At 37.5% G+C, this 61,030-nt stretch overlaps 2 protein-coding genes and 1 long non-coding RNA gene across 7 annotated transcripts; 1 reads left to right on the forward strand and 2 right to left on the reverse strand.

Moving 5' to 3' along the window:
* The first annotated feature begins 325 nt into the window (after window positions 1–325).
* LOC144642436 (uncharacterized) lies at window positions 326–7,931 on the forward strand. The gene is made up of 3 exons (XR_013568734.1): window positions 326–570; window positions 1,794–1,927; window positions 7,303–7,931. It is a non-coding gene; the product is annotated as an uncharacterized LOC144642436 (long non-coding RNA).
* Window positions 7,932–16,050: 8,119 nt separating this feature from the next.
* Window positions 16,051–46,750, reverse strand: LOC144642438 (dynein axonemal assembly factor 9-like). 3 transcript variants are annotated; one of them, XM_078501385.1, is made up of 43 exons: window positions 46,615–46,750; window positions 40,776–40,852; window positions 40,612–40,624; window positions 39,920–39,994; window positions 38,859–38,890; window positions 38,288–38,412; window positions 37,498–37,591; window positions 36,918–37,011; window positions 36,744–36,771; window positions 36,105–36,182; window positions 35,630–35,688; window positions 35,488–35,530; window positions 31,473–31,528; window positions 30,933–31,077; window positions 30,712–30,842; window positions 30,212–30,296; window positions 29,982–30,103; window positions 29,487–29,532; window positions 29,258–29,369; window positions 29,091–29,161; window positions 28,944–28,994; window positions 28,472–28,559; window positions 24,695–24,798; window positions 24,193–24,400; window positions 23,837–23,861; window positions 23,651–23,743; window positions 23,417–23,537; window positions 22,954–23,042; window positions 22,055–22,107; window positions 21,645–21,747; window positions 21,296–21,421; window positions 21,031–21,068; window positions 20,538–20,581; window positions 20,305–20,393; window positions 20,104–20,190; window positions 19,918–19,966; window positions 19,359–19,416; window positions 19,176–19,217; window positions 18,516–18,554; window positions 18,227–18,444; window positions 17,395–17,460; window positions 16,881–16,974; window positions 16,051–16,404 (listed from the first exon to the last, which is right to left on the reverse strand). In XM_078501385.1, exons 1-43 carry the CDS (start codon window positions 46,701–46,703, stop codon window positions 16,283–16,285), a joined length of 3,582 nt encoding a protein of 1,193 aa, XP_078357511.1. In that variant the 5' UTR covers window positions 46,704–46,750; the 3' UTR covers window positions 16,051–16,282. The 3 variants fall into 3 exon arrangements, with proteins under 3 accessions (XP_078357511.1, XP_078357512.1, XP_078357513.1); XM_078501386.1 differs by lacking the exon at window positions 40,612–40,624 and having other exon boundaries at window positions 39,920–40,011; window positions 40,780–40,852; XM_078501387.1 differs by lacking the exons at window positions 16,051–16,404; window positions 16,881–16,974; window positions 17,395–17,460; window positions 18,227–18,444; window positions 18,516–18,554 and adding an exon at window positions 18,597–18,944 and having other exon boundaries at window positions 19,154–19,217.
* A 199-nt stretch (window positions 46,751–46,949) lies between these two features.
* LOC144642439 (protein FAM53A-like) lies at window positions 46,950–53,416 on the reverse strand. 3 transcript variants are annotated; one of them, XM_078501390.1, is made up of 7 exons: window positions 53,126–53,416; window positions 49,244–49,351; window positions 48,953–49,128; window positions 48,779–48,830; window positions 47,961–48,598; window positions 47,669–47,725; window positions 46,950–47,589 (listed from the first exon to the last, which is right to left on the reverse strand). In XM_078501390.1, the coding sequence occupies exons 3-7, from the start codon at window positions 49,019–49,021 to the stop codon at window positions 47,281–47,283; spliced, it is 1,125 nt and encodes a 374-aa protein (XP_078357516.1). In that variant the 5' UTR covers window positions 49,022–49,128; window positions 49,244–49,351; window positions 53,126–53,416; the 3' UTR covers window positions 46,950–47,280. The 3 variants fall into 3 exon arrangements, with proteins under 3 accessions (XP_078357516.1, XP_078357517.1, XP_078357514.1); XM_078501391.1 differs by lacking the exon at window positions 53,126–53,416 and adding an exon at window positions 50,449–50,585; XM_078501388.1 differs by lacking the exon at window positions 53,126–53,416 and adding an exon at window positions 49,576–49,735.
* Between the last annotated feature and the right edge of the window lie 7,614 nt (window positions 53,417–61,030).

A 61,030-nucleotide genomic window follows, 5' to 3' on the forward strand; every position in this document is an offset into this window, starting at 1 on the left:
TTCTTGTTGGGTCGCGAAGACTCCAATATCCCGTGAAATAAAGATAAGATCGCACGCTCTTGGTTTCGTACGCAATCGATCGATCGATGTTTACTTTGTTCGCTCACGCAAATACTCGCTTCCCAGAGACAACTGAGTTCCAGAATGAGGCTACTCAAGTCCTCCTCTGTCCTTTTGTCTATCTGTTAGGATTCGTTTTACACAGTTTCTCCTGACAAGCATCTATATCTCTATAAGTCCTTTTAACAGTTACCGACGCCATATTGGAATAGCAACCGCGCAGACATGAGGGCGAGGCTAGAGTTGACTGGTGTTTGAGCGTGAAGAGAGATTCCAGTGAGACTATTCGGGAATTTGCCGGTCTTTTTTCGCTTTTTTCGGAAAAAGAGCGAAAGTTTCAATTGTAATAATACTCCTTCGTTATCTTCTAAGATGTAAGGAAAATATTGGACCGCTTTTGGTTGCAAAAAAGGCGAGGGAGCTTCTCACGGAACATCACTTGTTTTGGTTTCCCATTGAAGGACATCCAGCGAAGAAATCCAAGGTGTAATCTGACAAAACGTCAGCATGGTAAGTACAATTTAAAAGGTTTTTAATATGCAATGTTTACAAAACTTTTGTTTACATAATCACTGTCTACTTAACTGCAGAATACCCTGCCACTTGAACTAAATTCCACGTAGCCGGCTACGCGGTACGCAGAAACTAATTAATAAAAGTTAAAGTATAAAAATAAAATAAATTCAAAATGGCGTTGCATGTTATGTGCTGGCTAGGCGGTACGCGGTGCGCAGCGAGAAAGACATGAATTGACACATGAATATACCTCGTTCTTTAATCCATGTGCCGGAACAAGCACACTTCACGTGAATATACCTCGTTCTTTAAACCATGAGCCGAAAAAAGAACGCTAAGCTAGCAACAAAGACAACTTAAACTCTTGCATTCATTAAACACTGCGTACCGCGTACCGCGTAGCCAGCGAAAAAGAAAACTTCCAGTCTTGTATTTATTTCTCACTGCGTACCGCGTACCGCGTAGCCAGCGAAAAAGATAACTTCCAGTCTTGTATTTATTTCTCACTGCGTACCGCGTACCGCGTAGCCACCGCTTTTCAGTAAAGGGCTCGATGTGGCGGGGTATTCTGCAGTTACTCCCTAAAGTTTATGCTAGTCCGAACGTGACAAAATATCAAGTGGGATAATATTTTATTTTAAGATATTTATGGGTTAGAGACTGTTGTGAGTGTTTTGTTGACAAATACACGCACGCGCTGGCCGCACAATGAACGAGAAATTTTCAATACTGCACATGGCGTAGCCGAGTGCAGTATTGGAAATTTTGAGTTCATTGTGAGGCCAGCAAGTGCGTGTATTTGTCAACAAAACACGAACGAACAGACTCTAACCCTTTTAATATACAATCTGAGTACACTGCATCGAACTGCAAGCGATCATCGACTTAACGAACTTTAAAACATCAAACTTTAATGTTTAAAAATGAGAAGTGTAGTAGTACATACTTACACGGGATTACATCAATAATATAAAAATCACAAATTAGCCGTACAGAAATAAAGCTTAAAATGGTTCATAAAATTGTTCATCAGCTGTGGTCGTTCAAAAATACAGTCAGCGAGAAGCTTGTTCAATGCAAGTCGATGGCTTTTACAATCAAGCAACTACAAGCAAGTAAATCGCACACAATAATGTATTTATTGAGCTGCAGTTTACGTGCAGTTGAACGTGAAAGCGCTTTAAGTTGTTATCCTCTTCGATTTTCTTTGGTATTAGATCGTTGATAATTTGAGGAGAGGAATATACTTTTCTTCCATTTCTACAAGCCTTGAAGCTGAAGACACCTTCAATAATGCACGATTTTTGTGCATTATTGTCAATACTGCACTGTCTGAGTTTGCTGACGACAGGTAAAGCAAAATCACGTGATCTATTTTAACCACTTGCGCGCGTGGATTTTGGACAGTGAACGAAGATTTTATATTAAATTTCTATACGTCATCCTTTTTATATTTTGTCATTTATTTATGTCAAAAAACATTCTCCTTTATCATTGTGTTTTTGCTATATCAAATGATGTTTTCATTAAACAAATAATCACTGTTTCATACATAACGTGATCCTCCAGTAATCTTGATGTCAAGTTGTCGCAACGTTTCTTACAAGACGTAAGTAATTTTTTCATGTCAAGTTGTCGCACATTTTTATATATCAAGAAAGGAGATATCGTCTCTTGATCAGCAAATATCGCGGTCAGGCATGGGTATGACCAGTTGAGCACAAACAAAATGGCGGCCAGTAATCGGTTCAAATATACATGTAGGTCGTTTATATTAAGCCCCCAAGACATTAAGCCCCGGGTCGATTACCCCCCAACTGAAGTTTTTTAGCCCCCAACCCGAAGTCGATTACCCCCCGAATAAAATTTGTCTACAAACTTAGTAAACTATCAAATACTAGCAAATCGATTCTATCTTTCGTTTTAAAGTTTCGCTTCTAGTTTTCTGTTCAAAGTTTCGTTCTAGGTTTCCTGTTCAAAGATTCGCTTCTAGTTTTCGCTTATAGTTATCTTATCTATTTACACTCACATCAACTCGACCAAAGGTAGGCTACTTGGTTGTAAACATTCAATAAGGTTCAGTTTCGGTATTTGATTGAATACACAAAACCTCGCAATATTTGTGAAAGCAGTTAAATTGAGTTTCGCTTCTAGATTTGTTATCTATTCACACTCTCAACTCAACTCGACAGAAAGTAGGCTACTTGTTTGTAATCATTCGATGAGGTTCGTTCTTGGTATTTATTGTTTGAATTGAATACACAAAGCCTTGTTAACATTCGATGAAGTTCGATTTCGATAGATACTCGCAAAGTGAACGAGGGGTGATTTCCATAGTTTTGAAGACAAACTGGGGGCTAATCGCAGGGCCGTAACTAGCAAGAGGCAAGACGAGGCACTCACGCATCATCTAAATTTTTACCCAAACTTAAAAACAAAATATATTTTGTTGGAAAAATAATCCCCAGTTGAACAAGATTGATTTTTCTCTGAAAGAGATTCATAGCTTCTAGATTTCTAAATTTTTGGAGGGCATGCTCTTAGAATCCACTACGCAAAATCTTGCCACGTCCATGGAAAGGTCTGGTTACGGCCCTGAATCGACTTCGCGTTGGGGGCCAATGGACTTCAGTTGGGGAAATCGTCAAGGGGTTAAACAACCTACATACGAACCGATTATTGGCCGCCATTCTGTTTGTGCTCAACTGGTCATACCCAGACTCCTGCCTGACTGCGATATTTGCTGATCAAAAGAGTATCTCTCCTTTCTTGATATATAAACATGTGCGACAACCTGACATGAAAAAATTACTTATGTCATGTAAGAAACGTTCTTGATGTCTAAATATGTGTGACAACTTGACATCAAGATTAATCACGTTATGAATGAAACAGTGATTATTTGTTTTAATGAAAACATCATTTGATATAGCAAAAAACACAATGACATAAGAGAATGTTTTTTTGACAAAAATAAATGAAAACTTGACATAAATATAAAAAGGATGATGTATAAAAATATATCTTAAAATAAAATATTATCCCACTTGATATTTTGTCACGTTCGGACTAGCATAAAAGTTGTTGATAATATTTACATACATCAAATATTAAATGCTATGCTGTTGACAAGTTTTCAGTGAAATAAATATCCCAAATTAGAAAATTATCCCAATTTTGCAAAATGTTTTTGTTTTTAATTTTCAGGGAGGCAGTTTTTTTGTATTTTTATAAGAATATAAACAACAGAGTTGCTTTTAGGTAAAGTTATATAGTTAATTATAAAGGTTTTAATATTGTCTCATGTTGAAGAGCTATCCCAGTAAACATGGATTGTGTTACCACAAGGAGACCACAACAGTAAAAAAAATTAAATAAATAAATAAAAGAATATTATTCACGTGGTTTCGTTCGTTTTCTGTATTGTTTTTCTTTATGCGTAGTCGATAGACACAACAGCACTGTTGTCGTATGCTAAATTTTGAATACGCTCACCTGTCTGTTTCCTGAAAAGAAGCGTTTTCCAGAGAGAATTTGAGCTCCCTTTTAGATGTTTTCCTCGGGGGGTTTTTTTCGTAATAGCGGCGGCCAGTTACCTTGGCATATTTGTCAACGTTTTACGTGCCATCAAGTGCGAATCAACTACGCTCCCTCCTTCGCAGAGAATTTTTGCGCGAACACTTACTTTTCCCGCTCGGTTCAAAATTGTACACGATCGAACAAACAATCTATTTAATCATTTGTTTTGTCCATTAGTAAAATAAATATATAAAAAATAAAAGCTTTGACCGTGTAGTTCTTTAGTTATTAGCCTCGAATGGTTCGCGCAAAAACGAAACAGACAGGTGACCATATTCAAAATTTAGCCAGCATTCTTTTGTGTCTATTTTGGTCGCAAAAAGGCGAGAAAGAAAAGAGTTCAAAGCGATTTCGTAAAGCGTGTTCAAATCGTTTGGTGAAAGAGTTGCCACCCTTGTCAATTATTATTAAGAAGAGAGAACATTTGCATATCTGAAATCCGCTCGCGCACAGGACAGCTCAGCATACGACAATAGTGCTGTCTTGTGTATCGACTACGCATAAAGAAAAACAACACAGAAATAGAATGAAACCACGTGAATTATATTCTTTTATTTATTTATTTATTTTTTACTGTTGTGGTCTCCCTGTGGTGTTACAATCTAAAAGGGGTCCCCTAGTTAAAAGAAGGCACAGACAATCATCTACTCAAGAAATGGAAATACCACAAGCAGAGGGCAATTCTTTAAGAGTTAAAAAAGTTTTCACTGTTAAAGCTGCATAAGCTTTTAAGTTTTGAAATAAATCATTGTTAAGCTAATGGATGAAGATATTTCTAAGAAGCCCTTTTACAGTTCCTGTTGCTATAATTAAATAAAGTACCCACCCAAATGGATAGAAAGGCTTGCAAGTCTAAAATGTTATTTTAAAACATTACCTCAGATGAAATGATAAAACTTAAGATAAATCATTGCTATCATTTACATGTCCAGGGACAACTGTATTCATCCTTTATCCTTGGCTTATCTTGGCCTAAAAGGAAATTTGTTGTCTATTTTGGAGAGAAACTATTAAATGGATCAGTTTTTTGAAACACCAAATTCTGGACAAGATAAGCCAAAATAAAAATGAATATGCAACAAGAGAAACTCCTTTACCTCAATGATGGTTGAGTTCCATATGGACACTATTTTTGTTCATAATCTAGCAGAGTTCCACCCAGCTTCATGGTTAAAGTTTTAAGTACATCTACATTTAAAATTCACTTTGGCATATTCATATTTATTCAGTGAGAAAGGTGAAAATAAAGACTTTTTAGAACTTGTCAAAGCTCTGACAATGTTTGGAATTGTTTACATACAGAAGTCACAGGGACCAAACACACATGTAACATAAATGCACACTCATCCTCCAAGAAGCATTACTTCATTGTCATATTGAAAGAATAATTCATCTTAAACATAACATTGATATCTTCAATGCTACATGTAGGACCTAGATGTAGATAGTTCCCCATTTCAGATTAAAAAAAAAAAAAAACATTTAGAAATATTGTTTAAGTATTGACATTTTTTGGTTTCAATGTTAAAGACCCATAAGTGGTTAGCCCTTTACTGTCCAAGAATGATCAGCCTCAAAATTCACTTAGTCAATGCATACACATGAATGTCAACCAAATTCTCTCAACAAGACAAATGCTTAATCTGACTATAAATGGTTTACCTATTAACAGCACAACTACAAGAAAGCGGCTGGGAGAGTCAATCTGCTGTGGAAAATTCGTTCTTCCATTACTTGTGCAGCTGCAGAAAGCATTTACAGGGCTATGATTATGCCTGTTTTTATCTACTGTAGTTTAATTACACTAAGCTATTCAACTTCACGCAGGTAACTGATTCGCAGAATCGAACATCGTGGCCTAAGCTGCATATCTTCAGGACTGGAATACAAGACTGACATCCGTATTCCATCAGTTGACAGTTATCTGAAAAGAAAAGTCAGTCTCTGTGTTTTTGATTGTCTACTTGGAAATGTGTGTACTTCTTTTAAGAACTATTTTAAAAGAGTTTATCACAGTGTCAATACTAAGAACAGATTTTCCTCTATCGAACTGCTAGAGTTTGGCCGGCGGAGTTTTTCGTTTTTTGGAGCCTCCGTTCTAAACAGTTCACCGTCGGACATGAGAAATCTGAACTCTAGGCTTCTATTTAAACAAAAAGTTAAAGAACATTTTTATTTGTAATTTTTATTCATAAGCTTTTATATGTTTTTGACTACTGTAGTTTTGACATTTTTAAACATTTTTACCTTTTTTAATTTTTAAAATCTTACAGGACCCCTAATATAACAGTACTCTCAAGTACTAAATGTTTAATCCTGTTAAAAATATTCGTTTATTATTATTATTATTATGTTTATTATTATTATTATTATTATTATTATTATTATTATTATTATTATTATTATTATTATTATTAGAATATATGTGTTGCTAATTTATGGAGATGAAAGATTTAAATTCAAGGAGCTTTGTTGAATTCTAAATTCTTATGGTAAATTATTTATGCTGGGCTGTCACTGAGGGACCACTATACTACCCTGGCTGTTATGAGATTTAACCATAATTTTGCTTGCCATTCAACAAGTTCAACAACAATTTTATTCAGTATTACAATTTCTATACATGGTGTTACCGATTGAAATACAATAAACAAATATGTGATAAAAGTGATTTAAGTGATAAAAGGTGCAATAACACAATTACTGCTGAGAAATGGTAAAAAAGGTTTTCCCTTTGCTTTTTTATTCTTTTTTCTTGAGTAGATGTTTCTAAGTGCCTTTTTTTAATTGTGATATTCCTTGTAGATTGTATCATAATCCATGTTTACTGGGATAGCTTTTCACCTGAGATAATATTAAAACCTTATCCAACTAAGCACATAACTATAACTTTCCCTAAAAGAAACTCTTTGTTAATAATCAATTTCTTACTTTGTCATTCTTTTAAAAAATATAAAAAATCTACCTGACTCAGGTACCTGATTGTGAATAATTCCTGATTTGGGATATTTATTTCACTGAAAACTTGTCAGCAGAATAGCATTATTTGATGTAAAATATTATCAACAACTTCAGACAGTGATTAGAAACAAGTAAACAAAAGTTATGTAAACATAGCATATTAAAAACCTTTCTTAATTCCAACAGGCTTTCAGATTACACGTTGGATTTATTCGCTGGATCTCATTGGGAAACTGAAACAAGTGATTATCCATGAGAAGCTCCCTCGCTTTTTCGCTTTCCGGCCTCTAGTCCTTATTGAATTTTAAACTAGAAAAACGATACGTAAGTTTCATTTAGCGTCCCTCGCGTATCCTCGCGTGTTCCTGCGTAAGTAAAAGATTAAAATCTTCCACGATGAAAGATGTGTTAGTTGACGATATTCTGCCGTGACTCCACGAGCACTTTTCGCCCTTTAGTTCTTCTTGAATAAAACGACTTTTAAACCTGAGAAATGCCACGTTAGTTTCTTTTGACGTCGCGCGCGTATCCTTGCGTGTTACTGCGACAGTAGAAGTATAAAATCTTCCACGAAGTGTTAGCTGTCGATATTCTCGCGTGTGTCCACGCACGCTTTCCGTCCTGTAGTCCTTATTGAATAAAACGACTTTTATGCCTGAAAAATGCGACGCAAGTTTCTTTTGACGTCGCGCGTATCTTCGCGTGTTCACGCTTAAGTACAAGTTCAAAACCTTCCACGATGAAAGATGTGTTAGCTGGCGATATTCTTGCGGGTGTCAACGCGCGCTTTCCGTTCTGTAGTCCTTCTTGAATAAAACGAGTTTTTAGCTTAAAAAATGAACGAAAGATTCTTTTGTCGTCGCGCGAATATCCTCGCGTAATCCCGCGTAAGTACAAGTTTAAATCTTCCGCGAAGAGAGAAGTGTTAGTTAACGATATTTCCAAGTCCTTTTTGAATGAAAGGACTTTTAAACTTGAAAACTCAACAAAAGTTTCTTCTGACTTCGCGCGCGTATCCTCGCGTGTTCACGCTTAAGTACAAGTTTAAACTCTTCCACGATGAAAGATGTGTTAGCTGGCAATATTCTTGCGTGTGTCCACGCGCGCCTTCCGTCCTCTAGTCCTTATTGAATGAAACGAGTTTTTAGCTTGAAAAATGCCGCGTAAGTTTCTTTTGACGTCGCGCGCGTATCCTCGTGTGTTCCCGCGTGAGTACAACTTTAAAATCTTCCACGTTATTCCAACGATATTCCCACGTGTTTGCACGCGCGCTTTCCGTCCTGTAGTCCCTCTTGAATAAAACGAGTTTAAGGTTGAAAAATTCATCGTAAGATTCTTTTGACGTCGCGCGCGTATCCTTACGTGTTCCCGCGTGAGTACAAGTTTAAAATCTTCCACGATGACAGATGTGTTAGCTGACGATATTCCCGCGTGTCTCCACGTGCGCTTTCCGCCCTGTAGTCCTTCTTGAATAAAACGAGTTTTAAGCTTAAAAAATGATTCGTTAGTTTCATTTAACGTCGCGCACCTATCCTCGCGTGTTCCCGTGTAAAGTCAAGTTAAAAATCTTCCACGATGAACATTGTGTTACCTGACGATGTTCTCGCGTGTCTCCACGCCCGCTTTCCGTCCTGTAGCCCTTCTTGAATAAAACGACTTTTAAACTTGAAAAACGCCAGGTAAGTTTCTTTTGACGTCGCGCGCGTATCCTCGCGTGTTCCCGCGTGAGTACAAGTTTTAAAGTTTCCACGATGAAAGATGTGTTAGCTGGAGATATTCTCGCGGATCACCTCGCGCGCTTTACGTCCTGTAGTCCTTCTTGAATAAAACGAGTTTTAAGCTTCAAAAATGCCACGTAAGTTTCATTTTACGTCGCACGCGTATCCTCGCGTGTTCCTGCGTGAGTACAAGTTTAAAATCTCTCACGATGAAAGATTTGTTAGTTGACGATATTCTTGCGTGGCTCCACGCGCGCTTTCCGTCCTGTGGTTCTTTTTGAATAAAATGACTTTTAAACTTGAAAAATGCCACTTAATTTCGTTTGACGTCGCGCGCGTATCCTCGTGTTTCTCGCGTGAGTACAAGTTTTAAATCTTCCACGATGAAAGATGTGTTAGTTGACGATATTCTCGCGTGTTTCTACGCGAGTATATCGCTGTAGTTCTTCTTGAATAAAACGACTTTTAATCTTGAAAAATGCCTAGGCTTGAGGTTAGGGTTAGTAACTTCAAAGGTCTGACCACACAGGAAAATCCACATTAATTTCAAACATTTTATCCTCATGGGAATACACGTTTCAAGCGTTATGATCGGCCTCACTTTGGTTTGAAACGTGTATTCCCATGAGGATAAAATTTTCAAAATGAATGTGGATTTTCTTGTGTGGCCAGGCCTTTAAAGTTACTAACCCTAACCCCTAGAGTAACCCTGGCCGTTTTTTAAAACGTTTTTTTTTTTCACGATGATTGAGCACGTTCATTGGAAATAAACTCCGTTTATTTTGTCCAAATTCATCGAGATCTTCTTGGGTAGCTTTTTTATAAAGTGCTAACCCCAACGATGACTTTAACCCTAGCCGTCTTTAACAAATAATTTATACAGTAACCGTTTTTCGCCAATTGCTTCACAATGAGAGAGCACATTCATTGGAAATAAACGCCGTTTATTTCGTCCAAATCCATCGAGATTTTCTTGGGTTAAGCGCATTTATTAAGTGCTAACCCAAACGACCACTTTAACCCTAGCCGTTTTTTAAAGTGTATATGACACAGTTTTTTTTTATTTGCCTGATCGAACGTACGTGGAATGCTGATGGGAACATCGTAAAAAGAAATTCGAAATCTCTTTTTTCCACCGCGTTTTCGCGCTCTAAAATCGTGAAATTTCGCTTCCGGTTGAGTCCAAAACCGCGCACATTGGGGAGCTGGGTCTATTCTGCCTTTGACGTCATGGCCGATCTAGACCCAGCACCCCACTGTGCGCCGTGACGTCAAACAAGAATGCGCTCAGTGAAACACTCAATAACCAAACAAACCGAACATGGAATTTTAAAGCTGCGACGGCATAGATTTAAAATCGCTAAAATCACAACGACACGCGCGCTACTTCTAAAATCGTTTCGAGGCTAATACGTCAAGATCAAAAACCGCCTTTTCATTTTACTTAATACCTGTATATTTGCTGATATGATACATGATAGCTTTATTTTCACACGGTATTTCCATTGGCTTTTCTAAAAAAAACTATTATTACACTAGTATCCCTTTAGACTTCAAATCATTTATAAACTTCCAAGCCTTTAGCTTTCTTTTCGGTTTTCCGGCAACCAAGTCGCAATCTTTCTTTGAAATTCCCCGTTCAATTTGTTTGGTTCTTTAGTGTATCACTTGTTTGACGTCACGGCGCCCAGTGGGGAGCTGGGTCTAGACCGGCCATGACGTCAAAAGCAGAATAGACCCAGCTCCCTACTGTGCGCGGTTTTGGAACCAACCGGAAGTGAAAATATTGTGTTTTAGGTCGAAAACGCGGTGAAAAAAACGAGATTTCGATTTTTTTTTCGAAAGCGCATCAGCATACATGTACCACGTAGATTTGATGAGGCAAATAAAAAAAATCTGTCATATACACTTAAAATTAACCGTTTTTCGCCAATTGCTTTACGATGAGAGAGCTTATTCATTGGATATCAATGCCGTTTATTTTGTCTAAATCCATCGAGATCTTCTTGGGTTAAGCGCATTTAGAAAGTCCTAACTCCAACGACCACTATAACCCTAGCCGTTTTCTAAAAGTTAAACAGAAACCGTTTTTCCCAATTTTTTTCAAGATGAGAGAACAAGTTTATTTGAAATAAACGCCGTTTATTTTGTCTAAATCCATCGAGATCTTCTTGGGTTAAGCGCATTTATAAAGTGCTAATCCCAAGGACAACTGTAATCCTAGCAGTTCTTTTAAATATATTTTAAAAGTAACCGTTTTTCGCCAATTGCTTTACGATGAGGGACCTCGTTCTTTGGAAATCAATGTCGTTTATTTTGTCCAAATCCACCGAGATCTTCTTGGGTTAAGCGCATTTAGAAAGTGCTTACCCCAACGACCACTGTAACCCTAGCTTTTTTGTCATAATTTCAACGTCAACCGTTTGTCACCAAAGTGAGGCCCAACATAACGTTTGAAACGTGTATTTCCATGAGGATAAAAATTTTCAAATTAATGGGGATTTTCCTGTGTGGTCGGGCCTTTGAAGTTACTAACCCTAACCCCTAGCGTAACCCTAGCTTTTTTTGCCAAAATTTCAACGTCAACCGTTTGTCACCAAATTGAGGCCCAACATAAGGTTTGAAACGGGTATTCCCATGGTGATAAATTTTTGGAAATAAATGGGGATTTTCCTGTGTGGTCGGGCCTTTGAAGTTACTAACCCTAACCCCTAGCGTAACCCTAGCTTTTTTTGCCAAAATTTCAACGTCAACCGTTTGTCACCAAATTGAGGCCCAACATAAGGTTTGAAACGGGTATTCCCATGGTGATAAAATTTTGGAAATAAATGGGGATTTTCCTGTGTGGTCGGGCCTTTTAAGTTACAAACCCTAACCCCTAGCGTAGCCCTAGCTTTTTTTGCCAAAATTTCAACGTCAACCGTTTGTCACCAAAGTGAGGCCCAACGTAACGTTTGAAACGGGTATTGCCATGAGGATAAAAATTTTCAAATTAATGGAGATTTTCCTGTGTGGTCGGGCCTTTGAAGTTACTTACCCTAACCCCTAGCGTAACCCTAGCTTTTTGCCAAAATTTCAACGTCAACCGTTTGTCACCAAAGTGAGGCCCAACATAACGTTTGAAACGGGTATTCCCATGACGATAAAATTTTGGAAATAAATGAGGATTTCCCTGTGTGGTCGGGCCTTTGAAGTTACTAACCCTTGCCCTAAGCATAACCCAAGCTTTTTTGGCTAAATTTCAAATTGGACTCTTTGTCACGAAACTTGGCTCAATAATAGAGTTTGGCTAGTGAAATTGTATTCCATTTAAATTTTTGAAATTCATTGACACCTTCCTAGGTGTTAGCGCTTTTAAATGTTGCTAACCCTTGCCCTAAGCATAACCCAAGCTTTTTTGGCAAAATTTCAAATTGGACTCTTTGTCACGAAACTTGGCTTAATAATAGAGTTTGGCTAGTGAAATCGTATTCCATTTAAATTTTTGAAACTTTTTGACACCTTCCTAGGTGTTAGCGCTTTTAAATGTTGATAACCCTAAGTGCCACGCCCTTTTTTGAAAAATTTTAAATTTAGCCGCTTGCCACCAAACATGGCACGATGATAAAGTTTTATTAGTACAATCGAAGGCCGTTTAAATTTTCCAAAATCATCAACATTTTCCTTGGTTAAGCGCACTTCGAAGTTGCTACCCTTAATCTCTACCATAACCCTAGCTTTTAGCCAAATTTCAAAAATCAACCGTTTGTCTTCAAATTAGGCGCGATCTGAGAGTTTTGCAAGCGCAGTCGGATGACGGTTGAATTTTCGAAATTAATCGAGATTTTGTTAGGTTTAGCGACCCTCGAAGTTGCTAACCCCAACCCTCGGAAAAGGTGGGAAACTCATTATACTGTCACACGCGTGGTATTGCGTGTCTTTTAAAAACCCTGCAATCATCATGTAAAACAACTTATTAAACAGCCTTGTGTCCAGTTCTCGCGAGATCCCAGGCGTGTTCATTGATAGGTAACATGGCGCAAATATGACCCATTTTTGTCCACCAAATCATTGTTTACGGTTAATTAAAAAAGAAAACCTGTTTGAATATCGCGCGCAAAATCGTGCGAGACTCCATCGAAACAGGACATTTTTATTTTACATAGGCTTGATATCAACCTATCATACGTGTCACTATCTCATGTCTCCAAGGATGTCCATGAAAGAAATCAAGGGTTCAAAGATCACAATCTTTCTCTTCTGTGTCGTCAATTGCTTGAATAAAGAAGGAAAATTCATTATACTGTCACACGAGTGGTGTTGCGAGTCTCTTTTAAACCCAGCAATCATCGTGTAAAACAACCCATTAACCAACCTCGCTTGTCATTCTCGCGAGATCCCACGCGTGTTCATTGATAGGTAACAAGGCCCAAATGTCCCTCTTTTTTCTCTACCTAAACATTTTTTGTCAATACCCGATTCCCTCTATAGCGCGCTCCTGCAGCGAATCACGGTAGTTGTATTCATCAAACCTTGCGCGAGACTCAGCAACTATTCACGTTTTTGAGTCTCGCGCCTGGTTTGATGAATACAACTACCGTGATTCCCTGCAGGTGCGCGCTTTAGAGGGAATCGGGTATTGAATAAAGAAAGTTAAATTGGATATCGCGCGCGAAATCGCGCGAGTCTCCCTCGAATCAAGAAAACTTAATTTCACGTAGGCTTGATATCAACCATATATGTCACTTTAATATGTTTCAAGAAAAGGTTCATGAAAGAAATCGAGGGTCCAAACATCACGACCTTTCTCTTCCTTGTGGTAAAACTGCTCGAATTAAAAAGGAAAATTTATTGTACTGTCACACGCGTGGAAGTGTAAGTCTCTTTAAAACCCAAAAATAATCGTATAAAACAATCCATTAACCAACCTCGCATGTCATTCTCGCGAGATCCCATGCATGTTCATTGAAAGGTAACAAGGCCCAAATGTCCCTTTTTTCCTCCACCTAAACATTTTTGTCTATTGAACAAAGAAAGTTAAATTGGATATCGCGCACGAAATCGCGCGAGTCTCCCTCGAATCAAGAAAACTTCATTTCACGTAGGCTTGATATCAACCATATATGTCACTTTAATATGTTTCAAAAAAAAAGCTTTATGAAAGAAATCGAGGGTCCAAACATCATGACCTTTCTCTTCCTTGTGGTAAATAGCTCGAAAATGATTTTGTTTAGAGTAGGTGTGTTGTGTTTTGGGTTTTGGGCGCCCCCCAGAAGGCAAACTCATTATATTGTAACACGCCTTATAGTGCGAGTCTCTTTGAAACCCAGCAATCATCGTGTAAAATAACTTTTTAACCCATCTCACGTGTCGTTTCATTACTCTATCTTGGCGCAAAGGTCGCCAAACCCAACCAGAAGTACTACAAGCTAGTCACACCCAGTCAAGCCAACTCGAGGCATTTTGGCACAGTTTTCGCTGTGGCACATTTGGCAGTTTGCCAAGATCACGGAAAGATCAAAACAAACCTATGATTTCAGAACTTAAGGAATGGACATGAGAATCCTCATGCAAAGTTTCATCACTCTATCTTGAAGCAAATACCGTCAAATCTGACCAGAAGAACGACTTAGGAGGGGGGGGGGTTCCAGCTAGTCACACCCACTCAAACCAATACAAGGCATTTTGGGGCAGTTTTCGCTGTGGCAGATTTGAATTTTTTCAAAGCGCACGAAAATATCAAAACAAACCTTTGTCTTAAGAACCTAGGAAAAGGACATGAGAGGTCGCCTGCCAAGTTTTAATAATCACTTTATCTTGACGCAAAAACCGTCAAACCCGACCAGAAGTACGACTGGCTAGTCTCACTCACTAAAACCAACTCGAGGTTTTTTTGACGCAGTTTTTGCTGTGGTACATTTGAATTCTTTCCAAAGCACACCAAACGATCAAAACAAACCTGTGGTTTCAGAACTTTGAGAAATGAACATGAGAATAACCGTGCCAGGTCACCTCACTTTATCTTGACGCAAAGGCCGTCAAACCCGGCCAGAAGTTCGACTAGCTAGTCAAACCTTGTCAAACCAACTTGAAACATTGTGGCACTTTTTTAGCTGTGGCACATTTGAATTTTTCCCAAGCGCACCGAAAGATCAAAACAAACCTGTGGTTTCAGAACTTTGAGAAATGGACATGAGAAGCCGCGTGCCAGGTCACCTCACTTTATCGTGACGCATGTTATTCCAACGTGGTGTGAAACATGCACTGAAAAAGTACCAAGGCAAATTATGACACAGACTACTGGCTGGTCAGCACAATTTAATAAGTTCTTAATAAATACTTTTGAATGTTCACACTTTAATAATTTATATAACCTTCTTAAAACGTTGTTTTAACTTGTCAAAAACTTGACGTGAAGAAACAAAATATCCAAGAAAAGTTTTATATAAACCTGGAAATTGTACAACATATAGAAAAATATTTTAAAACAAATAACAAAACTACATTTTGGTAACTCAAACCTGACATCTAAACATCGAAATTCACGAGTCGAACCTAAGGCTTATGAGCAAAAGCTATCGTTTTGGCCCATTTCAACTTAGGCGAAGTAAGATGTTCGACCATGGCCTACGGACAGTGTAGATTATATCTTATCTCTAGTTCTTGCCACTTCCCAACTTTTTTTTACTTGCACACAAATTGCACACCAAGTTAGTACAATAACTACTAAAACAAACAAAATTAAGAACAGCTCCCATACGAGTGCTAAATGCTATACACTTATTGGATTCATCCTAGCCCAATATAAAAGATATTTAAGTCGAGATTTCAATATTGGGTGAGACCGAAAATTTGAGGGGGCGTGGAAACCGCTATAAGGATTTTTTTAACTTTGCAAATGACCTGAGAAAACACTCTCCATTGAGTGGGCGCTCTATGATACCAAACAAATGTCCAATCATTGCTAAACAAGTTGTGGTATTTTCATGACATTACCAAAGCAACAGTAACCTGTTAAAGACCCCTTAATTTTAGCTTTAGTGGTTTTGAGTGCTTACAACTAAAAACGAGCTTAGTGTACCTGGTTAACAAATTGTTCAAATCTCAAAAGCAAACCAATCTTAACTCGGTAGTGGACAATGTATCGCAAATGGTGCTTACAAACATGGAAGCTTATAATAAAAACAGTCTTAAAACAATTTCACGAATTATCAGCGATGCAAAGGTACTGGCTGGCTGTTTGTTTAATTTTTGTTTGAAAAAAAATTGTCGTTAGATTTATCTTGTTGGGCGTTTAACGCCAAATTCAGGCAAATATTTTACAAAGCCCAGAAAGTATTATTATAAATACTACTAACTTAAATGAGGCTTAATGCGTAACTTTTTAAAAAAGTCGGTTAAACAATAAATTATCGACAATGACTGTATCCATACTAAGAGCTTGTTATAAGTACAACACATTTTGTGAATCATGCTCTGCTCTTTGGCTTAGTGAATATATCAACAGCAGGGTGACTGTCCATAAGGCTGTTATGACGCTTGATGTCTTCATTAATAGCTAACAGATAATCTTCCACAAATGTTTCAAGTACTGGCGAGTAGTCAAGGAATAAACTTGGGCTATTTCAGCGAATCTCTACTACACTGGACAACGGCAAGCCTTCTACATTAGGTTCTTTTGGAAGAAGTTTCAATGTACTATCAAATCCCCGGAACTACAATCCTGGAAAAATCCTGTTGCGACAAACAAGCTTGCGTGCGCACTTTATAGCCACTTTGTAGAAGTAAAGCCCCTTAACTACCCTGAACGATTAAATCCCCCCCCCCCCCCCCCCCCCCCTCCCCCTATTCAATGTTGTTTTTAACTGCGTGAAATATAATACAGTTCGCATTTGGACCCAAGCAATAGTGATTTGAGGGAAAGTGGAGAAAAATAATCAGAAAGAAACGGAATTAATGTCAATTGACGGCAACAGGTTTGTCCGAAATTGTCAACATCAAAAGTAATATATATTAGCAAGCATGGAGAAAGTACTTTGATAAAGTTGTTGTTGTTGAAAAGGATACATGGATGATTGTAGTCCTTGTCTCCTGTGAGACTGACGTAATGTGAGCCATTGTAAAACCAGCCAGGTGGAAGAGGATCGAATTTGTGCTTAGACTGAAGAGAAAAAAAATCACCAATGAGTAGGTATAATAAAGCTACGCATGGGCTTGATACAAGAGAATCCTTAATTGCCACAAAGCCTGATCGTTCATAAGACCGCGCCAAGGAACTGAAGTAAAGTGTAATGACCGTTATCTCTGATGTTCATCATGTAAGTGACCAAGTTGCTGTTTAGACGGCTTGTTTGTAAATTCCAGCCAAGTTGCACTTTATTGCTAATTAGATGCTTGCTCTTTACTAATGAAAGAGCGGCATTGACGTGGTTTTTCGCCAAAATAAAGGAGTTCAGTCAATCCATGTCCACAACAGTCACAAGAACATCGCTTACTTAGAATGAGTAAAAAGACGGAGAACTCTCCACAGCATGCAAAAATAAACAAATATGCTATAAAATTTGTGAATAGGGTTACTCACACTAATGTCGGTTATCTCTTTGTCTGACAGATCCTTTCGCATTTTCAACTTTTGTTTCACTGGCGCCTGCAAACAAATGAAAACACAATCCACTCAATAAAACGACGGCATGCTATGAACTTATAATTTAACCTGTTTTGCCAGTTTGAAGTAAGCTGCCGTTTGATCCATTAACTGTACACAGATACAATCAGACAATAACAGCAGCAGTGGTTTAATCTCCAAAGAACCATAAAATGGATGTAGTGACAAACCAGCCTCAGATTACTGCTAAGTTATAGGATTTCTACAATGTGTAACAAATAGCGGGTGCAATGTTGGCAAAACTTCAGATTCGAAATATCATTTCACTTTACGGACTGTCATACATTCCTTTTGAGGCTAAGTCTTAAGAATTTGCTGGTACATGAACAAAACATCCCTTAATTGATGTAATTCTATATTTTCTAATCATTTGCATGCTTGAAAATGTATTCACTATTGTTAGGAGAAATGAAGCAGTGCGCTTCATTAGCTCTTATATCGTGTTATATCAAAGTGACCTTCCTTTTGACTGAGTTTATTTCGTTTCTAGCTCTTAAATCATGTACTTTGCCTGCGGAGTCTATTTCTTTTCTAGCTCTTACATCGTGTTATATCAAAGTGGCCTTACTTTTGGCTGTTTATTTCTTTTCTAGCTGAAAACCTGAGTGCAGGAGCCCACATAACCAAGACATAACTTTTATTTACAGTAGACATATACTTACTTTAGCTACATGTTGATTGATGGGAAGCACAATTTCATAATACAAATTTATTTAAGTAAACCGAACACCTTTCTTCAATAACATACCGGTTTACAACAGGTTTTGATCCAATCCTTCAAGATCTGTTGTTGAAGATGAAATCCAGTAAATACGATGAAATATTCGTGGATTCCGTCCATCGTACCATTCTGTTGGCCCTTTGCCGATGGGGGTCGCGGAATAGCAGAGCTGTCCACAGCATTCATTCTCAGCACTCCATTCAGACGGGACCACTGTACATGGACTTTCTTATTAGGAGCCTCCTCTGTAGATGAAAAATATTTTCTTTTTTTTTTTATTCACCACAGGTTTGTAAACGAGTAATTGTCATCTCACCTGAGAAACAGACATGGCCTTGTACACTGTGAATCGCTCCTGCATAAAAAATAATACAACAATGACTGAATGAAGGGAAACAAGTGAAATGAAAAAAAAAACTGTGTGTAGTGATCAAGCTCCTGCATAAAAAATAATACAAGAATGACTGAATGAAGGGAAACACGTCAAATGAAAAAAAAAACTGTGTGTAGTGATGAAGCTCCTGCATAAAAAATAATACAAGAATGACTGAATGAAGGGAAACACGTGAAATGAAAAAAAACTGTGTGTAGTGATCAAGCTCCTGCATAACAAATAATACAAGAATGACTGAATGAAGGGAAACACGTGAAATGAAAAAAAAACTGTGTAGTGATCAAGCTCCTGCATAACAAATAATACAAGAATGACTGAATGAAGGGAAACACGTGAAATGAAAAAAAAAAACTGTGTGTAGTGATCAAGCTCCTGCATAACAAATAATACAAGAATGACTGAATGAAGGGAAACACGTGAAATGAAAAAAAAAACTGTGTGTAGTGATCAAGCTCCTGCATAAAAAATAATACAAGAATGACTGAATGAAGGGAAACACGTCAAATAAATACAAGAATGACTGAATGAAGGGAAACACGTGAAATGAAAAAAAAAAAAACTGTGTGTAGTGATCCAGCTTACCTGTTGCACGTATTCCTCTGGATGATATGGGTCCGTGAAGTGCTGCAAAGAAATGAACCAATGACGTACTGTGTATGAATTTGTAAACTTCATCCTTCTTTACTTATTATAACTGATTCGGGAGGTCGTTTGTTTCTTCCTTTGGTCGGTTGGTCGGTACTATTCATCATTGACATTTCTTACCTTTGAGATTAGCCACAAATCTCGACTTGTTTAATGGTCCATAAAATGGTATACTAATCTAAAGGTAAGGTTAAGATAAATATAAGACTATATAATAATTATATTGCTTTACCTAATTTGCAAACGTTATAACTGTAAACAATAAAATCAATGAAACCAATAAAGCCAGTATTAAAGAGAGAAATGATTTTTTTTTTCAAATTTTTACTTGCTTTTTTCGCTCTACAGCACGTAGAGCGAAAAAGGATAAAATGCTAACATATGCATACGCACTGATGTCAACTGGCTGCCTGGCTCCACTAGCCCCTATGGCTACTCCAGGCGGTCAGTACTCTTACTTTATTTAATTTCCTCTCTGTATTAATCTTCACTTCGTGTAAGTGCAAGAGTACATTTAAGGTTGTTGTTGTTGTTGTTGTTATTATTATAAAAGAGACGTCAATAACAACAGTCCTTTCCAGGATTACAAACTACTTACTACTGCTGGGTTCTATAAAATGAGACGTTGAGGAGTCAGTTTCTAAATACTGTAAAAACACATACAACAGTTAGACACTACCTCGTTGACCAGCGGGTCTGCATCTCCAGAAGAAAATAACCCCAAAGACCTTCAAAGAAGAAATGAGCTTATTTAGAGGAATAGTGTCACTCCACGCCTTCAATACGCAACACGTTCTACAGTTTTAGTCCATCTTTTACTAATGACAAGATTTTCAACTATTTGAGATGACCGTGACTGACGTACCAGCCTGGACACATTAACTGTCTCTTCTGAGCCATCTTGTCTTCATCAAATGCACTGTCCGACAGAATTAACTCCACATCAGGTGTCCTGCAAAGACACACAGACACAAATGGCTTTAAGAACAAACTAAAAGGTTTACCAGATCCTAATGCCTTAATTAAAACAAAACAAAAAAAAAAAAAGCTACATTATGTTTACTACCTTGTTACTTCTCCGCCTTTAGCAAGAATAAATGCCACATCAGGGTTACAAGCTCGTACAAGTTTCTGAACCAAGCTTAGCTGCTCGTTCTGCAAATATTAGCAACAAAGTGTAAACATAATTCAGGTGAGTCGGAAGCAAAATATTTAAGTTATATCATTATCATTATTATCATCAAATGATGAAGGTACAGGCCTTTTTCTCACAAATAGCATGGACTTGTCTTTTCTTACCTTTGGCTCCAGACAACTTGTGAACACAACATTATTGACCCAACCTGTTTGAAAAGGACAAAGTTTAGGAAACAAAAAAGGTAGGGAAAACTATCATTTAGGTATTTTCAAAGGACCCACCAAACGGTTGATTCATTTACGTATTTTCAAAGGCATAATTTCTCGAACAGACCCACCTAACGGTTGATTCATTTAAGTATATTATGGGATTATTGAAATGAAAACTTAAGAAAAGAGATGCAGTATCCCTTCTGTAGTTATGTGAAAGGGGTACCTCTTCTGAAAAAAAAAATGGTAAAAGAAATCGTTAGGGTCTCAACCACGGAGTGGAGCCTCCCTCAGGGATACTAGTCCATCACAGGCTATCCCAGCCTGGTACCCACTTGTATACCTTGGTAAAGAGAGGTACTGGTTAGACCTTCAATCTCAGCTCGAAGCAGTTCCAAAATGTTTAAAGCTCAAGCTGCGGCTTGTACATAAATAACTAACAAACCTTGAGCACACTGTTCCAGTAGTTTTGGCAGTGTCAGTCTGTTGAGAGAACAAGACAAGCTCAAAATGATACTTTGCCTCAAACGTCTTTTGGTGTAACTAGTGTTGAGAAATTGGTGTTACAACAAACAATATTTCCTAGTTAATAATTTTCTTTATTCTCATCAACTGTCTGCTGGACGCAAAATACGTTTAATAGTTAAAATCGGAAACTAAACCGGAAACTATGTATTTTTACGAGGAGTAAGCACAGCACATGTTCACACCTGTTTTCCATGAAGGTATTCAGTGGGTCCACACAGCAGGTTACTGCACCGATCTTGAGACACTTGGCTACTTCTGCATCAGGGTGAGTCTTAATGGCCTGCACCACATCTGTTACATCAGTGAACCTTATAGCAACATCAAATGAAACGTGGAATTATGATAAGAACATATTTACTCTAGGTTTGACACTAAATGACACTTTGTAACATGATGCCGCTTTGGAATTAAATTTAAAAAGAATAAACACAAATCTAAAGTAGGCAATTAATCAAGAATGCAACAAATGATTCTAAATATTAAGTAGTAACCATATTTGCAACATACACTGAAAAGTCAAGAGTGTCATACCCTGGTGTCACCACAATAACTCTGAGTCTCCTGCCACTTGCTGACAGCCTGGCATGAAGACGCCTCTGACTTGACAAGGTGTTGGTCAGGGATTCTTGTAAAACTGAAACAATACAAGAATACATCCTCTTAGTTAACGAGGAGAGCCCTCAAGTATTAGGGTTCAGATCAATAGAAGAACCGATTTTTATTGTCAATCGCCAGGCTTTCGTTATAACAAAATGTAAAGCAACAGACTTGTTTCGATATCATATCACATCTATCAAAGTTCAAGCTAAGATTATAGTTTTCTCAATTTTGTATTTACAAAAAAAAAAACACTATACTGATTAACGTTACTTGCTAAAAAAGAAACATTAATAGAGTAGGTAGCATTTACTGAAAGGGCAGGCTAAAAGAAGTTAAATCACCTTTGGGATCAAAAGGATCTGAATTGCTGACAGGTCTCTGTAAGATTATCCATCTATCAAGAAACAACAAGTTTATGATCAACTCAAACAAATACAAGTTAACAAGGTAGCTTGAGGGCTAATAACTAAAATCTACCAATCAGATAATTCCATTACAAATCCAATATTTTTTAAGTATTTGAGTGGGTACTGTTTCGTTCTAACAAGAAATTATAACTAATGCGTGACGTTTTAATACAACATGATGACGTCACAATGCTTTACGAAATTGATTAATAAGATCATTGAAGAAAAACTAACTAGTCGCAGACTTTGAAACACCAATGGGTACGTAAATATTGTTCTGTGTTTAGGTATACTGAACCCTGGCATTTGTTAATCATAAATCCTGACCTGTTAACAGATTTCGAATTTACTTTCCTGTGAATGAGATGATTAAATAAAGAGTAAGTAATTTGGAACCTTGGCGATTGATGCGACTAGCGAAACAGGTATTGTGCCAAATGATCTCGTGCACTGCAATTGCTTACGAAAGTAACAGCTAGAAAACATTTACTTGGCTCGCATCAAAAACCCTCTTGTACTTTTTATTGGTTTATAAAGTAAACCAATAAAAGTACAAATACAATTATTTAAAAGTTTTTTTGGTTTTGATTATTTTAAATTCTTTATTAATTTTTAAAATTATAGATTGCCTATTTTTTTTTTTTTTTTTTTTTTTGTTTTTAAATAAAAATTTTAAACAGTGCTGGAGGAATATTGGTTCTGGGTCTTTTCTGTATGGACCTTGCTACGCTCTGTCCATACTGTCAAGACCTCAAGTGAATATGCTCCCAATGCCGACCTCTCCCTTGGTTAATAACCTGCATATAAAGCACTCAAGGCATGTTACAACTTACTTGCTGTTCTCCTTTGCCAGTGCTACAAGAGCTAAACACAATGAGTCTTTGCCACTACCAGGTACACCAGTCAGTATTGTTAACAGCAACTAAAAATTGTAAAAAGAACACAGCAGCTCTTATAGGGTCACAACTAACAGGTGTTCCCTATAGGGAGGATCTATTGTTATTATTAGGCAAATACTGTTTATAACGTAACTGCAGAGTTAAAAAAGTGCGAAAGCAAACACATTCATTGCATTTATGTATTTTATGCCGGATATATTCAAACAAGAAAGTGAGTCCCAATCTCGTACCAGTCTCCAAGTGTAAAGTGAAGCCATTGTGACGAGTAATGGCGTCACAAACAAAAACCGCGATTTCACCTCAAATATATATTGTGCACCAGTTGCATTTATGTAACATACACGATAAGTTAACTAAGAGTTGAAGTTAGAGGGGGGTTGCAGTAGCGTTTGTTTACCTCGAAATCTTGTGACTGTTTTAACTCGCCTGCAGGGCTACTTCCTAGTAGCACTGGTAGATCGTCACATGTCACAGGTCTGTCACCCAATGAACTACTCGCTAAGAAGTGACACAAGAAGCTGAAAAAAACAGAGTATGATACTGAGATTGCTGACTTTTCAGGCTTAGTAGGAAGCATTTCAAATATTTTCTGTATCAAATCTAAAATGGTATCGCACAACATTATACTTACCTTTTCAAATTGGGCAAAAAGGCTTCAGCTGTGGAAAGGTCTAGGATTTCTGCGGCGCTCTGAAGCTTTAACTGCTGTTGTAAACACAAATGCCTGAAAGAAATAAAAAAAATGAATAACTCCAAGAGAATTCCACGTATAATCCTGGGTGTAGTTCACAGATGTCTGAAACAAGCTGTTACTCACTGTTCTTTTAAATCACCGGGTAAATCTGCAAATAAGAAATAAACGTTCAATATAACTTTCAAAATTGAAAAAATGTTTGTCAGTACAAGACTATAAACAAAACGACTAAAAGTCTTTGTGAGTCAAGAGTTGAAATAAATCACTAAAAATACATCTCTAGGTTACAGAAAAAATGGCATATTTAACCACAAGTGAAGAAAAAAAATGAGAAGAAAATCCTCTGCCCAAAAAGTTTGCGACCAAGTTACCATGAAGAGAACTGCTAATACCGAGGTCATGCACATTGACCGATTTCTAATAATTACCAGGAAACACTGACAAGCTACCTCAGTTTCTTAACAGCTCTGTATTTTTACCTGCAACAGTCTCAAACTGTGGAAAACTGGGTAGCTGGTTTTCTTTCCACAGATGTATCACATCAGAGTAAAATTGTCTGTAAATCCTTGAGCGTGGTGCGAGAGCTAAAACCAAGCTGCTATGTTCACTTGTAAGGTAGTAAGGAAGGTTGTCCTTGATGCTGGCATGATACGTGAGGATCAGGAAAACGATGGCATTGGTGGAACCCTGCAGGAAGGTAAAGATAAATGTTATCAATCATAATTGTACAAACCTACCCTTGTTGTTGCCGTCATCACTGCCATTGTCATATTTGTCCCTTTTACTACATTATACAAACGCCACCTTATGGCAAACAAATGATGATCTATTCAGTTATAAGACTACAGGTATCTGGCCTGATAATGGCAGGAAAATAAGTAACAGTGACAGTGGCAATAACAGTGACATTGACGGTTATAGTGAAACTACTTAGATTTAACGGAAAAGTCCGAACCCATTGTACATTACTGACATGTGTACCTTGTCATCAAACTGCACTTTAGACAATTTAGATGTTGGTAGTAGAATAGCACCAGCTCTGGGATGAAGAAACAAAAAGCCTTGCTCATATATGTATAGGGAACCTGAAAGACAATAACATCAAGAAAAATAGACCTTAAATAAATTAACTAAAACGATCATTATTCCCTTTATATTCTCAGAGTTACAGTGGCCTAATGGCTAGCACGCTGAAGTCCCGATCAAGCAGTTCCAGGTTGGAGGATTGGCTTTATGGCATTGTGTTCTTGGGCAAGACACTTTACTCTCACTTCTTTTCTCCACCCAGGTGTATAAATAGGTACTGATGAAATTAATGCTGGGGGTGACCCTGTGATGAACTAGAAAAACATCTGGGGGAGGGGGGGGGTAGAAATACTCCTAGTCACCTTAAACTGAGATTAACACCAGCAGTGTAAATCACATTGGCTTCGTGCAGACTTTGTTAAATATTCACCAAGTTTAACTTCTGTTATTAAGAGGAGATTTGTAGAAGAATCCGACAACGTCCGGTAATGCTATGAAAAATTGTTCGCTTATCCTTTGCATGAAGGTAGTCCTTATTAAAACTAAAAACGTTATGTTGTTTTTTTCTTCAAATAGTTTTATTTTTCTGAGAAAAACGAAATTTTCGATTTGACATCTAGACTCGTCTAGACTCGATTGAGAGGGTACAAATTGGGTTGAAAATTGACCATTTTCAATCGATTCGTATGTCAAAACCATCACGCGCAGAAAAAAATAAATACAACCGGTCTATTGCATGACTCTTCCTTGTCCAAATAAGCATAGTTTCAAGAGTTTTGGTTTAATCTAATTATTTTACGGTAAACAAAACCAGACTATTCTCACGCGAAATGAAAGTCGGTCGGTCAAAAGAATCGTCATTTTCACTATGTGCCTTATCTCAGAATTCCTTGAGATAAATATATTTCAACTGTAGAAGGATGATACTTTTAAAATATTTAAAGTTTTGTCTGGGTAAATGATTAAGCACTTGTCAAAAAATTATTCAAAATCGTACAAAAACGACACAAATCACGCAAGCTTTCGAATGCGTGACCAAAAGTATTACCACCGTATTTGTTCTTTAAATCAATTTAGTCGCAACACTAGCAATACCAAGGCATAAATCATAATAAATATGTTCACCTTTGCTTGATTATGATATCCTGTCCCATGCAATACGTTTTTTCCTGTCATTTCTTCAATGGCTGCCCGTTCAGTTCGCATGCCGCTTGTCGAATCCGTCTGCGACTGGTGAATTTGAAGCAACCACCGATACGAGTTTAACCAAATATGTATCGTCATGATTAACAAGCCCTTTTTGTGTTACTTGATTAAACCATATTTCAGGTTATAGCCGGCAAAGCGTTTTCGATAAGCCACTTTGCAGTGCCTGTTGGCCCCGTTATTATTCCAAGTGAAGTATAAATTTGCATACTTTCGAGACAAGCGTGACAGTTTTTTATACTTAGGGGCCGGGGTGGGGTGAGGAAGGGTCTTAAATTTTTAGATGAATCAAATGTTTGAAAACGTTTGGGGATAAATTGTCACAAACTAATACCGTATTTTACATGGGGATGTAAAAGAATTTCACAACGTCAAACCTGACCCCACGGGAACAAGGATACCAGTTTTCTGGAATATGACATTTGATATTTCTCTTCCTACATCTCTATCTCCTTTAGAAGTCTTCCCTTTACTGTGATAAGCAATCTTGTGAGGAACTTTGCTTGTACTGGAACTTTTTCGCCATCCAATTCCAAGCTCGGATCGATGAAAGGGACAGATAGTAAAATCGCGTCGATCATACGAGCAAGGACTGCCAACTATCGTTTTAAAAGAACAAGAAACTTCTATGAGACATCAAGTGCAGCGAGAACATGTGGAGTTTCCAACAGTTCACCAGACAACTGAAGGAAAAAGCACTTTACGGGGACTGTGTTGTGCCGGTTGCTCCACAAATGGTTCGTGAGAAAAAAGAAATCATTCAAACATCTATAATCGAGTTTAGTAAATTAAATTAGTCTCGTCTCCTAAAAGTAAACAACGTGAATTCTCGCACACACAAGGTCAATTATTTTACTTTGTTGTTTTGGAGAATAACGAAGTACATAACTGAATTATATGGTTTTTATGGAAGGAGCAACCAGCAATTAGTAGATTATAGACTACCACCAAACCGGAAACGAGAAGCAAACGACTTTTAGAAAGTCTAACTTTAATAGATTACAACACTTTTTCCTGACAGCGGCTTTTTGTCAATACTTTTACGGTTTTTCTCTCTTTGATTTTGAGCGTAAGCAGAACTTATAAGTAAAGTAAATCACGTAGCAAATACGAGTTTGTGACAATTCATCCCCAAACGTTTTCAAACCATTGATTCATCTAAAAATTTAAGACCCTTCCTCACCCCACCCCGGCCCCTAAGTATAAAAAACTGTCACGCTTGTCTCGAAAGTATGCAAATTTATACTTCACTTGGAATAATAACGGGGCCAACAGGCACTGCAAAGTGGCTTATCGAAAACGCTTTGCCGGCTATAACCTGAAATATGGTTTAATCAAGTAACACAAAAAGGGCTTGTTAATCATGACGATACATATTTGGTTAAACTCGTATCGGTGGTTGCTTCAAATTCACCAGTCGCAGACGGATTCGACAAGCGGCATGCGAACTGAACGGGCAGCCATTGAAGAAATGACAGGAAAAAACGTATTGCATGGGACAGGATATCATAATCAAGCAAAGGTGAACATATTTATTATGATTTATGCCTTGGTATTGCTAGTGTTGCGACTAAATTGATTTAAAGAACAAATACGGTGGTAATACTTTTGGTCACGCATTCGAAAGCTTGCGTGATTTGTGTCGTTTTTGTACGATTTTGAATAATTTTTTGACAAGTGCTTAATCATTTACCCAGACAAAACTTTAAATATTTTAAAAGTATCATCCTTCTACAGTTGAAATATATTTATCTCAAGGAATTCTGAGATAAGGCACATAGTGAAAATGACGATTCTTTTGACCGACCGACTTTCATTTCGCGTGAGAATAGTCTGGTTTTGTTTACCGTAAAATAATTAGATTAAACCAAAACTCTTGAAACTATGCTTATTTGGACAAGGAAGAGTCATGCAATAGACCGGTTGTATTTATTTTTTTCTGCGCGTGATGGTTTTGACATACGAATCGATTGAAAATGGTCAATTTTCAACCCAATTTGTACCCTCTCAATCGAGTCTAGACGAGTCTAGATGTCAAATCGAAAATTTCGTTTTTCTCAGAAAAATAAAACTATTTGAAGAAAAAAACAACATAACGTTTTTAGTTTTAATAAGGACTACCTTCATGCAGAAGATGAGCGAAATCCCTGTATTTTAAGAATTGCCGCAAAAAACAATTTTTGTTCGATTCTTCTACAAACTTGCTCTTAAAACATAACATGGTCATTTTAGAAATGGATTCAAAGAAATATCCAATATAAACAACATTATTCACTACAGATTTCTATCCTGTTACAGCAAAAGCCTGATGAGAAAATATAAAACACATGTACATCTTTTCACCAAATGATATTATCCTGTTTGCTTCATTGTCGGTCACAAAAACTTGTCTTGTTAGCTGAGTTTGATTGGTCAAGGATTTGCCATACAAAGTTTCTGGGCTGCCTTTTTAACAACCTTTGCAAATAAAGTGTACTCAGTTTGTGGGAACACACATGTATTAATTACTAATTTTACTAAACCAACCTTCCTCCCATTTGTTGAATAAACTTGAAATAAACACTTGATTGCCACAGAGAAGTTGTTTTCCCAAAACTTCACTATCAACCTTTGACTGTAAAGCAGACAGAGTACTTCAAAGAGGTTACAAAATGGTTGAGGCATGATTTGCCAAAAAAAAAAAAAAACACTGAAAAATGATCCACATGCTAATGTCAATTTTAAAACATGCAATCAATCCTTAGAGATAGTTAATGCTGTAAACAACAAAGTTTATTTTTAATGTAATTATTCCACACTGCCTTTGTATGACCACAGTAACTAGCACAAGCACAACACTGGCTTGTTGCATTATAACTAGTCTGACCATAATGCGGAGGTCGACCTTTTGCGAAGCAGACAAGTAAAGTAACATGTTTGTCCATTTTCTACTCTTTTTACAAGAACAAGGATAATAAACATGCAAACTTGCAAGGCTTTAGGAGTATGTACAATGTACCTTAGCAAAGGACTCCATTTCTCCAGATATCTGTCTTTCATTTCCACATCCCTGAAAGGAAACAAAGACAAATAAATAGTTATTACCCTTGAAAGATTCTGGTTAGTAGAAATCACAAAGTAAAAAAAAAAATCCCTGCTACTTTACCTGCCATGAAACAAATCTTGGGACATTTTCTGTCAGGAATACAAATGAACTGTTCCATACACTAGCACTGTCTGCAAAACATGGAATTAAGGTGAGAATTATGAAAAAATAATCTGTTTTGCGTTTGACAATGTAAAAATTCATGAAACAAGCAAATTAATTTGTACCTGGAACAAGTGTCTTGATTGCAGAGTCTAGAAATGATTCACCAAACACCACAGAACCCAAGATCTGTCCAGGATGTTCCACACTTGGTACATCGTACAAATACAGGAATGCCTGAAAATAAAACAAGCAACTCTAGACAAATACAGTGCAGCAGTTGGAATTGAAAAACCAACCAACAACTAAGTACACACACACGCATGTTAAAAAATGACCATTTGGGTAGCTTACCCTTTTCACTGCAGAAAGTGGTTTATCATCTTGGACATTGGCACTCCTAAAGCCAGGAAAACAAACAAATGTGTACTTGACTGTATAAAGTTCTCACTTTGATGAAAGAATTATCGTCAGTCTACAAATTCAATGGCATGTACAATCACAAATTTAATTCACAAGTTGAATTTTCAAATATCATTGTAAATTCTCAAGTGGCTTGCAGTAGAAGCTTACATGTATGTTCAGTGCGACGAATGCACACCTATCCAGTGTCAACATGGTGAGAGCTCATGTTAAACAGTTTAGGTTGTTGGGATTACTAGCCAACAGGTATGTGTATATCTGAAGGCCAGCAGCATCTACATATGATTGTGTATCTAGGGACCAGCTAAATACAGTTAAGATACCAGGCCTCTGATCAAGGTGCGGCTTATTTGCAGGTTTTTACGGTAACCACTTTTCTACTCAACATACAGGACAACCATATCATAGACACTGAGCAATATGTACCTCCCATGCGAATCACAAGCATCAATGCAAAATTCTACATTGCTTGATACAAAGGAGGATTTCACTTCAACATTTCTTTCCTCCAAACCACGCTTCAGCACTGACAGAACAGTTGAATAACTCTAGAAGTGAAGCAGAGAAAAATAAAAAAACATTTAAGTTAAAATAAAAATACCTTTGACAATCTAATTGTTAAATATAAAGTTGTTGTTGCTGAGACTTAAATGTACCTTTTGTTTGTTAAACTTTTGTGAAAATGTCTTGACTCCTTCCACGACAGCATTGATGGATAGAAGGTAAAGATCCATCAACAACCTGCCAGATAGATTATTAACAAAACATAAGCTAGACTTTCAACAGAAGAAAACACTTCAAGCTATTGTGACATGTCTAAACAATAAGTGAGGTATTTAACAGCTAGACTATCTGTAGAGTGTTTCAGCATGGCTTTTTTTTTTATTGTTGTGTTACAGACACTTTACTCTCACTGTGCCTTTCCATACACATTATGTAAAAAAAAAATCCTTTCCTTAGCTGGAAAATACTTCAATGACTAGTATCTCTCCAAGAAAACTAACAAGTCATTTGGTTTCATCAAAACGTGGCAACACAATAAAAAGATGGAGTAAGCCAAAAGGGTAAGTACTTTAGGGCGGTACTGTACAGTACGACACTGGGAAATGCTTCCTTTTCCTGTTGTAACATAAAACTTTACATGAGTGTTACATACCTCAAGTCCTTACTGTGCACAATTGATGACTTCTTTGCCATATCACCAAGTGACACTGGTACAAAACCATTTTGTAGAAAATAAGTTCTAGCACATTTTATTGTTCCTTTAGGCTCTACAGCAAAGCAGACCTTCAAGAGAAACACTCTGTTATTAATTTAAGGTTACGAAGATGTGAATAGGCCAACAGTGAGCTCCATTTCATAATTTGATCATCTTACCATGTGTCTTGCAGCACTGCCAGCAATGCCGCTATTAGCAACAGTTGTGTTATTGTTAGAGGAAGACTGTTTCTCCAAACTTTTGACGTTTTGCCTTGAAGAGTGTGATCCAAGAAGCACAAATGGCTGACAATCTCCTGGGGAACTGATGAAAGAATATTAAAAACAAAAACTTTGTTCTCTGTACAATCTGAATCAGTGGTCTATCTACAGCATCAACAATACTTAATAGCACTGAGTGCTGCTGAGAGTGTAACTTCAGCTGTGCATGTAAAATTTTAGGGGATACTCAACTAATCGAATATGGTGGGTGGCCCATTCAGTTAAGTGAGAAAGATAGGTACAAACAATAGACCAAATGCTTATTTTATAACAACTTTCTAATCTCAAGACAATCTGTAATTTAACCAAAGCACAGTGTTAATGCATAAACCAAGCTTTTATCTGTTGTAAAGCATGCAAGAAAGTGAGAAAACTACAGCAGGATCTCTCCACTATTTCAAGTCACTCAAGCACTCATTTAAATTAAGATACAGTTACCTCTTGGCACTTTCTTTGTCAAGAATATGTCCATGAGTAAAATAACTCACAATGGGCTGAAAGAAAACAGTTGGTCAGCAGATCTATTATCACAACTAAAAATTTTCATAAATGGGTTAATGAAAACTAAAAGACAAAAAAGTGATGATACTTATAACTTGCTGATTAATTTACTTTTATTGCTTTTCTTATTCCACTATGACTAATGCTTGTTTCATTATTTACTCCCGGGGTAGTCAATCGATAATATTGATAATCGATAACATTCGATAACAATCAATAAAAATTGATTAATTTTTTCAAAAATCGATAAAAATCGATAAAAGATTTCGTTGTGAGTAATCAATAATTATCGATTTTTCAATCAGGGCTATCGATTTTATCGATAAATATCGAATTTATCGAAACTAAATTATCGTTTTTGTGTGTCTTAGTGAATGGACGCATGAGAACATCAATCCTGGACACCAGAGTTATGAGAGGAGCAGATGTATACAGTGACCACTACCTTGTGAGAACCAGAATAAGATTGAAGTTGGCAAGGATTAAAGGGAAAACGATAGCAAGGGAAAGGTTTGACGTATGCAAGCTGCAAAGTTAAGAGATCCGTAGGAGATATAACATCGAGGTGAGGAACAGGTTTGAAGCCCTAGGTGATATAGAAGATCCGGAGGAAGAGCACGATCTGATATTGGCAACGTATAGGGATGCTGCAAAGAAAGTTATCGGGAGGTCTAAAAAGCAGAGCAAACCATGGATAGGTGACAAAACGTGGGAAAAGATCAAGGAGAGGAAAGAGGCGAAACAAAAAATGGAGGGTGCTAGGTCGGAACGACTAAAACAGAGAAGGAGAAAGGAATATGATGCGAAGAACAAGGAAGTGAAAAGGAGTGCTAGGGAGGATAAGAGGAATTGGATAGAGAAGAAGGCTGCAGCAGCAGAAAAGGCCGCTGAGAATGGTAGAAATAAGGAACTATACAGCATAACCAAGACAATAGCTGGGGAACGGAGAAGACAAGAAGTAGGCGTGAAGGACAAACAGGGAGTGCTTAAGACAGAAATGCAAGAGAGGCTGCAGAGATGGGTAGAGCACTTTAGTGAAATATTAAACAGAGATGACCCAGTGAATCCTGTGGAAGATGATGAGATAGAAGAACCAGAAGAGATCAGGGAGATAGATTTAGGAAGTTGGCGATTACAAGAGGTAAAGGACGCACTAAAGGGGACAAAGCCTGGGAAAGCGCCTGGAGTAGATGAAGTGGGTCCAGAGTTATTGAGAGCGGACATGGAAGACACTGCACATAGGTTGACGAGATGCTATAACCGGCTTTGGGAGACCGAGAGGTGGCCGGAAATCTGGAAGAAGGGACTGGTTGTTAAGATATTTAAGAAGGGTGATTTGCGGGATTGTAACAACTGGAGAGGAGTGACTTTACTACCCGTCATTAGTAAGATATTCTGTAGGATGCTGCTAGAGAGGATCAAGAGAGGTGTAGACAAGAAGCTTCGAAAGGAGCAGGCTGGGTTTAGATCAAAGAGAAGTACAACTGAACAGATATTTATACTAAGAAACATCTTGGAGCAGGCAAATGAGTGGAGGACGGGTCTGTACGTGCACTTTGTGGATTTTGAAAAAGCCTTTGATTCGGTACACAGAGAAAGCCTATGGAACATCATGAAAAGCTATGGGATACCACGGAAGATGGTGAGAGGGATCGCAGGCATATACCAGGGCTTCGAGTGTGCAGTTGTTGATGGAAGTGGGACATCAGAATGGTTTAAGATCAGGTCTGGAGTAAAGCAGGGGTGTGTGATGTCAGGATTCTTATTCTTACTGGCCTTAGATTGGACCATGAGAAAGGTAACAGCAGACAGGAGAAGAGGAATACGGTGGAATTTCACAACGGTGCTGGAGGACCTTGACTTTGCAGATGATATTGCACTACTGTCATCCAAGATTATCGATTTACAAGAAAAGACTGGGAGATTGGCAGAGGAAGCAGCCAGAGTAGGCCTCAAACTTAATGCAAGAAAGTGTAAGACACTGAGGACTGAGTTTGCTCGTAGCTCAGAGGGCGTTGTGGTTAATGGTGAGGATGTAGAAGACGTTGAGGAGTTTGTATACCTAGGTGCCACGGTAAACAAAGAAGGAGGAGGCAGTAAAGATATTACGAACCGACTGCAGAAGGCACGTGGTGCATTCCAGCGACTAGGGATGGTATGGGCAGCCAGAGGAATAGGAAGGAGAACCAAGATACGCCTATTCAAGACTTGAGTTCGACCGGTCCTGCTATATGGCTGTGAAACATGGAAGATCATGCACTAAAGCTGATGAACGAAAACTAAACAGTTTCCAATGCCAATGCCTGAGACGGATACTGAGAATTAGATAGCAGCAAAGAATTACAAACAAGAGAGTGGTTGAAATGGCAGAGGTCAACGCCATAAGCTGCGAGGTACGACGAAGAAGGTGGAACTGGCTGGGACACATACTCAGGCGAGAAGGTGCAAATGACTGCTTCACAGCATTGGGATGGACACCAGAAGGACGAAGAGCAAGAGGGAGGCCAAGGACAACTTGGAGAAGGACAGTGGAAAAGGAAAGAAACAAGGCAGGGTGGGCAAGCTGGGAGGTAGCCAAAGCAGTGGCACAGAACAGGCAGTGTTGGACAGAAAACGTGGCGCGACGAGAATTGATGATGATGAAATTATCGTACCAATTTTCGAATGAAAAACACCAAAAGATATTAAAAAGCTCGCAGAAACACTTAATTATAACAACGGTAAAAATTACTACATCTTTTCAACAGACTGTTAGTAATACTCAGCGTGTGTCGAATTTGAAATCCGCTTTAGATAGTAAATAAATAAAGGTTACGCCACAGGCCTACACGACTCCTACGTTCGCGACATTTGCACATTTGCCGTTATATGATTTAATTCGGTCTTTTGACCTTATTTACTTCTGACTTCTTTCTGAGGGTTCTATTTTTACATGGAGGCATTATGTATTAAATAGAGTCGTGTTAATTGTGGTCTAGGAAGTGTCTAGATAGAGGTCATTTTTCTTCACTGCGTGGTTTCCGTTTGGGGAGTCAGTAGAGTTCATGTTCTGTACTCCTCTGCCACATGAAATCTATATTCAAAAAGTTACAATCAAACGCTCCCTCAACGGAAAGAGGATGATTTTTATCGATTCCGATAGCGATCGATGAATCCGATAAAATTGATAAAATTAACACTTTGTCGGCGTGTGAGTATCGATTTTTATCGATTGACCGATACAATCGATATCATTTAAATTCAATTTCTCGATAGATATCGATTTATCGATTGATTTTCCGATATCAATTTTTATCGATTGACTACCCCGGGATTTACTGAATATAATTATTAAACAGAACAAACAGATAGACATAATTATTACAAACTTCACAAACAAAATCAATGCCATTGAAGTTAGTCTATATGCTGTAAGATATCCATAATTACAGAAACAATACGGTAATTATGAAGAACAGCTCTCACTAACCGACTGTCGGTCAACAGTCGGCCGACAGGTTACCAACAGACTACCCGTACCGACAGGCCACCGACAGCCCACTGACAGGTTACCAACAGTTTCCCAAAACATTGTATAACACTGTATAACAAATCAATCTCCAGTAATAAGCCCTCCCCCTAACTCCACGACTCCATTCACCAATCCTCCTTTATACATAACACATGTGCTTGGCAGCATTAGTTTAGCATACTAACTACTCTTCTGTACTGTTCAAGAGTTAATAATAATTATTCATTTTGTAGCTAATGGATTTGATGTCATCCAGATGTAAAGAGACAGATCTTAACAGTGTGAGGACTGCAAGATAAACAGGAACACCATTTCTACTTAGTTTTATGGGACGTACATGTATAACTCTACAAGTGCAGTGAAAGTTTTGATCCTTTTAATTAAGGCACATGGAAACAAAGTCCAAAAAAACAGTTCTTTCAAAGCCCAGATGATACCTACCTCACTCAAACTCCTTTCTGTAACTTTAAGTAGATCACTAGTGCTATAAAAAGCAAGACAACATTGAAATTGTTAGACACTAATGGTTTTATGATAAAAGAGTAAATTTTACATGTTCACCCAATTCACATTTCACACTCACCTTTCTGTATCTACATTCGTCAGAACAGATTTACAATGACGTTCAAACAAAGGAAGAGTCTGGAGACAAATAAAAGGTCATAGCAACATTATCAACTCTTTAAGGAAATGATCATTTACTGAAAAAGAGTAGTTAGGAGAAAATATAATGTAAGTTAAAATGGCGTTAATAGGGAAGTAATTACACTCTAGCATCATAGTGACTAGCTAAGGGATAAAGTAAAATAATGTATAAGAGTGTCAGACTGGGTAAGGTAATAGTACTTCACTGCCAATGCTACATGAAAAATTATGATACGGAATCTACAGGTAAAGAAAACAAATTTATAGAACGAAAAATAGTGAGATTAAAAGACAACAAAGACTATTCATGATATGTCATTATCAAGTAAAATGCGTAGGTCAGTAAGCATTGTTAAAAGTTACCCATAAGCTTTGCTTATCCAATCTTTAAAGAAAATAACTGCAATATTTACCTCTTTGATGAGAGTTTCTACAACAACAGGGTCCAACAAGCCATAAATTTTGTCCAATTCTTGAGTTACATCAACGACCTATTAATATCAACAATATTTCTACATTAACAATTACACTACTTGGATACCCAGGGGGGGTACTCCGGCTTGTAAATGATGGGGATGATCGAAGGATTTTTTTAGGTTTGAAATTTTCGATTTTGGGATTTTTTGGGGTTGGAAAATTTGGCAAGTTTTTTTTTAGGTGACTTGATTTAAATATCGATAAATAGGGGATTTTTGGGGGTATTAAAAACAAACTAAAGTGCCTTGGCGTGGCCTTGGCGTATTTATGGTATGATGAATAAACCAACACGAGCGTTCAATTTTTTATGATTTTCTTTGTGTTATATTTTTGCCCCTCCTCGCAATTTAGGGGTAATTTGACAGGGGATTTTTGGGGGGTTATTTTTGGCCCGGAATTTTTTTGGGTAATGTCAGAAGACTTAGGGATTTTTTTGGGTCCTGAGTTTTGCCTCCATTCGAGCATCCCCGTCATTTACAATAATGTACAGTACACAGGCATGTCTTTAAAAGCTTATCTAAAAACATGGTGAGAACAAATAGAGCAGGAAAGTGATGTTTGGCCCCTTCTCTTACCTTGTGATTCATGGTAAAAAATCCACCCCTGTGGAGAGAAATATGTAATGTTATAGCAAAAAAGACATGTTTGTAATTTTAAGCATAACGTTCAAAGGTACAAAGAAAAGTTCCAGTTAACATTATTTTGCTATTTAATGGCCCAGCAGAAAAACATAGCTACACTGTAATTACCCTCCAAAGCCCTCCAGGGCAAATGCTTGAATCAACGGCCACTTCTCCAGTACAAATGGATCAAAAGGAGGCTGTTGGTCACCAGGCCTCGGCACTGATAAACAACAACAACCTGTGCTTAGCTTAGCAAGTACATTGTCAACAGTGTAGATAATCATGTACTTCAACTTTGTGTAATGTCAAAGTCTAAATTAAGTTTATTTATTACCCCAAGACTGACAAGGTGCCTGTCTCTCTTACCAGTGGACTATAAGTTTATGCTAAAACAACTGCACCTACATGGACACTGTACCAGATCTGTGTAGAACAAGAGGCTGATACCTGAGAATCTATAGCATGTATGAAAAGTATCAGTGGAGGGCCTGTGACTTTCATTAACAGGATTTACGTACGATAAGTAAAATTTGGACACATAGTACTTATGACAGTAGGCTGATAACACAACTCTTTATGCTTGCAAATAAAGTGCTCTGCATTTTACTCATTGAATAACAAAAATCTTAAGTATCTTTAATACAAGTATATAGTATACACTGCAGATAAAGGGATTTATTAACAACAGAATTTATTGCCTGCTTACCTCCATATGGTATACCGAGACAGTCACAGCCATTCACCATGGAAATAAAACTAATGATCTTGAATTCTTCAGCCTTTTCCTCATCATCTTCATACTTGAAGTTAATTTAAGACAAAAAATTATTATCCATGTTCATTTTGCACTATTCTTCCTATTATTACTGAACAAAAAGCATGACAGTGTTCATTGCATGAAGAAGAGACAGTGGTTAATATTAGGTCAAGAGTTCAAGCCAGCTCCTCATGATGAGTTCTTTGGCAAGAACTTTAATCCTAAAGACCCTGACTCCCTTCATCAAAGACCTGCATTTTTCTGGGTAAGCCTTTTCAGAAAATTACAGAAACATGCCAAACATGTTTACTAGTTAAACATCACTTTTCTGGGAAGACAAGCCCCCAGCACACAAACATTTCCAATCCTGGCAAAACTCCTGTGGGCAGCAGCTTGTAACTGACTGCAACAGTAACAATACCTATATCTAGCTCTTACAGAATTAACTAAATACAACGATTTTTCACCTCAGTGACAGAGAACAATGGGAATTTAATACACTCTCACTTTCTGCATCTGTGAATAAAAGCTCCCATATTGGCCAACATGCAGTTGGCCCACACATTACGCCCCTTTACCAACAGTCTACCAAGAGGTCACCAACAATTTGCTAACAGATATCTCACAGTGGTGAAATTTTGAAAATTTTGTCATTCACAAGATGTAATTTTGTCAAACAAGGTAAATAGCCACAGTTATTCACCTGCACTGTGATGAACAAGAACTAATTGTCAATTACCTCATCCTTGTTCAGACAGTGTATATGAAGATTTCTCCAGTGTGCGATGTATAGAAGCAGTAGAGGATAGCTGACTGGATTACAGTATACATGAACACTCTCCGCCTTCACAACAACCACAATATCTGACAACAATGGAAAAAGTAGCAGTCAAATAGTAATTTTATCAAACAACTTAATATGTAGCCACACTCATGCTGACAAGTCTTATGCATGCACACTGTTCAAAATCTTAACACCAGTGAACTGAAAAAAATACTCCTTAAATCCTGACCTCCCCAAAACCTCCCCCTCTCAGTAAAAAGGGCCATCGCACACCTTTCGTTTGAGGGTATGACAACCCTCCAAGTTAAGACCATTTTAGTCGCCATGGCGACTAAAATTTTGGAGCTGGCGACTAAATTTGAACCAAGGTTGCCAGCCAGGCGACTAAAATTGAGAGGAATGATTGAAAGCATCAACTTAATTTGGTGATTTAAATTTTTCACTGGCGACCAAAACTTGAGTAGTTGGTGGCCAAATGGCCACTAAGGAAAAAAGTAAACTTGGAGGGTTGTATGTGTACACTTACCCTCCAGTTCCTCGTCTGTAATTTTACTTCCACTGCAATGATAAACAATAGAGAATACATTTTTATTGACTGCATGCGAGGGCTGTGGGAAAATATTAGCTTCGGTTCATGACGTAGTTAGCAAATGCAGCAATATCCAAATGACATCATGAACAAGATCAGGCATAACATTTTTCAGTACAGTAATGCTAAAGGTAATGCATTTTATATAGAGCATTTTCCATGTGTTCAACTTAATGACATGTAAGTTATGGAAGTCATCATAAATTACGTGGCTGGGAAGTTGAAAAAACACTTTCAGTTAGTGAATTTTATCTTTTGTATGTGTTGTTATTGAATAGCCATATTGCATAGATAGAGCTTCCTGGCTTCTAAAGAACTAGCTTTTGTCAACTTAACTTATTGCAGAACAAATTGTTGGATGGGTTTGCCAAGATGGGACTAGTCATGGTGGGAAGTAACTAGTTAGTATTCTTTAGTTGTGTATAATAACTAAGCGAAGCATAATACGGCTGCGGCTCAGTTAATAGGATGTTGCTTTATTCTTCTCTTGGCCTACATTACACTTAATTAACAATATAATACTGTACCAAATATAATAATAGAAAATTCATTGCAGCTATTATCACACCTGCTATAAAATGAAAATAAAGAGCAGCTTTGAGGCAAAGTGACGCATACTGCCGGAGCTTATCACGGTTTCCTTAGCATTAAGCAGCTTGGAGTACCGGTATTTCTTCTCACCCTTGGATGGGATTCTAGTCCTCGGGCCATTATTTTGCCGGTACCCATTTATACACACCTGGGTGGAGAGAAGCACTATGAGAGTAAAGTGTCTTGCTCAAGAACACAACACAGTGACCCCCGCCAGGGCTCGGACCCGGAACGTTCGCTCCGGAGTCTCGCACTCTAACCATTATGCCACTGTGCCTCCCATTATAATATTGCGCTATGTTGTGTTAAAAAAAAACGACTTTTGTAAATATTATAATCCTTATGATACTTTCTTTATATAGCGCTATTTCTATCACTATCCAATAGGTATTGATTTTTTTTCTTACCTAACATCTGCTGGTGTAAGTTCACAAAAGTCAAAAAGGAGGTAATTGAGAAGCCGTTTTGTTCCACCATTGTACCTGAAACAAAAGGTTACGTGCATCACAGGATTAATACTTGATCAACAGGTAGTTTCTCCTTACAATATCAATACATTGTCAAGCAGACAGAAGATGAGAATAAAGGAACTTATCAACTATTGGATATTGTCTCAAACCCCAACCCGCCAAGTTAAGACCATTTTAGTTGCCATGGTGACTAAAATTTTGGAGCTGGCGACTAAATTGGAACTGAAGTCGCCACTCTGGCAACTAATTTAGCGACTAAAATTTTTCACTGGGGACCAAACTTGGCAGTCGGTGCCCAAATGGCCACAAAGGAAAAAAATTAACTTGGAGAGTTGGACCTGCATGGAATACATTTTGTTGATGCACTTTCATTGGTTGATGCATCTTCACCTATCACCCACACATATACAATTGAAAATGTGCATCTTTTTCATGATAAAAGCACACATTTGAATTCTGTCCAGAGTGGAGAGATTAGACCCCAACTGTGTACATGTAAGTGTGGATGGCAAAAATGGAAGCCTTTAAAACATGCTGCATTTTGATTGTATCAGTGTGGCCAATGGAGTGTTCTTCCTAGGATTTTGGGAAGACCACAGGGTATGCATCTAGCAGTTAAGTCTTCTTACCTGCTATCAATACCTATAAAAAGTAAAAAAAAATGATTAGAAGTAAGTATCAAAAGCAGAGTATGGCATTATTGTGACATTGTAATTTTGTGCTTGATTGAAAAAATCAGGAACAAAACAAAGTATAGGTCGAACAAATTGTATCAAATTTTGAAGAATCTTACCAAGGATACAAAGGATGCCATTTAGAGGATTTTCATTGCACTTTAATAACTCCTGAACCCTTCTCAGCCTTGTACAACTACAAAAGGAAAAAGTAAATTAATTTAGGAAACCTAAAGTCTAAAGATGAGAGATATCAAGTTTGTGCATGTGTAGAAAATTAAACTTGGAGCTACATAGACCTTGTTAGAAAGACCTTCAAGGAAATGGCTAGAACGATTTGCTAGTCCACGTGGTGACATTAAAGGGTACTGCTTCTCACATACTTACCTGGATATAATCTACACAACTGTACCTGTTCCATAGCCTGCCAGAAAGCTCTCTTAGGGCTAGCAGGTGGAGGGAAAGAAAGCTTGGACAGATATCTCAGACTTTCGAGTATCTGTGCTAAAAAAGTGCACGCAAAATGCTGATTGATGGAATATTCTTGTTGTTTTGTGATGATGATAATAATAATAATAATAATAATAATAATAATAGGAACTTTTTTTAAGTGTCTGGTCTTTGCGATTTCAAAACCTTGGAAACCAATTGCAAGTCATTCTCTGCACTCTTGGTACAAATAACTTACAATATTCATAAAACTGCCAAACAAACTCTGAACTGAAACAAAAACTGACAAACTTGACAGGGACAATGGATGGATAAAAACTGAAAATAATCAACCAGTTGAGACTTTATAACTAAAGATGATCATTAACATGTACTGTCCAATCTCTAAGAGAAATGTGGAGAAGAACCATCGAGACAGAAAGAAACCGGTTGGGTTGGTGTTCGGGGGGGGCAGCTATCGCTTCGGCGGGGAACGGGGATGGATGGCGCAGTTTTCTGGCCGGCCTCAAGAGTCCTCATGGGCCCGATGAGGATAAATAAGAAAGTTCTATGTCATGCTGTTTGAGAGGTTTTGTTTGTATCTTACAGGGAGTATTTTTTATTCATTATTGAAGTGATGTAAGTGTGCACTGCTCAACTGTGACTGTGATTTTGCTTTGTCATTTAAGTGAGCTTATGCCACAAAATCAGCGATTAAACCTCAAACATTCAAGATTCTATTTTTTAATGAAATTGCAAAACATAAACAAACTCAGCAGGCATGCATTAAGTCTGTCGGTCGTGAACCTTTTCGACAAAACTGGCCTTGGACCAAAATAAATAGTAACAGGCAGATTTACAAATAAATATTACTGCTAATATCATAGTCTGATGAAGCCATTTCCCTTGAATATGAAGAACACCACTGTTTAAATAACCTAACATCAGTTGCCAATGACAACAGTCTTTAGACTGTCAAGCTGAGCAAACAAGAAAGAAAACAGTTATCTCAATACATTAGTCTTGCTTTAACAAAGGTAAACTTTGAAAACAAAATTGAATCAGCTGTCTGAGGCTGAACTTGGCTCCACATTAAAGATATTATTAAAATTAAGATGCAAAGCAAACCAAACATGCTAGATGAAATCAAAATGTACTGTGTAATCGATGAGAGAAGACTTCATGTACAACATGAAACTACCATTCATTTTTTAAACAAATATTTCCTTTTTGGTTATTGCACTTAGTGCATAGGTTACAGAAAGTTAAGTATCCTAGGTAGTGGTAGAGCCACTCAGCCTTGATAAAAATATTGTAAATAAGCTTTTAACAACAATTGAAAACAACTTTACACAAACGGCATTTTGAAAGGGTTCAATTTATTAAATAACTGGGACTTATTTGACCATCTGTTGAAATGTAAACTTTCTTGGTGAAAATTACCCTAAAATCCAGACACATTATTAATTTTACATGTAAGGCCAGTTAATACTATATTTCACTGATATGACAGAACAAAAATATTTCAACATTTCAAAAGCTCAGACCCAACAGTGAAAAATTGTTCCCCCAGAACAACATGGACTATAAATAGGATTATCTATAACCACAAAACGTGACTAAACTGTATGTAAAAACTAGTTATGCAACTTAATAGTGTAAACACGATACAGTGGCTGAAGGCACAGCCCAACTGTGTCAACAGGCTGAGATAATTCTCTATGTCTTACGGCAGTCTGGATGCTAATTCAGGGGCAGGTTTTCGTACATAACACCTTGCACTCAAATGATGTGAACAGCCAAACAAGAGATTTTAAAACTTAGTCTGTTGTAAATCTAAATAACAAAACATTAATTTTCCCTTCCTGGGATAAAAAAAGAAATGTTAATAAAACAGCTTGAGCATATTGTAAGCTTACATGCAAAACTGAATTAAAACAAAAAGTGCAATGAACTGAATAACATAGGGTTCTAAGGTCATCTTGAATTTCATGACAATATCCCAAGTGCTTCAATACATACATTAACTGCCAAACCAATAAAATATTAAAATTAAGTGCACAGTAACTAAACACCCTGGGATGCCCAAACTACTAGAAACTAAAATCAATTACTTCTTGGGACAACGTTTTATGTTGAATATGACTGTATTATGATGTGTAAGGTCTTTCATGTGTCACCCAGAGCATGTAATTGATTTTTAATATCACTGACAACAAACCTAATGCAAACTCTAGAAATCTTTTGATCTTCTCTGCAGTAGCATATTAAATTCCAACAATACTACTGTGTCCTTAAATCAAAGTAGATTATTGTATAAAGAACTTGAGGAAACACTTAATCTTTCTTCAACAAAAGTACAAGGGCAATATAAACAACTGAAAGCAACATTATTTGAAATTTTAACTAGCTTTTAATCAGGATTACAGTTGGTACAGAGCTACATTATTTTGTAATATTCTGTTAGCAGAGAACCAATCTCTACTAACACGGAAAATTCAAGAAACTTGAATGGAAAGACAAAAGATTTATATTTCTTGTCCTTGCACAATAGAGTTGACTCAACATCCCTGGGGTTTTGTTTTTATTACAACACTGACCCCAATCTATTAATAACTTATTTAACTAGACATTGTTGAAATGAATTATTTGTATTTTTTATATACCAGTAATGCAGTTGCAAGCATTGAAACTGAAGTTCAGTCACAATAAATACATTTAAAGATGGCTTCACATTCTTCATGCTTTGCAGATTGGATCCTACAGTGTAGCTGCATAAATTGTGCATTTACAAGTAGACTGTAAGATAATACAGTGCAGCTGGTTTGCCTTAATTGCAAGGCAGAAATGGTCCAGTACTGTAAGAACATCTGTGACAAAGAACAAAAGACCTAAACCTGCTTGTTGAGTGGGCCAAGGCCAAGCCTGCTTGCAAGCCTGGGCTTGCAAGGGAGATAAAACATTGTTTTGTTCTTTAACGAGCATGGTGACCTATGTTTTTTATTGCAAAAATGCAATTGCTTAATAAATTACAAACACACTGCAAGGATCACATCATTCATTTCATCATTAATCCGCAGTTCACATATATGTCTTTTATATATTCATTCAGCAGTGCGGTATCAACCCCGAGAACTGGGAGTTATTAGCCAATGACCGCCCCAGCTGGAGAAGTGCTATCCATGCTGGTGTGGTGCGCAGAAAGAGGCAGAGGAGGGAGCACAGCGAGAGACTCCGCCTGGCAAGAAAGGAAAGACAGCGGGATGCCCGCCTCTGCTGGGTTCAGATGCTCCATCTGCCAAAGAGTTTGCTCATCCAGAATCAGACTGCACATTCACCAGTGAACTCATGCCGACTCATTTGATTTAATCTTTTTTTGTTTTATTTAATTTTAATGTCCAAGTAGACATTTTGCTGGTCACGAGGGATTGCCACCACCAGAAAGAGATGAACGTATTGAAATTTTTTTTATGAGATGTGGTTTTTTTTTTTTTTTTTTTTTATTTTGTTTAGTTTTTTTTTTTTTTTTTTTTTTTTTTTTTTTTTTTTTTTTTTTTTTTTTTTTTTTTTTTTTTTTTTTTTTTTTTTTTTTTTTTTTTTTTTTTTTTTTTTTTTTTTTTTTTATTATATATTTTTTTTTTATGTTATCTACTCTGCATGTGGGACATTAGACCTGCTCCCAACATATCAAGGCTTCATAGCTCAGTGGGTAGAGCAATGCACTGGTATCACAGAGGTCATGGGTTCAAATCCCATCATAGCCTTGAAATTTTTTTCAGGCTAAAAAAACTGAATGCCATTGCTTTAACTGCTTACACACTAGGAGGATCACATCATTCATTTCATTTGTAATAGAGTGATTTCCAATTGAGTGTAGTAAAACCAAAACCAAAGTACTGGCCAAGCACAGTGAAACAGACAATCCAGTGAACCAATCACCGCTCATGTCGCTGACACAAAGCATGTGTAAAACTATCTTTAACTGTTAAGTGACTCAGTCCCCTATACAGATATTTTAGTATCATTTTTGGTCATTCCAAGTCAAGTCATTGAAGGGAAAACTGGCAGTCTGAAGATGAGACATTAAGGATACACAGTTTGGGCAATTTCACTGTCTTGCTGCAAAAGCTTACCAGAAATGGAGAAAATAATTGCTTCTTATATTCCTTCCAAAACAAACTAATTATTTTGTAAAACCAAAATAGTTTTCTTTTTCATCAGGAATGCAAATTTCCAATTCTATTTTACAAGACAATTTTTTTGTTTAATTTGAATAAGTACAGGTCATACAGAACAAAGTTAATTTTTACCTTATCTGGAAACGTTCATGTGCTCCCTTTTAAATTTTAAGCATCAAAGATAGCAGAGGAACAAAAACAGGATCCTACATACATGTAATATTGAATCAGATGATAATTTTGCAAGAAACGGAAAAAGCTTCCTGTCACCCGTAGAGAAATTTGTGTAAACATCAGCTTCAATGAATCGTGTTTTTAAAAAGGGTCACGAAAACCCGGGCAATATAGAGATACTTTTGCCTTAAAGACTAGACAACCAGTCTGCTTAGGTTAAAATATAAAGTTGAAATCAACTAAAATATTGGACCAATCGGCAAATAAACACATCAATGCCGCTGTAGCTCGTAATCTTTAGGTACACAGAAGATGAAAGGATTTCCACACCAACAAAAAGTGTAAAGAAAGTGACAATGGAAGTGACAAGAACACATTATAGGTGCATTTTAATCGGTCGGTTCTTCTTGATCTGACCGCTTTCACTAACCGAAAGAGAAAAGTAATCATCGGCCTTATTTGTGTATTACAACCCATTTCGTTCATTAGGAAAATCGAAGTGAACCATTCCTTATCGCAGTGATGGTTGCCGGGTTATTGCTCAGGCTTGGAAACTCGCGATGTATTCGAGAGTTCTCGGCTTCGAAGCGTGATTAATTGGGTTACAAAAAAATTATCTCCATCGACCAGCCTATAAACTTTGCCCCTAGCAAAGAAGTAAACAGCTTTCTGATAAAATATACATATTATGCTTGAATAATTTTATTAAAACGTCAAGCTAACGACTTGGAGACCGTGAACTAATCCGTGGATATCTTACGTACGTCAAGTGAAATGCATGGTATAAAGTGCTTTTTAACATTGTTTTATCAATAATTTCCTTGCAATTCAGAGAAAATTATTATCAGTATTTTTAGAAAACAAATGGATCCCCAGCTCTGCAGATAACAAGCTTCATCTCCGTCGTAAACAATAATAATTTAAAGCTTCAATTAAGCTTGAAAAAACATGTTTCTAACTTTCTGGAAAGGTGGTTGTCAGTGCAAGATTTCATTATGCAAGCTCAAACGAAAATCAGAACGTTTAACCTCAATTATACTTTTATAAAAAAGCTGGAATATCTACTTTTTAAAGCACGAAGCGCCTGAAAGTTTATTTCTTTGAAGTCGATTTTTCGGCTGTCTTGTGTGACTACACCCTTATCAAGCTACAAATTTGCAAAACAGTAACAACTTACCTTACAGCCGGTGAGAAAAGCTGATGCTTATTTTTCCTTTTAGCCGAAAAAGGCCTTGGAAAAGAGATTTTGCTTGCAAAATCACTCATAGTTTTGCAAAAGCACCACTCACAACAAACATGGCCGCCATTTTGAAGCCGCCACGAAAATCGTGACGTCGCGCATACTTGCGTCCGATTGGTCGAGAGAGGATTTTGCCGCGAAATCCAAACTGGCGCGGTAAAACATCAGTTCGAAAAAAGTTTTGTTTATATTTCATGAATGCGATTCGCTTCAAGGGCCTTGACCGCAGTTCGACATTACTGAATAACTTGCGCTTGAATTACCAAAAGGCTTTTTTAAACAATATCTTTAATATCTTATAGCATCCATCTCTTTTCATTTTAATACATCTTTTCGTTGAATTTCTTTATCTTCCTAACTTATGACTTATGTTAACTTGAACAACGTGAAAAATTGTTCCATCTTGGGTTTTACAGTCTTAATATATGCAAAAATATACAAGACCTGTTTCTACATGGATATATTCACGGAGATAATACAACTCCGGGATCTAAATACAAGGTAATAAATAAATGTTTGTTTTCGTAAGTGGTCCACGTACGGGCGGCTTCATTTACAAACTTTTAAAAGTTTAAAAGACTATACATGCCAAAGTTGTTTTTTCTAAAAAAGATCGTCTTCAATAGAGTTTAAATCGAGGTCCGAATTATAATCTAAATGAAAAACTCCTTCGTCCTGAGCTTTAGGGCTTAAATTATTTAATCTGTCGTTTTCCAGGTCTGATATCATGTTGTTTCCTTTGAGGTCTTGGACGATTTCGATGCCAGAATCCAGTTGCTTGGTTGGGGAGGATGTTGGGGTGATCATAATGCTACTGTCTTGGGCATACAGGGGTGATGAAGCGATCGGCTTCAGCGTAAAATTCTCCGGCTCAGCAAAGTAGCTTGTTAATCCCTTTGAACACTTTTTATTCTAAAACAGGAAAATATATGCATTTGCATTAAGAATTATCTAGCGACAGCATTCAACAACACACAGGGAATTGAATTACCATGTATTTTGGAATCCGTAATCCTTTCTTTCTGTCTCTGCAACGGTAGTACGAAGTCTGCAAAGTAAAACACAAAACATGCCCGTTTATTTCCACCCTGAAATATCCATTAATCATTTCTAACGCGAAAAGAAAAAAAAAACAACCAAGTTAGAAACCGTGTTTTGTAAAATATTCATAAAAATGAATTATTCAAAACAACTCAGTGATTATTTAGCTTCTCATCAGGACTACAGAATAACAATTTTTTTGTCAGTGCGATTCTGAAATAAATTGAATCTAAAATGAAGACCTCTTCCATTTTCGCCAAGTCCAAAGCTGGTCTCCGGGCATCAAGGTCTTCCTCCATTCGCCTTTTCACACCACTTCTCTTGCGATCGAAGCACGGTTGAGAACGGCTTCTTTGCAATCCGGGTAGATTCGGTTTCCAGTTAAAGTTTAAGTCTCTAGTATTACTAATCTTGTTGGCCGTGAGATCAGAGCCTGTACTTTCGTTTTTCATGAATAGATGTTTTTCCCCGAAAGAGGCATCTGCTGAAGCAGGTCTTGGTGTTGGCGAGGCAGGAGGTGTTGAAATAGATTCCACCTCGTTGTTTATCCAAAGCGACTCAGCCAATTTAAATTTCTCGTCCGGACAAGATACCGATCGTGGTTTTACTACGCAGTTTTCAACCGGTTGCCAAACCGATGAAGGCCGTGGAACCCATAATGACTGTACCTCTGTGCTTTCACACCCCGGCAGCGAGACTGAAGAACATAATTTCTTATTAGCGGGTGGCTGAGCACTGCTGTGCATAGCAGATGAGTCGCTACTCGCAGAACAGTTCTTGCAGTATGTTCTTCTAGGCCGATGACATGGGTAGCTCCGCGTTCGCGAATGACCAAAAATCTGCCTTACATCTCGACGCAGCCTGTGAGCGAGGGGGCATTCTGAAAGCGAAGGAAATATTGCATTGTCAACCATGTGTTTTGTAGCAGTTCAGGCGAACAAAAACAATGCATTGATGATTAAATGCAGTTTTTATTTGGCGATATTTCGAAGCAAGATTATAACCCCGCAGAAAATTTCCCAGACCAAAACAAAAGTGAAATATCAGTAATGCAATCTACCTGAAATGTGCGTAGTTCGGGCTGGGTTAACTCGGAGCTGGATTGCACACATCTGAAAGCAAAGTAGCGAAGAGTAAACATCATTGAAATTCGTGTCAACTCGCGATCGAGTCAAAAGCCTACTACATCTTACAACGGGTCTTTCGAGCGAACATAACCTCATAAAAATCCTACCTCGGGTTCATTGCCGGGGAGATCCTCGAGCGACTGATTTTTCAGCTTGTTCGTAATGACAGTCACCATAGTGGTTTCGCCACATGAAGACCACGATCTACACTTCTTTGTAGTCAATGACAGAATAATGAGTGACGCTCACGGCAGTCAGCATTCAGTCGCACTTGTCGACTGCCCTAAAACAGAATTACACCGGATATCAGCCGTCACAAACATAAATTCGATAAATTCAAAAGAACATGAACAAGATTTATCGGCGACAGGACATTCGCGATCGCAGCTCAAACTAACCTCGGCACCGTGACATGTTGGGTTTAGTTTCGGATGTCGTTCGTAGTAGTAGTAGTAGTAAATTTCATTCGATCGTAGCATCTAACCAACACAGCGTTGCTTCAAGGCCTGTGAAACAAACAAATTTATTATATTATTTCCCCTGCCTTTGATATCCGTTCGCTTTCTATCCACTTATTCTAGATCTCGCATCAAACCCAAACCTAAGGGCAAATGGAAAATTATCTGGCTTAGTACACGAACAAAATGAAATTTACAAAGCGAAGCATTTCACCGCTACTAAGAAAGTACACATTTCGTATTACACTGGGAAAGTCCCTTCAAATACCTACCGTTTCAGCGATTTCTTGAGGTAATAGTTTCGTTCGATATGCGATCTGTTCGAGGCTTGGCGAAAATCGAAAAAGTTCGATAGATTTTCTTCTTATGCGTACAAAGATGACTAGTTTGGAGGGCTTTTGTGGCCTCTAAATGCCGAATTGGGTCCGTCTGATTATAAATGTCATCTTGTAAAGAACAATCTCTTGAACCAATCAGAAAACGACTACCGGTAAAAGAGCGCTTCTGATTGGTTCAAATTTCCGGCTGACGTCCTCTTCTTTGCCATCAATGAATTTAGAGGCAAAAGAAATATTTCATTACCAAACCAGCCAACCAAGTTGTATCTCTACAACGCGGACTTTGTCAGAAATTACTCTAATGAATTCACTATCACCTTCACTCCAAACACAACGTCAATTTTGACACGATCGGCTTCCTATTCCGATATTATTGTGGAAAATACAGAAAAAAGAAATTGCGGATCATATTTATGCTTTTTTTATTTAGCGCTTCCTCCCTTATAAATAGAAACGCAATTTTTGATGTGTGTGTATTGGTTGTTCCCGTACCGGTGGTTTCTCACTGGGAACGTTTCATCACTGGCAAGCGAACAGAGCAGGTAAGCTTGGGAATATTTCGCGGAATTCTGCGCGAAAATATTATTCTTAATATCTCGGCAAATTTTGCTTATTTCCTCTTGGACTAAGTGAAATGGAAAAAACAAATTGAGGTCGTTGTAGTGGTAATGAATTATACATATTCTATCTATGCACACAATTCAGATACGATATTCGATTATTCAAATCAGCTCAGAGCTATTTTCCGCGCTTCTGTATAAGTTTTTTCTCGTTAATGTCATTCACAGCAGCTATTGTTCAACCCACCTTGAACGAACACAAACTCTGCGTCAAACTCCGCTCCCCGAAATCTAAAATGTAAATTTCACGTTTGAAACCACAGCTTGACAAGTGACTAAAACCAATATCTTTAGCTCGCATTTTGTTCTGTGTGCCTTTTTCAGTTCACTCTTGTCAATATGTTTGATTTGTTTGCTCCATGACGCAACATCTTTTGTTGCAACTCCGGAAAAAAAAATCTTAAGTACTTAAATAAATCTCTCTAGCGAACTGCACCAAAAGGTAATGATTGAAAACTAGAGGACATTTGGACAGCATAGTTTACAATATGCACGCACAAGGCTGCCTGGGATTTGTAAAATTGGATCAGTTTGCTCGATGTTTCGCCGCTCGCACCGAATGTTGTTAACAATAGTAAAGATCAACTTAGGCCCTGTGAGCTTAAAAGGTGACACTTAAAAACGGAAAGGCTTAGCAGTGAACTTAATTTATTCATATGCCCAGTTTTGTTGCCGTGCAATTTGCAGCAAGTTTGAATTGCTAAGCGGTTCAGTAAATAAGCAAGTAAATTTAGCATATCAGGCTATTTTATCGAAGCTTCCAGTCGAGAACAATTTCAAAATAACGTCATATTGGGCACGAAATGCCATACGGCTTTACAAACTGCTTACTTTTCAGTTCATTTGCACTTAAGTGAGATTTTTCTTCAGTAAATATCATTTCTAGGACGACATAAAAAGACTGGCTCCAATAAAGCGAGGAAAACGGGGTGATCTTGGATGCTGCACACATATGCATGGGGGGTGAATATATTCGGTGGGGAATGAGTTTAAAGACTTCCTATCCTTGAAAAGAAACCAGGACATTAGTCGAAAATGAGGTTTTATGATGAGCAAAGAGAAGGGCTTCCTCGTTCCATTTAAATGACTACATAGCGTTTGTCCGAATTCGTGAGACGAGCGCTATGCCCTTGAGGAACTAACGACAGGGGGTATGGCTGTCACAGTTTGCACGTGATGGCTCAAACTCGCGTGTGAAACAAAAAAATCGTTTTATTTCAAAAAATATTTTAACCAACTGCTGGTTATAGGTGCGATCCACACTTTCTGTTTTTTGTCACCGTACTTTATAAAGCCTGACCACCTGCGTCGAATTACTGAATTGATAACAACTAAACAAGCTTTCTATTTTTATTTTACCCTGTTTACGGTTCTTTCGTAACTTTAGTTTTATGAGACCGTTGTGAAAACATTTCCTCGCGTGCGGCGCCGCCAATCCGTTTGTTATTGGTCCTCGCAACTAAAAAAATGTTTCATTTGATGAGATGCCTTTCAAAATTTTCAGGGCGATCTTGAATAAAACTTTCCCGCGGATCGCTAGCTAAAAATGGGAAGAAAAAGAAAGCTCGCTAGCGTCAGAATTTGACAGTGAAAATTGTTTTAAGGCCCTGCGTGTAACAACATCAATAGCAAAGGTAGAAACTTACTCGTTCACCTGCGAGCCAAACGGCAGATACAATTTCAAGCAATGACAGAATTTTGAAATAGCCTTTTTCACGACTGATGAGTCCACTTTATTCTGTGTATGCTAAGATCTTATCTACTTCACTTCGGCCTGTGTCAGAGATTACAATCTCCATTTTATACGGTTATCACTGGAAAATCCTAAATGCTCGAAATATAAAATATAGAGTGAATGAAGCGATAAATAATTCTGCATAGCTTGGATTGTACTTAGAGTGCTGACTTGTCCTCTATGGTGGGTTGATGGCTGATACTCTAAAAACAAACTATTCCAGGCAGCTTTCACGAACAGGCTCGCCTTGTGGAATAGTAGCGTTTCTGCTGGGCAACCAGATGTTTAAAAATTTTTTGATGCTTGTGGCTATGAAATGAATATAGGTATTGTTTTTCTCGTATGCAAAGCAACATTCAAGTTTTTCCGCATTCAAGGCCCCTTCGCTAACTTGCCTAGTGGCCATACATGTATCTGTGATGATTTGATCGAGAGAACCTCAAATTTAGAAAATGGCATTTGTAAATTAACGAAGTCATTGACTACGATCTTGTCGGAAAATCTTTCTTTTTTTCGAGATCAATACATCCGCCGAAATACTACAAAGCCGGCTTCATTTTCAATTCTGTCCGAATATGATTAATATTTCATGCACTCTTGAAAGCACCCTTCGCTTTCCTTCAGTGTGAATGATATAAAAACTCGTTGATTCAGCTTTGATGCAAATTCTTTTTTTTCCATTTGGTGCATATGTCGTAGTAAAATCTTTTTAACAACACGATCAAAAATAACCCATAATTGGGACCTGACTATTTCATGGCTTGTGCCTTATCGTGGTTGTTTTTTTGCACACAATATCACACTCATTCAAGATACTACCACATGGTCAATTCTCATGCCAAAAGTTATTTAATTTACATTTCAAGTTTGAAATCCGTAATTCTGGCAAGTAAGCCGTAAAAAGGTGAAATGCTGGAAAACAGCACGGCTTTAAGTCGCTCCATCGATAATTGCATTGCTTCATAATTTGCTAATATGTAAATCATTTAATAAAAATATCGTTCACCTTGTAAAATCAACTAATTTAAATGCGAAATGAAAAAATACTGTAATTATTTTACACTGGTACATCAAATCTACAAAACGTTTTTACGATGTAGAGTAAAAGGTAAGTTTATCACACACTTACCAAGCTTGGGTCAGCCAGCGAATGCAGGTTTTGTCAAAAGAATGGAAATTCAAGCCGGCTATCTGTCTAAACTGATAACCAATTTATATTCCTACTCCGCCTTTAATTTCGGAAGAGCCAAGAGCGCGCCTCGCTAAAACTCACTCAAAATAATATTTTCCCACGCGATGGAAAGCTACCAGGCAATACCATCTTGTCAAAGATGAATTTAACGCTGTGGAAGCTCTGAAAGGAAAACACTTAAAATGAAATTAATTTTTCTGCAATAGATGACAAATAGCTTTCTAGATCATTTTCTTCGTTTTGTATTGATAATTTGAACTTTAATTTCACCATGTGCATTCCCCTTCTGTGAGCGCTCTCGCTCTTCATGATTGGCTGGTCCGTAATGCGTGCGGAGAGCATTTTTATCCAGCCAGCGGCGAAAAAGGCGAAGTTTGATAAGAAATTCAACAATTTCGATTCGATACTTCGTAAACGAAACTACATTCGTACGTGTTATTACTTTTGTACATGGGCGGGAAATACTTTACAATAACAGTATGATTTCTATATCTGAGAACAAAAGCGCTGGTTATTAAAAATATATTTCAAAGACGTTTTTAATAAAGAAAATTTATAAATACGAACTGAGTTCTAATTGCAGCGATGTAAAAAAAAAGTTTTGACAGCAAATCAATCAACAAAAATTGATACAATTTCGAAATCTATTATGGATATTTTGCTTTGTTTTTGTTTCAAGTTGTTTTATATTTTGTAGTGATATCAATTTAGCTGAAGTTTGAGCATTATATGTGTAGCTTGAGTAGGCACTTCGTGTTAATCCGAAGATAAATAGCGTTCTCGAGTCACGAAACTACTCTTATCTCAGATTGTATCTTTAATATCGTGCTAAACGTTTGCTTTCATATCTGCCAAGGTTTCTTGAACAGTAAGGGGTTTAAGTTTTGTTTCAAAGAGGTCACGAAAATTTCAAATTACACAAGAAAGGATTAAGAGGGTTGTTTTTAAATGCCATGATTAAACGCGGTCAACCTGAGGAGAGCGAGGTACTTCTGGTTCAATTCAAATTTAACAAGCTTCAATAGCAAATATCAGTTTTGTCGCCACATTTCTTGTCTTCACTTTGTAATTCTCTGAGTTGGCAAAACCCAGTAAAAGGATAAACTCCACAAACCATATAAGCTCATTCATGACGATCTTTTCATTCCTCTCCCATACAAAACAACTATAAATAACAAGTTAACACAACAATTGTTGCTAATAATAGTATTTTTGCTCCATCTCGTTCGTAGGTTCACAAATAATAGTTGTGCTAGCTACGGTCCAAACGCAGTTACTCTACTGTCATGAAACGTCTCTTAGGCCGAACGAGAGTTTTGTAGGCATTTCATTTTTTCTCAATTTTCTGCTTTTTTTTCCTTTGTGTACCCAAATCTAGCCTGCTGTACGGTTCTTGTTTGCAATGATATCGTAATACTGTTTAAGTGTTCCCTTTGGGGTACTTTTAAGGTCAGTGATGTCCCAGTTGTCCCAGCATGAACTTTTATGAATTTTACGAACAAAAATTCTCAGTGTTGCTCACTAAGTTAAAAATTACTTCACAAAAAAATTGGCAAGGTCCTTGTACTATCCCATAATAGGAACAGAAATTAAGCATTTTGAAGCATATAAATATTTTCCTCCTTTTTCCGGGCCCGTTTTTCCCGTGCAGCTTAGTTGCTGACACCAAAGATTCACCGAGCAATTGCGTAATCTCACGAGCACATCCCTGCGTATAATTTAGCGCCGTTGGAGTGTAAACTTGACAACTGGTTCAAACAATTACCCTGAACCAAAACGAACAAAGTGATCATCTATCATCCGTTTTAATATAAAGCGACGCTAATTTTACTGAACTGTTATGCTAGTAGTAAATTTCATTCTTCTCGGCCAAATGTGCCAAAAAAGGTGCGAATTGGTTTCTACTTGTGGTTTCTAATGTGTACCAAAGCAAATGATATTTTCTTAAAGATGCCCCAGCTTTCGATCATTTTAAGATAAAAAGCATCTATTTTAAACTCTTTCCCGTATATCCTCCGCGTTCAGTTGAGCTTGGAACAGAATTCAATCATTCTCGTTTTTACAATGGAGCATATATCAAAGGGAAGCCGGCAATCAAAACCCGTTTTTGTCCTGAAAAGTCCGTCTTTTATTTAGCCGGATATTCAATACTAAAGGAAATTAAAAAAAAAAAAAATGAAACGACTTGCCTTCGGTTTTGCCATTTTCTAGGAAAATGAATAGACTGGACTGAGGAATTTTATTATAACTGTAGTGAGACCAGTGAGCGTGTCCCGCGTCCGTGAAGACTGCCATTTTGTTAAGCGGTATAAAACGTGCAATATAAATAAAATATTTTGAGAGGTGCGAAAATGTAATATCGGTAAAAATACGATGATTAATATTCATGTAGAGGCAACAACTTTTTTATTTCGATCTGTTTATGTAATTAAGCGCAGAAATGCTCATTCGTTTAATCTTATAGCACAATAACACAGGAAGGAACACGTTTCGTCTTGTTTCAACTTTTTATCCTCAAAGTATAAGAAAAGCATTTAATATTGGCAGTTTTCATTCAGATAATTGATCTTGAAGGTGGGAATGAATTCTGTGCTCAAACACGGGCAATTACCTTCGGGTATAACATAGACTTAGGACCATTAATATCTGTTTAAATAAACTACATTTTAAAGATGAAAATATTTAAAATAATCTTGCATCAGTCTTCCCTCAAACCACGTTCAACATCATAAACCAATTAAAGCCCGCGTAATAAAATATCTGTTATATCATTTACTGAGTATATTAAATTAAAATTATACTTTGTATAGATAAGATCACACTGCACATTGAGGTCGATATTTACATGATCATGATGAAGTAAAGATACAGAATTCCGTGCCTAATCCCTACATGTGCTTTTATTCAAATGGTAAAAAGGCCACGCGGAAAATTTTCCAAGGTTAACCCTAAAGGGTCAATAATTTGGGTCTAAAGAGTATATTCTCAATATTTCATGTTTTTATTTATATAGCCCGAGTAATGCCTTTGATGATTGCAAAATAAAACCCTAACTCTGGGCTAAAGCAAAATTATATTTGGCACAATATAGAGGCCCTGCCAGGGGGGGGAGGGGGGTTCCTGTGTCGCTTGTCTAAATTTAAAAATGGCCCGTGTCGCTGTCGGTAATAAAATTGAAGGAAAATTGCTTGTCCTTGTCGAATTTTTTTTTTTTTTCATAAGGGTTGTCGTTTGTCGCGATTTTATTTGTGTGCTGTCCCTACTTTTTGGGCCGTGTCACTTGTCGCAATTTACCCTGGCAGGGCCTCAATATAAGTGCAGAGAATGTCCCCCCCCGGCCCCGTAGAACTCTAACAAACGCGATCGCGATCGCGAACCACAGAATTGGCGGGAAAACTGCTAACGCCCTCGCGGCGTCCCACATATTGGCGGGAAATTTTCAATGATGTTGATCTAAGCCAACAACGGTATCGCAAAGAAATACAAATATCGTAAAATATCAGTCAAGTTTTCTATAAATTGCCTGTTTAATTATAAAAAATATCCAACTTTAAGTCAAATGATCTATCTTACATTATTGCTTTCAACAAATTTGTTTCCGACGTTTATTTTCTCTCTTGTTTAATGTACTTTGAATTAAATTTTAACAAACCTGACCAGAATGGATCTTCAAATAGTTTAATAATTTCCCGGGGGGCTACTCAAAAAAGTTTTCTACGGGGAGGCTCCGCCCCAAGTTCTAACCCCTTACCCTTTTATATACCATTTTTCACAGAAATTGTGCCCCTTTCGTATACCTTTGACTGAAAAAAGGTACCCCTTTCATATACCTAAGAGACATGGCGTGGACTTGAAATAGGACGTTTTCTTGTCATTTTTATGTAGCGCTTAATAAATTAAAATAATACAACCATAAATTGCGTCCGTTCGAAATATTTTAATTAAAGGCCCTTTTAAATAGCCAAATCACAGATTTCCATACCCTTTCGTATACTTAACCTCGTGAAATCCCTACCCTTTTATATACCTGAAGCCTGAAAAAGGTACCCCTTTCGGGCGGAGCCTCCCCGTATAGGCCATTATAGGGAGTACCCCCCCCCCCCGGGAATAATTTATTTAACGCCGTGACGCAAGGAGTGGTTGCCCTTTCTCCCGAGCCAGTTGCTTGTGATAAAAGTGCTCGACAACAAAAACGTAGCAATGTTGCCTTAAAACTGTTATTTTGGTAAAATATATAGCGCCACACGTTTTACAACGTACCATACCATGGTATTGCGTTATTTTGGATCCGCGCACACTGCTGACTGTTCACACATAATTTGTGCTTGTATTGCAGTCGAAAATTAAACATTTGTCAAAATTGTGTAAATCCGACAGATTTGTAAAATGCAATATGCCATCCGATAAATCATTTTAGATCAATTTAAAATTGACGTTTCTGTGGCCATGTACGTGTAGGATTTGGCCCGCAGTATTTTTGCTTTAATGGCTTAACTCATGATAACTATGAGGACAAATAATTTTTTTTACCCATTGAAATTGAGTTAAACGTTTGGTTTTTTTTTTAGTATCCGTTAAATTTTCTGAAGGGGCGTTTTGCAGCGTTGGTTTGCTTTATCGCTGATATTATTTAAATGAATTTGAATAGCAAAATATCAAATAACGTGTTTGTAGGACATTCTATTTGTATATTGAGCAAATTTAAGGTCAATTATTTCTCTGAAACGTGCTTTGAATTTAAATTAAATCACGTGCGGGCTGTGGCCGTACCATATAACAACTGCCAGGCGATAATTAGAAAACGCGCTCATGAAATAAAATCAAGTATTCAGATTTTCAGTTGCAGGGTACGGAAACAACAATCAAGTCCCTTGTTCCCGGTTTTAGGATAAGTTCTTTAATGCAAGCCACGCATTTTAGGTAAAGCTGCAAGCAAACGTATTGCACAATATCCTTGGAAATGTCATACAACAAGAGGGCATTGTATTTAAGTAAACTATAATATCAAAAGTGACAAAAAGGTAGCAAAAAAGTTAATCTTATCGGAAAATTGTGATTCAAATCTCTTGAATCTAAAGGCTGAAAGTTGATTCCTGTCAGAACTGATCATGTCCTAGAATATTAATACAACGGAGCGACCTATCAGCCGCCAAAGATTTTAACCAAAGTGATTGATTGAAACAGAGAGATCGTGTCTTATTAGGAGGCTTTTTATACTGAATTCTGATTTGATTGAATTATCTCCGTCCTAAGGGAGTCTTGTAGTTTGATCACTGCCTGATCCAACCTTTCTGTGGTTAAAAAGATTGTTTGCCAGCCAAAAAAAAAAAAACCAAGGCTTACACAGAATAAAGGTGTTCCGATAAAGAAGTCGTGTTTACCATTGTTTTGTCGGGGTCCACATACTGGCAGCATATGTGTAAATAACTCAAAAGCCAGTCCCCTCTTAACGACAAAAAGAAGGAAACAGGTGAAGAAAATAAAGAAAATCTTCAAGATGGGGATGGATTGATTTATTTTCTTGATTTACTGCCAAATTCAATAATAACTCATAATAATTATACAACCCGACCTAGTTCCCAAGGTCTTTCTTGCTCCAGCCGGAGAGAAGAAAGTAACCCTGGGAACGAGAGAGTGTGTCAAGAGGGGGAGAGTAATTGTTAAGTATTACAGATAGCTAGCTAGGGACACAACCCAAGGCTGTGAAGAAACCATACGTGGCGTTGAATAACATAAAGTCAGCGTTTCAGCTAAAGCACTGAATGACATTTTTAAGGATAATTACTGAAAAACAGCTGCAAGATGACTCAGGCTTTGCAAAAACTGTTTTAAAAATGAATTGGGACGTTTTTTAAAAGCATAGATATCTTACTACATGTTTTAAACGAACTGAGCGCAATTAAGAAAGAAAAGTATTACCACGCACTGTACACTAAGACGTCCTTTATCTGAAAAGCGCTGCTGATAATATTTCACTGTGGGGGATATATCAGCAGTTTGTTGATATTACTAAAGGTCATAGAGTATAACTACTGAAACACAGTTCGTCTTCGTGATAGTTTTTATTGAATTATAGTTAAAACTTATCACTTTTTCTACTCTGCGGTTTTTTTACAAATCCGATCTTGAGTCGACTTAAGTTATTGTTTTGAAAATACTAGCATTTTTGAGGTTTTGAAAGCAGTTTCAGGCGATGAATAATTTAACGGAAACGATAAAGAATGAAGAATCATGATAATGTAGACCACGAGCTCTAGCCTGAATGCATTGGACGACTGCTGTACTTGCTTGTATCTGTTCATGTATTGAGTCTGTAAAGTTAGACCAGTTGTCTCAATTTGCCGGTGTAGTCAAGATGCCGTTAAATTTGTCTTTCGTGACTTAAAAGGGAGTTCTTTATTGCAGCGCCATTAAAACCCAGCTGGTAGTTTAAGAGAAAATTGATTATATGGTATGTGTTTCAAAAAGTGAAGATAAATAATAATACATATGCAAACAGCCTTCTCGTAAAATAACGTCTTGCTTTATCAGACAAAGAAGACAATTCTGTTTTTATACTCTATATGAAATCTTGATTTTGTACCTGAATTCCTCTTCCACCCCGACAAAAAAAAGCGGGACTATCTGACACCAAGTGTCCTGCAGCTCTCAAATCCAAACCGTCAGAGGAGGCCTAAGAATGTCCTATTTGCAATTTAACATTTTGCAAATTACTCTTTTTGGACCAACATTAAAGTATTCATTTTAAGCTCACAGTCGAAATACCACTCAGCGTTGTTTGCAAAATTCGCATGATGGAATTTAATTATTATTTTGCTCAGGGTCTGTGCATATTTTGCATATCAGTTTAAACCATATTTTTTCTTTTTGACCAGTGAAATCAAATGTCCAGAACAGAACTTTCCCTGACGGAGCTTAGTGTTATTTACCATCTTTGTTTCTATCAAGTACAAACTTGTTTCGGCTTGGACTGGCAAAATTCCAAACTTTTCACTTCCGGATCTTTATTTTCGATATTTTCTGCATATGGAAAACTAACAACGAAGATTTCCATAATTTCAGCAGATTGACAGACTCAATTAGAAACTTGATTGGCTGCTTAAGGCATGTCAATCAAGTGATAAAGCGAATACTACTGACTATGCAGAAAGTCACGCAATTGACATAAGCTAAAGGCATGCATATGTAACGTGCGTTTTCTAATCCATGACTGTTACCGAAAACGAAAAAAAAGGCATCGCATTTAGCCATTTAAAAAACATGTTGAAAAGCATGCAACTGGTGCTTTTAAAGCGCGGGAAAACATGCAGCCCTTGCTAGGCGCGGGAAAACAATGCAGCCCTTGCTAGGCGCGGGAAAACAGGCGCGGGAAAACATGCAGCGCTTGCTAGGCGCGGGAAAACCTGCAGCCCTTGCTAGGCGCGGGAAAACATGCAGCCCTTGCTAGGCGCGGGAAAACATGCAGCCCTTGCTAGGCGCGGGAAAACATGCAGCGCTTGCTAGGCGCGGGAAAACATGCAGTCCTTTGCTAGGCGCGGGAAAACATGCAGCGCTTGCTAGGCGCGGGAAAATGCGCTTGTTAGGCAGGTAGCTTATAGCTATTGGTTTGGTTGGAACAAATGAAACTCTTGTTGCAGGTTGCAATACTTTTCAGGACTAACGCATGCCAGTGATAGCCATTGAATCAAGAATTTTCATTATTGCTGATTACCTGACTCAACGCAATAAAGTGAGAAATTGCTGTACCCTTTCGATTAGTATATGATCTGAAATGAAAACTAAACATCTATACAGGATGAACTGCATTGTTTGGTCCTAAGCTGGTATGTCACCATCCTGCAG

The sequence above is a fragment of the Oculina patagonica genome, chromosome 2, assembly GCF_052425735.1.
Source record: "Oculina patagonica isolate OP01 chromosome 2, crgOcupat, whole genome shotgun sequence".
Classification (NCBI taxonomy): domain Eukaryota; kingdom Metazoa; phylum Cnidaria; class Anthozoa; order Scleractinia; family Oculinidae; genus Oculina; species Oculina patagonica.

Coding starts and splice junctions, on each gene's coding strand:
- LOC144642438 (XM_078501386.1), bottom strand. CDS start 46,703: ATGAGTGATTTTGCAAGCAAAATCTCTTTTCCAAGGCCTTTTTCGGCT. Junction 40,012..40,779: donor TAAATGGCATCCTTTGTATC/CTTGGTAAGATT, acceptor CCTGTGATGCAC/GTAACCTTTTGTTTCAGGTA. Junction 29,370..29,486: donor CACTTTCTGCAGTGAAAAGG/GTAAGCTACCCA, acceptor TTTTATTTTCAG/GCATTCCTGTATTTGTACGA.
- LOC144642439 (XM_078501390.1), bottom strand. CDS start 49,021: ATGGTGACTGTCATTACGAACAAGCTGAAAAATCAGTCGCTCGAGGAT. Junction 47,726..47,960: donor ACTTGGCGAAAATGGAAGAG/GTCTTCATTTTA, acceptor TTTACTTTGCAG/ACTTCGTACTACCGTTGCAG. Junction 47,590..47,668: donor TACGGATTCCAAAATACATG/GTAATTCAATTC, acceptor TTCCTGTTTTAG/AATAAAAAGTGTTCAAAGGG.